Genomic DNA, 72,089 nt, shown 5'->3' on the forward strand with positions numbered 1-72,089 from the left:
CTCCAGAGGAAGGAACGATAACGGATCCATCATCATCATCATCGGATAAACACATGTGGACTGCTTTGTGGAAGCTCAAGGTAATCCCCAGAGTACGGGTTTTTTGGTGGCGTGTGCTGCGGGGTATTCTACCAGACTATGCTACCCTTCATCATCGTCATATCCGTACGACGACGATTTGTGATCTGTGCAAAGTAGCGCTGGAGGACTTGCACCATGCGCTTATAGGCTGCACGCATGCACGACTCTTCTGGAATGCTGCTCATGATTTCATGGGTGTCACTTTGCCGCTGCTGAATGCGAACACTTGGGCAAGGGACGTGCTAATGGATGATCAGATCTTGGATCAAGACAGAGGAAAAATTATAACAGTTATGCATGCGATTTGGTCGGCTAGGAATCGGTGGACCCATGATCAAGTTTCTTATGATCCAGTTCATGCGATCAAGACAGTACGCAATGATTTACTTTTTCTCGAGTTCCCCAAGCCTATGCGAGGTGTCATGGGTTCCCAATGGCGTCCTCCTGATGTGGGCTGGATTAAGATCAATACGGACGGAGCAACAAACATTGAAGCTTCATGTGCGGGAGGTGGAGGTGTGGTTAGATCTCATCTGTCGTTCATGGGAGCTTGGAGTAAGCCATTCCCAGGAGTAACAGATCCTTTCGTTGCTGAAGCTTTGGCGCTACGGGAAGGAGTTATCTTCGCACAGCTACGTGGGTTCTCACATGTAGTGATGGAGGTGGATTGTTTAGAGGTTGTCAACCTCTGGTCTTCGCGCGACAGTTCAAGAGCAGTTGTCGCGCATATCTTAGATGAAATTCGGGAGAAGTCGTCATCTTTTATTTCCTTTACTATTAGGCATGTACCCAGAGAGGCAAATACTCTGGCGGATCTGTGTGCCAAGAAGGCTTGCGCCTTATTGGCTTCGGAGTGCTGGCTTGAGGATTGCCCTCCCTTTCTTGTTAGCGGCCTAAGGGCTGATTGTAACTACATGCTACCCATTCAATAAAGCTCCCAAATATTCTGGCAAAAAAAAAACTGAACCCGAGTGAGGCATTGGGCTCTAACTGAACCCGAGCGATTGCACTGCAGGCTACGCGTTACCGAACTCGAGCGATCGGTCGATGGCTGTTAACTGAACCCAATCGAGCGATTCCTTCGCTACTGCTGCTAGCTGAAGCCGATCGATTGAATGAATAGTGAGTGTTGCGTGCGCGGGGGGGGGGGGGGGGGGGGGGGGGGTTGGATGAACAGTGAACGGTAGCGTTGCCTCTGGATGAACAGGACCCCGTGGATAAATTTGACTAGAATATATTCAAACTCTACCATGACAGAGAAAACCTAATATCACAAATTTCAACCACACAACCTCATTTGTTTTGTTAATTTCTTTGCACAAACCCGTCCAACATTTTGTGTGACGCTGAAAACGTCCTAGAAAATGGTAATGAATTGTGATGGTTAACCGGGTCACCTAAGATCAGACGGAACCCTCACCTAAGATATCGCGTGGGGGCTGTCCCGAGCAGGCATCAACTTGTGACGGTCACTGTCACCGAAAAGGGTCTTAGGTGACGAGTCTTTTCCCGTCATGAAGATTTTTGTCACAAGCGTTTGTTTCCAATGGCACGCTTGTTGACCTCCCTTAGATTTGAATGGCTTATCCATGCGACTAAACTTTGCACACCGACTAACCTGCAACATGTGGTGTTGTAGTTTTGGGTCCTAGTGTTTGTGTGCTTGGGCCTTTGGCTGGGCTGACTATAGTCGTTGACCTACCCGGTGCAGATTTCGTCATCAACTCCATGGTGTACTCAATGTTCAAACAATATAATAATAACAACGTGAAGAATACTCATCTTTTGATACACTCCAAGTGAATTGCATCTGATGTCGGGTCCATATTTCTCTCTGTCCCGTGTGCCGCATCACAAACACATATACACATGCATAAGAAATGAAAAGATCTGCATGAAAGGCTTGTGCACTGTCGTTGGTTTCCAAGTCTTCAATGATGGACTTTGTGTGATTGCGTTGTTGGGTTTTTGCATGCTAAATCTGTCACAGATTGGAGAGGGGCGGGGAGGCTCGCACCTCCATGGATCCATCCCTGCTACCAATCACTAGCAGTCACACACTCTACCACAACACAGGCACAAAACAAAACGCACCAACACAAACAGAAAACGACAAAAAGAAAGAGGAAATAAAATAAGTAAAAGAAAATGAGTGGCTTATACAAAAAAATCCAGCAACTTACAAATATCAAAAGTGTTTTTGAAACTGTTGTTCTGCTACCGTGTGCATATACATCTGAGATGAACAACACATTTTGAAAAAAAAAAGGAAACAAAGTTACAAAAATCTGTTTTCTATGACAGACATTTTTCAATGCTTTACCAAACATGCAAGATTTCAAGATGAAAAAGGATTCATCTAGGTCTAGACAAAAAAAGTTCAAAAAAAGGCTATTTTTAAAAGCAATTTTGGAACAACGGTTTTGTTTTATTGCCAAGACCTCACGATGTTTGTTCGCCATGAAATCCGGCATCCTAATAAAACATTCAACAATTTTAGTCTAAAAAAAGTTCAGATATTTTTGAACATTTTCCCTATTTATTCCGATTTTAGTGCAGAAACTCCATGTCCTAGTGTTTTACTTATTAGTATTACATGCCAGCCATGACGTTACATTCCCATGAAGAACCCCGGTTATTATCGAGCATAAACAAGAACGGAACCGCGCAAGGTCCGTCGCTAACTTTGTCCTCGCTGTATGTGCATTTGATAATAAATCAGAGCAAGTTTACACCCTCGCCCACAGTGCTATCTTCTTGCTAGTTTCCCTTCGCCCACGAATAATTCTAACAGGAGTAGAGATTGATGTTACACAATGCAGCAAAAACAACGTGATACTTAGCTTGTTCGCACTTGCGCTAATGGTGCCGCCACCGCCGCCGCCGTCTGATCAAAGTAGGCTCATCGTCGTCCGCTTGGTCATCGGTTTCGCGGCCTTCCTGTTCGCAGTGTTCCTCTGCGGCTGCTGCAAGGGATATCGAAACAGCCAGGCTCGGGCCGTGGCCGCTCAACACAGCCCGCAGCCACGGCTGCTCCGAGATCTGCAGCTTCGCGGGGCCTGCGCCGCCAAACCGACGGCCCGTCTCCCGGCGTTCACGTACAGCCGGTCGGTGAAGCACAACGTGACGGGCGGAGGGGAGGAGGCGGCGACGTGCTCGGTGTGCCTCGGCGCGTTCCAGCTCGGGGAGACGGTGCGGCTGCTGCCGGCGTGCATGCACCTGTACCACGTGGAGTGCATCGACCCGTGGCTGGACGCGCACTCGACGTGCCCGATCTGCCGCTCGGACGCCGACCCGACGATGGACGGCGCTCGGCTACCGCCTGTTTAGGCTTGCACTGCAACGGACGTGCGTACATGCTGCTCTCTGCGTGCCGAGATGCCTGAAAACGTAGGCGTCAGCTCAGTATAGAAAGCACACAAGAGGCAGCGATGTAAAATTGATAGTTTTGATTTGTTTTTTTACTGATGGACACCGTGATGTTTTTTTTTTCTGTATCGTTGTTTCGTTGGCCCTCTAAAAGGATTTCGATCTGGATTTCCTTTGATGCAGAACAAATCGATCTAAATGTCCATTTTGTAGAGTTCATCAAATAGTCAGCCGATACATAGGTTCGTGTAAATCCACGATACGAAACAATCTTTGGCCTCGCTTTATAGATAAAGCAACCACCATATCCATACAATAAGTCCAAGTACAAAAAAAGTAAACAAAAGTTTGGGACACTAAAACAAACATGCTCAATTAAAAAGAAAAAGAAAAAAAGGCCACGAGCAGATGAGTGGCTAGGTGGCATGGCAAGGTTGTGCCCTGCCGCAGTCACCACGTCCATCATGTCGCCTAACCGGTCATGATCTCGCTGTCTAGATAGCGGGTGCAATCCTGCAAAAAGGCCAGGAATTTGGATATAGAGTCAGTGGCCACCGCATGAAGACTGGGTCGGTAGCCATCTTGTTACATGTCATCCAAATGATCCACGTCATTATCACGAACACTACCTAGAAGAGGCATCTCCTCCTACTAGTCTGGTTGGCCTGAGTTTCTGCCCGAGTTTCGAGAAACTCAGCCAGGGCCTCACATTCATGTCATAGAGCCTCACAGACGAAGCACCAAAGAAGACGGACAACGAGGCAGTCGAAGAAGATGTGAGTCCCAGTCTTCCGGACACCACAAAGAGCACACAACCATCACCATTTGTCGGTGTCAAAACCGGCGGATCTCGGGTAGGGGGGTCCCCAGCTGTGGATTTTGGATCAATGGGGAGCAGGGAATACCTGGACAATTTTTACCCAGGTTCGGGCCCTCTCGAAGAGGTAAAACCCTACGTCTTGTTTGATAGTATTGATGTGTATATGATGGTTACAGAGTCGATCTACCAAGAGACCAGATGAACTAAACCCTAGGTAAGATGATGGTTCTTCTTCTAGCCTCTACGGACTAAACCCTCTGGTTTATATAGACACAGGGGTACCTAGGGTTACACATAGTCGGTTACCATCAGGGGATAACCATGTTGATTCTCCTATCTTGACTTGGAGGACGCAACCAAGGCTTCAAAGGTTTTCCTCTCGAACACGGAGTCGTCCTATAGCTCGGCCTTCCAATAGTAGTCATAGAGCAGCCCATTTGTCCGGCCCACAGGAGATAGGCCGGCGGCCCGAGGAACCCTTAGTCCAGGACTTTCTCAGTAGCCCCCGAACTAGTCTTCGAAGACGAAGTATGTTCGAGCACCATTGGCTTTGTGGACCAGTTCCCTTCTTCATGGTGCTTGTGCCAGGCCTGCAGTTACCCTTAGATGAACTTTTAATAGGTTTCCCGACCAAGTTCGGTCGTGCTTTCTTCGAATTATGTCCTGATTTCCGAATTGCATATATTACTTAATCTCGAAGGCCAACTGATCGAGTGTAAATAGTGCCCTCGTCTGAAAACTTTTGGCGAAAGGTCACATCCATAGTCAATGACCGGTCAAGAAAAACTCGATTCGCGGTTCGAGGCAGTTTCTCCATTGGCACGTCCCATCAATATGGAGATCGTGCCAAGTTTTTAAGGGATATGATCAATGATTGGGTTATCCAATGCGCAAAATGACACGATATTGGGAAGTGGCGAGGTCCGCGGCGTGGTAAAGGAGATTCTTGGCATTACGACAGCTTATAAAAGGAAAACAACCACCACTTCCTCCGTATGCTTTCCCTTCCTTCCATCGCCATTGCTCTCCCAATCTCCTGAGCTATGGCGCCCCGATCCAACCTTCCTCAAGAATCCACTCCAACCACTTCCTCAACCCGGCCATGGCCATATCTGGCTCGAAAGGCAAGTGGGCGGCCTCCAGCGTCACCAACGACGACATTGAGGGGCTGAAGCGCGCTGGCTACCTCCCGGTCAATGTCACCCACCGAGCCCCGGAGGAGGGCCAGGTCATCCCTACGCCTCGGCCAGGCAAAAGGGTGTTGTTTGTACCCCACTTCATCTGGGGACTAGGCTTCCCCTCCACCCCTTCGTCAGGGTGTTGATGTTTTTCTACGGGTTGGATTTTCATGATCTCGCCCCAAACTCCTTGTTGCATATCTCGGCCTTCATCGTTATATGCAAGGCCTTTCTGCGGGTCCAGCCACACTTCAGCTTGTGGCTGAAGGTCTTCAATGTCAAGCCGAAGATAGTCGATGGCCAGCAAGCGGACTGTGGGGGGGAGGGGGGATGATCAGCAAGCTTTGATACCGTCAATATCTGGCAAAAAGAATGGTTCTATATCACCAAACCACACGGCACGGGTTGGGCAGCAGCCCCCGAATTCAGATCCGGACCTCCCACGAGGCTAACTTCATGGACAAGAAGGGCCTTGACTGGGGGTCGCCTGCGGAGGTGGAGTCGCTACAGAAGCGTGTCTCCAAGATGATAAAGGCGAAGGCCAAGCTGACCAACGTGGTCCAGGTGATGCTTCGTCGCTGCATCCTACCTTGCCAATTTCGGGGCACCCCTATGTGGTCCTACAAGCCCAAAGACCCTGCCACAATGCTGCACTTCTATGGCACCACCCACGAAAAGTTGTGGAAGGTGCTATTAAAGCCCCAAAAGGGGTGGTCGGTCAAGGAGGAAGACATCGGTCTCGACGCGCACACCCTCCTCGGGAGCTAATGAAGTTTTATGAAGGAAATATGCTCTAGAGGCAATAATAAAGTTATTATTTATTTCCTTATAATCATGACAAATGTTTATTATTCATGCTAGAATTGTATTTACCGGAAACATAATACATGTGTGAATACATAGACAAACATAGTGTCACTAGTATGCCTCTACTTGACTAGCTCGTTAATCAAAGATGGTTATGTTTCCTAACCATGAACCATGAGTTGTTATTTGATTAACGAGGTCACATCATTAGTAGAATGATCTGATTGACATGACCCATTCCATTAGCTTAGCACCCGATCGTTTAGTATGTTGCTATTGCTTTCTTCATGACTTATACATGTTCCTATGACTATGAGATTATGCAACTCCCGTTTACCGGAGGAACACTTTGGGTACTACCAAACGTCACAACGTAACTGGGTGATTATAAAGGAGTACTACAGGTGTCTCCAATGGTCAATGTTGGGTTGGCGTATTTCGAGATTAGGATTTGTCACTCCGATTGTCGGAGAGGTATCTCTGGGCCCTCTCGGTAATACACATCACATAAGCCTTGCAAGCATTACAACTAATATGTTAGTTGTGAGATGATGTATTACGGAACGAGTAAAGAGACTTGCCGGTAACGAGATTGAACTAGGTATTGGATACCGACGATCGAATCTCGGGCAAGTAATATACCGATGACAAAGGGAACAACGTATGTTGTTATGCGGTCTGACCGATAAAGATCTTCGTAGAATATGTAGGAGCCAATATGGGCATCCAGGTCCCGCTATTGGTTATTGACCGGAGACGTGTCTCGGTCATGTCTACATTGTTCTCGAACCCGTAGGGTCCGCACGCTTAAGGTTACGATGACAGTTATATTATGAGTTTATGCATTTTGATGTACCGAAGGTTGTTCGGAGTCCCGGATGTGATCACGGACATGACGAGGAGTCTCGAAATGGTCGAGACGTAAAGATTGATATATTGGATGACTATATTCGAACACCGGAAGGGTTCCGGAAGAGTATCGGATAAAACCGGAGCACCGGGGGGTTACCGGAAACCCCCGGGGGGTTAATGGGCCTTATGGGCCTAATGTGGAGAAGAGGAAGGGGCTGCCACAGCAGGCCGCGCGCCCCCTCTCGCCCTAGTCCGAATTGGACAAGGAGGGAGGGGCGGCGCTCCCCCTTTCCTTCTCTCCCTCCACCTCTCCTAGTTGGACAAGGATTGGGGGGGAGTCCTACTCCCGGTAGGAGTAGGACTCCTCCTGCGCGCCACCTCTAGGCCGGCCGCACCCTCCCCCTTGGATCCTTTATATACGGGGGCAGGGGGGCACCATAGGACACAAGTTGACACAAGTTGATCCACGTGATCTGTTCCTTAGCCGTGTGCGGTGCCCCCTGCCACCATATTCCTCGATAATACTGTAGCGGAGTTTAGGCGAAGCCCTGCTGCTGTAGTTCATCAAGATCGTCACCACGTCGTCGTGCTAACGGAACTCTTCCCCGACACTTTGCTGGATCGGAGTCCGGGGATCGTCATCGAGCTGAACGTGTGCTCGAACTCGGAGGTGCCGTAGTTTCGGTGCTTGATCGGTTGGATCGTGAAGACGTACGACTACTTCCTCTACGTCGTGTCATCGCTTCCACAGTCGGTCTGCGTAGGGTACGTAGACAATACTCTCCCCCTCGTTGCTATGCATCACATGATCTTGCGTGTGCGTAGGAATTTTTTTGAAATTACTACGAAACCCAACAGTGGCATCCGAGCCTAGGTTATTTATGTTGATGTTATCTGCACGAGTAGAACACAAGTGAGTTGTGGACGATACAAGTCATACTGCCTACCAGCATGTCATACTTTGGTTCGGCGGTATTGTTGGACGAGACAACCCGGACCAACCTTACGCATACGCTTACGCGAGACCGGTTCCCTCGACGTGCTTTGCACAGAGATGGCTTGCGGGCGACTGCCTCTCCAACTTTAGTTGAACCAAGTATGGCTACGCCCGGTCCTTGCGAAGGTTAAAACGGAGTCTATTTGACAAACTATTGTTGTGGTTTTGATGCGTAGGTGAGATTGGTTCTTACTTAAGCCCGTAGCAGCCACGTAAAACATGCAACAACAAAGTAGAGGACGTCTAACTTGTTTTTGCAGGGCATGTTGTGATGTGATATGGTCAAGGCATGATGCTGAATTTTATTGTATGAGATGATCATGTTTTGTAACCGAGTTATCGGCAACTGGCAGGAGCCATATGGTTGTCGCTTTATTGTATGCAATGCAATCGCGATGTAATGCTTTACTTTATTACTAAACGGTAGTGATAGTCGTGGAAGCATAAGATTGGCGAGACGACAACGATGCTACGATGGAGATCAAGGTGTCGCGCCGGTGACGATGGTGATCATGACGGTGCTTCGGAGATGGAGATCACAGGCACAAGATGATGATGGCCATATCATATCACTTATATTGATTGCATGTGATGTTTATCTTTTTATGCATCTTATCTTGCTTTGATTGACGGTAGCATTATAAGATGATCTCTCACTAAATTATCAAGAAGTGTTCTCCCTGAGTATGCACCGTTGCCAAAGTTCGTCGTGCCCAGACACCACGTGATGATCGGTGTGATAAGCTCTACGTCCATCTACAACGGGTGCAAGCCAGTTTTTGCACACGCAGAATACTCAGGTTAAACTTGACGAGCCTAGCATATGCAGATATGGCCTCGGAACACGGAGACCGAAAGGTCGAGCGTGAATCATATAGTAGATATGATCAACATAACGATGTTCACCATTGAAAACTACTCCATCTCACGTGATGATCGGTTATGGTTTAGTTGATTTGGATCACGTGATCACTTAGAGGATTAGAGGGATGTCTATCTAAGTGGGAGTTCTTTAGTAATATGATTAATTGAACTTAAAATTTATCATGAACTTAGTCCCTGATAGTATCTTGCTTGTTTATGTTGATTGTAGATAGATGGCTCGTGCTGTTGTTCCGTTAAATTTTAATGCGTTCCTTGAGAAAGCAAAGTTGAAAGATGATGGTAGCAATTACACGGACTGGGTCCGTAACTTGAGGATTATCCTCATTGCTGCACAGAAGAATTACGTCCTGGAAGCACCGCTGGGTGCCAGGCCTGCTGCTGGAGCAACACCAGATGTTGTGAACGTCTGGCAGAGCAAAGCTGATGACTACTCGATAGTTCAGTGTGCCATGCTTTACGGCTTAGAATCGGGACTTCAACGACGTTTTGAACGTCATGGAGCATATGAGATGTTCCAGGAGTTGAAGTTAATATTTCAAGCAAATGCCCGGATTGAGAGATATGAAGTCTCCAATAAGTTCTATAGCTGCAAGATGGAGGAGAACAGTTCTGTCAGTGAGCATATACTCAAAATGTCTGGGTATAATAATCACTTGATTCAATTGGGAGTTAATCTTCCGGATGATTGCGTCATTGACAGAATTCTCCAATCACTGCCACCAAGCTACAAGAGCTTCGTGATGAACTATAATATGCAAGGGATGAACAAGACTATTCCCGAGCTCTTCGCAATGCTGAAAGCTGCGGAGGTAGAAATCAAAAAGGAGCATCAAGTGTTGATGGTTAACAAAACCACTAGTTTCAAGAAATAGGGAAAAGGGAAGAAGAAGGGGAACTTCAAGAAGAACGGCAAGCAAGTTGCTGCTCAAGAGAAGAAACCCAAGTCTGGACCTAAGCCTGAAACTGAGTGCTTCTACTGCAAGCAGACTGGTCACTGGAAGCGGAACTGCCCCAAGTATTTGGCGGATAAGAAGGATGGCAAGGTGAACAAAGGTATATATGATATACATGTTATTGATGTATACCTTACTAGAGCTCGCAGTAGCACCTGGGTATTTGATACTGGTTCTGTTGCTAATATTTGCAACTCGAAACAGGGACTACAGAATAAGCGGGCACTGGCAAAGGACGAGGTGACGATGCGCGTGGGAAACGGTTCCAAAGTCGATGTGATCGCGGTCGGCACGCTACCTCTACATCTACCTTCGGGATTAATATTAGACCTAAATAATTGTTATTTGGTGCCAGCGTTAAGCATGAACATTATATCTGGATCTTGTTTAATGCGAGACGGTTATTCATTTAAATCAGAGAATAATGGTTGTTCTATTTATATGAGTAATATCTTTTATGGTCATGCACCCTTGAAGAGTGGTCTATTCTTATTAGATCTCGATAGTAGTAATACACATATTCATAATGTTGAAACCAAAAGATGCAGAGTTGATAATGAAAGTGCAACTTATTTGTGGCACTGTCGTTTAGGTCATATCGGTGTAAAGCGCATGAAGAAACTCCATACTGATGGACTTTTGGAACCACTTGATTATGAATCACTTGGTACTTGCGAACCGTGCCTCATGGGCAAGATGACTAAAACACCGTTCTCCGGTACTATGGAGAGAGCAACAGATTTGTTGGAAATCATACATACCGATGTATGTGGTCCGATGAATATTGAGGCTCGTGGCGGATATCGTTATTTTCTCACCTTCACAGATGATTTGAGCAGATATGGATATATCTACTTAATGAAGCATAAGTCTGAAACATTTGAAAAGTTCAAAGAATTTCAGAGTGAAGTTGAAAATCATCGTAACAAGAAAATAAAGTTTCTACGATCTGATCGTGGAGGAGAATATTTGAGTTACGAGTTTGGTGTACATTTGAAAAACTGTGGAATAGTTTCACAACTCACGCCACCCGAACAACACAGCGCAATGGTGTGTCCGAACGTCGTAATCGTACTTTACTAGATATGGTGCGATCTATGATGTCTCTTACAGATTTACCGCTATCATTTTGGGGTTATGCTTTAGAGACGGCCGCATTCACGTTAAATAGGGCACCATCAAAATCCGTTGAGACTACGCCTTATGAACTATGGTTTGGCAAGAAACCAAAGTTGTCGTTTCTTAAAGTTTGGGGCTGCGATGCTTATGTGAAAAAACTTCAACCTGATAAGCTCGAACCCAAATCGGAGAAATGTGTCTTCATAGGATACCCAAAGGAAACTGTTGGGTACACCTTCTATCACAGATCCGAAGGCAAGACATTCGTTGCTAAGAATGGATCATTTCTAGAGAAGGAGTTTCTCTCGAAAGAAGTGAGTGGGAGGAAAGTGGAACTTGACGAGGTAACTGTACCTGCTCCCTTACTGGAAAGTAGTTCATCACAGAAAACTGTTTCAGTGACACCTACACCAGTTAGTGAGGAAGCCAATGATAATGATCATGAAACTTCAGATCAAGATACTACTGAACCTCGTAGATCAACCAGAGTAAGATCCGCGCCAGAGTGGTACGGTAATCCTGTTCTGGAAGTCATGCTACTAGATCATGATGAACCTACGAACTATGAAGAAGCGATGGTGAGCCCAGATTCCGCAAAATGGCATGAAGCCATGAAATCCGAGATGGGATCCATGTATGAGAACAAAGTATGGACTTTGGTTGACTTGCCCGATGATCGGCAAGCAATTGAGAATAAATGGATCTTTAAGAAGAAGACTGACGCTGATGGTAATGTTACTGTCTACAAAGCTCGACTTGTCGCAAAAGGTTTTCGGCAAGTTCAAGGGATTGACTACGATGAGACCTTCTCACCCGTAGCGATGCTTAAGTCCGTCCGAATCATGTTAGCAATTGCCGCATTTTATGATTATGAAATTTGGCAGATGGATGTCAAAACTGCATTCCTGAATGGATTTCTGGAAGAAGAGTTGTATATGATGCAACCGGAAGGTTTTGTCGATCCAAAGGGAACTAACAAAGTGTGCAAGCTCCAGCGATCCATTTATGGACTGGTGCAAGCCTCTCGGAGTTGGAATAAACGTTTTGATAGTGTGATCAAAGCATTTGGTTTTATACAGACTTTCGGAGAAGCCTGTATTTACAAGAAAGTGAGTGGGAGCTCTGTAGCATTTCTGATATTATATGTGGATGACATATTACTGATTGGAAATGATATAGAATTTCTGGATAGCATAAAGGGATACTTGAATAAAAGTTTTTCAATGAAAGACCTCGGTGAAGCTGCTTACATATTAGGCATTAAGATCTATAGAGATAGATCAAAACGCTTAATTGGACTTTCACAAAGCACATACCTTGACAAAATTTTGAAGAAGTTCAAAATGGATCAAGCAAAGAAAGGGTTCTTGCCTGTGTTACAAGGTGTGAAATTGAGTAAGACTTAATGCCCGACCACTGCAGAAGATAGAGAGAATATGAAAGATGTTCCCTATGCATCAGCCATAGGATCTATCATGTATGCAATGCTGTGTACTAGACCTGATGTATGCCTTGCTATAAGTTTAGTAGGGAGGTACCAAAGTAATCCAGGAGTGGATCACTGGACAGCGGTCAAGAACATCCTGAAATACCTGAAAAGGACTAAGGATATGTTTCTCATATATGGAGGTGACAAAGAGCTCATCGTAAAAGGTTACGTTGATGCAAGCTTTGACACTGATCCGGACGATTCTAAATCGCAAACCGGATACGTGTTTACATTAAACGGTGGAGCTGTCAGTTGGTGCAGTTCTAAACAAAGTGTCGTAGCGGGATCTACATGTGAAGCGGAATACATAGCTGCTTCGGAAGCAGCAAACGAAAGAGTCTGGATGAAGGAGTTCATATCCGATCTAGGTGTCATACCTAGTGCATCGGGTCCAATGAAAATCTTTTGTGACAATACTGGTGCAATTGCCTTGGCAAAGGAATCCAGATTTCACAAAAGGACCAGACACATCAAGAGACGCTTCAACTCCATCCGGGATCTAGTCCAGGTGGGAGACATAGAGATTTGCAAGATACATACGGATCTGAATGTTGCAGACCCGTTGACTAAGCCTCTTCCACGAGCAAAACATGATCAGCACCAAGGCTCCATGGGTGTTAGAATCATTACAGTGTAATCTAGATTATTGACTCTAGTGCAAGTGGGAGACTGAAGGAAATATGCCCTAGAGGCAATAATAAAGTTATTATTTATTTCCTTATAATCATGATAAATGTTTATTATTCATGCTAGAATTGTATTTACCGGAAACATAATACATGTGTGAATACATAGACAAACATAGTGTCACTAGTATGCCTCTACTTGACTAGCTCGTTAATCAAAGATGGTTATGTTTCCTAACCATGAACAATGAGTTGTTATTTGATTAACGAGGTCACATCATTAGTAGAATGATCTGATTGACATGACCCATTCCATTAGCTTAGCACCCGATCGTTTAGTATGTTGCTATTGCTTTCTTCATGACTTATACATGTTCCTATGACTATGAGATTATGCAACTCCCGTTTACCGGAGGAACACTTTGGGTACTACCAAACGTCACAACGTAACTGGGTGATTATAAAGGAGTACTACAGGTGTCTCCAATGGTCAATGTTGGGTTGGCGTATTTCGAGATTAGGATTTGTCACTCCGATTGTCGGAGAGGTATCTCTGGGCCCTCTCGGTAATACACATCACATAAGCCTTGCAAGCATTACAACTAATATGTTAGTTGTGAGATGATGTATTACGGAACGAGTAAAGAGACTTGCCGGTAACGAGATTGAACTAGGTATTGGATACCGACGATCGAATCTCGGGCAAGTAACATACCGATGACAAAGGGAACAACGTATGTTGTTATGCGGTCTGACCGATAAAGATCTTCGTAGAATATGTAGGAGCCAATATGGGCATCCAGGTCCCGCTATTGGTTATTGACCGGAGACGTGTCTCGGTCATGTCTACATTGTTCTCGAACCCGTAGGGTCCGCACGCTTAAGGTTACAATGACAGTTATATTATGAGTTTATGCATTTTGATGTACCGAAGGTTGTTCGGAGTCCCGGATGTGATCACGGACATGACGAGGAGTCTCGAAATGGTCGAGACGTAAAGATTGATATATTGGATGACTATATTCGGACACCGGAAGGGTTCCGGAAGAGTATCGGATAAAACCGGAGCATCGGGGGGTTACCGGAAACCCCCGGGGGGTTAATGGGCCTTATGGGCCTAATGTGGAGAAGAGGAAGGGGCTGCCACAGCAGGCCGCGCGCCCCCTCTCCCCCTAGTCCGAATTGGACAAGGAGGGAGGGGCGGCGCCCCCCTTTCCTTCTCTCCCTCCACCTCTCCTAGTTGGACAAGGATTGGGGGGGAGTCCTACTCCCGGTAGGAGTAGGACTCCTCCTGCGCGCCACCTCTAGGCCGGCCGCACCCTCCCCCTTGGATCCTTTATATACGGGGGCAGGGGGGCACCATAGGACACAAGTTGACACAAGTTGATCCACGTGATCTGTTCCTTAGCCGTGTGCGGTGCCCCCTGCCACCATATTCCTCGATAATACTGTAGCGGAGTTTAGGCGAAGCCCTGCTGCTGTAGTTCATCAAGATCGTCACCACGCCGTCGTGCTGACGGAACTCTTCCCCGACACTTTGCTGGATCGGAGTCCGGGGATCGTCATCGAGCTGAACGTGTGCTCGAACTCGGAGGTGCCGTAGTTTCGGTGCTTGATCGGTTGGATCGTGAAGACGTACGACTACTTCCTCTACGTCGTGTCATCGCTTCCGCAGTCGGTATGCGTAGGGTACGTAGACAATACTCTCCCCCTCGTTGCTATGCATCACATGATCTTGCGTGTGCGTAGGAAATTTTTTGAAATTACTACGAAACCCAACATTTTATTCTTTTAATAAGGAACTTGACTCTTTCTTCCCCGCACTCGCAGAGCTGGCTACCGAAAGCCGTGCGGATTGACAGCATGGCCCCACTGCCCGAAGACCCCAGGAAGGCCCTGCTGGAGGGGATGCTAGCCGTGGCACTGTATAAGGCGCTGAAGAAGAAAGAAGAAGAAGATCGAGATGTGGGAGGCTCAAGAAGGCCTCCACCCAAGGGGGCCTCCAGACACCAAGTCTGGAGAAACCCAAGCCCCCTCTGGTCACGAGCGGGAGCAGGAAGAAGGCGGGGAGGAGAGCGACTCCTCCCGAACAAGAAAGAGGGCAGCGTCCAAGGACGCCGAGGAGGAGCAAATTCCTCCTGCCCCGAAGAGGCAGTGTAGAGCCAAGGTGACCCTGTTTGGTGACAGCTCGGACTCCTCCAAGAAGTCCGAGGCTTCCGAAGAGGTTCCCTAAAGGAACCCCAGGGTTAAGACCCCTACCAAAAGGTATGAATCCGAATATTCTCCCATGAATCCATGTTAAGGTTCGTTACTAACCATATGCATGATGTCAATATTGTAGCCCACCGAGTGACCACCCCACTAATCGGGTCTCGGAGGGGGACTCTCCACCGGCCGAGCTAGCGGAGAGCGGGACCGTGTCGCGCACTACACCTCCTCTGGTCGACTAGGAGACCGGGAGGTGCTATCTCGTTAGACCCCTCTCAGACCTAACACGGGGGGCAAGGAGATGACGTCATGGTCGAGGTTAATACATCGATAACCGAACACCAGGAGGGGGAGTACCCTCCTGGGGAACATAGAGGGGGAGCTCGGGCGGTCCGAGCACTCTCCGAAGACAGTTCCAGAACCTCGAAGGCCCCCGAAGTCGTCCATCCTAGCCTTCACCCAAGGGAGAACTGAAGTGCCGCCACCAGTGTCGCTCGTAGTCGAGCAGGTTGTGACTGGGTGGACGACCATGATGGAGGAGGCTTTGAATAGCTCCTCCATCATCGAAGAGCATCATGCCCTGATGGGCACGGTTTTATAGAGCATTCAGTCCATTGGTAGCGGACTAGAAGAGGCTTTCGGCGACCTCTTGACGTGCTTCAAGGTAACACATGTAATGGTTTTTATTGCTTAATTTCTTTCACTTATGTGATCATGTTATCATATATATGGTAGCCCCCGAGACTCTGGCAAGACTGAAAAAGCATGGCAGAGGATCTATAAATCGATATTTCGGGAGTCTGACGTGCATCAGCTGTTGTGCAGGCCTCGTCTTCAGTGGCGGCTGCCAACTTCGTGGAGTTGGCCGAGCTTAATCGGAAGCTCAAGAGCTCCGATGAGGCGCTCCACCTTCTCTACAAGCGGTCCAACAAAGCGCAATGTGAGTCCGGACGAGACTCGTATAGTAGTTCGGTGTGCCTTATTAAGCAAGGTATTCGGGTGTAGCCCTAAGCAAAGAGTGCTTTATTATGACTGTAGTTGTCGCCACGAAGGTCGAGAACCTCAAGGCCGGTCTAAAGAAGGCGAAGCGAGATGCCGCAGAGCAGATGGCGGTGGCTGAGCGAGCGGTCGTCGAAGTGAAGACGGGGAAGACCGTTAGCGAGAAGCACGAGGTCAGAGTGGTCGAGGTGCAGCATGAGCTCAAGGATGCCGTCATGAAATGTGAGGACCTTGAGCAAAAAAGGATCAGGCCTCTGAGCTGACCTCGTTGAGGTCGGTGATCAAGGAGGAAAGGGTAAAGGCACGAGGCCATGAAGAGGAGCTTCGCCAAGTCAAGCTTATCGTGGATGGTAAGCCGTACTTACTGCAGAGTGTCTTTGGTGGTAACAGGTTTGCTTTGCTCACGCGAGTCTTGCGTTCCCCTGGCGCCTTTGCGGAACTTCCGAGGAGTGTTGCAGATGCAACGAGGTACTTTGCCTCCCATGAGGGGCATGCCGAATAGAGGGTACTTCGCCACCCTACGATCTTGCTTGGATCCCATCGCAACCACCGCAGTGAAGGAACGCACCAGAGGAGGAGGAGGGGGAGTGGGAGTGAGAAAGCGGGCGGAGTGACCGAAGCGGCGCACCTCCGATTTGGAGGCAGGAAACCCTAATGAGGCATCTAGGGTTCCCCGGGGCAACCAGAGCCACTTATATGGCTTGGGTGCCGGGCCCGTGGTGGGCTGGGCCTCGTGCAGCGGAGCGGGCTGGGCCACAGAGACAGGCTGATCCAACTGTCCCTCCGCCGGCGCCCATGACTGGGCCGCACCACCCGCGCCCCCCCGAGATGGGCCGCAGCCCAGCCCAGCGGCTAGACTCGCTGGCGAGGTAGGCGACGCTCCCCCAACCCTAGGGCGAGGATCCCGCGGTTCCGCCTGCGCCGCCGCCGGCACGGTGCCGGCCTACGCCGGCCAGAGCGGATCCAGGCCAGGGAGCAGCAGCAGACCAGCGTTCTGGGACTCCGGCCGCCCTCGGCTCTCCCTCGTCGGCTCCGCACGGGCCTCCTTGCAGGCAGCCACTGCCATCCGCCTGGGACCACGGCCACCCGGCGCGAAAGCACGCCGGCGGACGGCCTTGAAGGAGCCCCTGAGCTCCTCCGTGCGCACGACGAAGTCGCCGACCAGCCGCACTCCGCAGCCCCCGCCACACCGCAAGACAGCTCCTCCTCATCGTCATCGGAATCCTCCTCTGCACGCCCAAAACCGGCTCCCCGACCAACCCCACGCGCCCGCGGTTGGGGAGCCCTGCTTCTTGCCCGCCGTCGCACAAAGCGCAGACCGCGCGCCCCCCTCGACTCAAGAACGCGCGGCAAGGTCGCCAGAGACGGGGGCAGGCTTGGGATCGCCGCCCGCAACGGCGCAGTCGCCCGCTGCGCCTGGCCATACAGGAGCCGTTGGCATGGCTCCAGAGGTGCTAGATTTGTGGCATCGGTACGCATGTTATACTGGAAGTGTAAGGATGGCCGTGGCCGCCTTTAAATAGTGGATGTCGGTGAGGCCAAGCGTCCGGGTGCATTAATGCACGGGCGCCGGAGTTGGTTTCTCGGCCGGCAAGCCTGTTTAACGGCGGCAGACGGAGGGACGGGCATTGAACTGGTGTGGTAGATATCCGTCCCGTCCCATCCAGTAAACGTCTCTCTGACATTGAACAGACACGGACATCGAGGAAGTGGAGCGGGCGGCGCCCTCGGCCGGCGAGCCGCTTCAATGTCGATGCCAGCAACAGGTCACGTCTACTCTGGGCCGGCGTCAATGTGGAGCAGTCGCTGTAGAGTGGCATGAACGCAGGCAGCTGGCTTCGGGCGGGAAAGGGCGTGGGTGAGGGACAAGAGTTTGGGTGGGCTAGCTTTTCGGAAGCGGGCATGGCGGCTGGTTTCGGGCGGGAAAGGGCGCGGACGAGGGAGAGGAGTTTGGGTGGGCCAGGTTTGTCGGAAACGGGGTGACAACGTTCCGGGCGCCCGCATAACCTCCGTATCTCCCCACCACCGTCCGATGTAGAAAGCACGGCATCCGATCTACGGGCTGACGCGTCGCAGATGCATGGTGGACTCCTCCAGCCACACCAATTTCTTGTCCGGCAGATTATAAAACTCATGAAGAACCTCGCCTCAAAGCAAACTGGAACACAATAAGGTCTCGGGACGAAGACGCGCAGACCGAGCACACACTTAAAAGAGAAACCTCCCCACCACCGTCCGATCTAAAAGCACCGCGTCCGATCTACGGGGAGACGCGTCGCCGTACCCGTCGCGGACTCCTCCAGCCAAACCAACTTCTCATCCGGCAGCTATATAATTCATGGAGAACCTCGCCTCAAATCAAAGCAAACAGGAACAAGCAAGGAAAGCCGTCTCCCGACGAAATCGCGCAGATCGAGCACGCACCCGAACGATCCCGGTTCGCTTCGCTAGCTGACTCGCCGCTCGCCGCCCGCCGCCGGGATGATTCTCGTGGATTGGTTCTTCGACGCTCTGGCGTATTTGGGGCTGTGGCAGAAGGATGCCAAGATCCTCTTCCTAGGCCTCGACAACGCAGGCAAGACCACCCTCCTCCAGATGCTCAAGGACGAGGTCGGTATACATACGATTCCGATCGATCTCAATCTTGTGGGTTCTGGTAATCTGCTGACTTTGTTCTTGTGTTACGCATGCCGATTGGTTATGCAGAGACTGGCGCAGCACCAGCCGACGCAGCACCCGACGTCCGAGGAGCTGAGCATCGGGAAGATCAGGTTCAAGGCGTTCGACCTCGGCGGCCACGCGTTCGCGCGCCGTGTCTGGAAGGACTACTTCGCCAAGGTTTGCTCAGATTCCTCTGTTTCAGTCACGGAGCATGCATGCATATCCTCTGTTTTCCTACGTACGAACACCGTGAAGAGGATCGAATTGTTTTGCTTAATTCATCTTAATTTGAACAGAGCTTGAATTCAAGATCATGTAACTAGTAACCTAGTTTGCTCTGTTTATCTTAGTTTGAACCTTTGGGATGGCATAAAATATATAGGCGTGCTCACGGCAAGTTTTATCTTCTTTCATCTTTCATCGAGACCTTATCTTGCTTGCAGGTTGACGCCGTCGTGTACCTGGTGGACGCTGCCGATCGCGAGCGTTTCAACGAGACGAAGCAGGAGCTGGACGCGCTCCTCTCGGCCGAGGCGCTCTTCAACGTGCCCTTCCTCGTGCTCGGCAACAAGATCGACATCGCAAGCGCATTATCTGAGCACGAATTGCGCTACTATCTCGGGCTGGAGTACCACACCACCGGCAAGGGCAACGTCGATCTCTCCCACAACGGCAGGCGGCCCCTAGAGGTCTTCATGTGCAGCGTGGTCCGGAAGATGGGCTACGGCGATGGCTTCAGATGGATGTCGCAGTACATCAAATAGATGGAGCAGAGGAAAGGCATCTCTGTTTCTTCTTGTGGCGCTACATATGTACAGTACATTGCAGTTTCCATGACCAATCAACTTGATTGCTTAGTGGCTAGTTTGGCTTAGTCTTTTTGTCAGTCTGTTATATTCCTGAAGCCTAGATCCGGCCTATACTTTTGACTCCTGCTTTTGTTAAATATATTTTTGAATATTCTGAAAATTTCCCAATGGTGTCAAAATATTTGTGTGGGTAGGCGCACATGTGGTGGTCAGAGTAGGCAATATCTTAACCCTACTCAGCCAAATTTGGGGATTTCTTATTCGTGAGATGTGACCGGGCACGCCTCATATTTGGCACTCTGCATCCGCATATCTTATATCCGGCGCTTTATATTCATACCACACATACAAACGTTAATCTATCCTACGTGATCAAACGACGGACAACAAAAATTGGCTGCAAAGGAACAACTCCAGCGTGGAGGAGCGGCCAGCGAGGGAAGGAGACTATGATGTCCTTGCGTCACTGCGCGCGACCCGAGAGGGTCCAACTCCAGCGTTCGCGCTGCGCTGACGCGGGAGCTGCGGTGACGCTGCAGATCCGGAGCTGCCGCCGGTCTTCACCTTTGACCGCTCCAACGCAATGCGGAGGGCCATCTTCTCCTCGTAGTCGAGCTCCGAGCCGGAATCGCTGCCAGAGCTGCTCATCGTCGTGGATGGGGTCGGAATCGGAGAGGGAGAGGAGTGGACGGAACGGGAGAGGGAGAGAGTGAGCTAGAGTTTGAGCTCACCGCCCGGATTGGGGTTTTTTATGGGGTCGGTGGTGGGTCGGGCCTGTCAGGTGGACGCTCCTGGGCGTGCCTGGGCCGCTCCATATCCGCCCTATATTTGGGCTGGATATGAGGGGTGTCGGTCAGTCCGGGCGTTTGTCTGCGATTTGAGAGGTCCGGTAGGGTAGATTTTTTTTACCGGACAGCTTGCCCGGACGTTTCAGACAGGTATGAGAGGCCCGGCTGTAGATGCTCTTAGACCGGTGAAAATTAAACCCATTGGAGAGGTGCTCCATCCAATTCACAAATTTTTACTTCTTTTTGTTTTTGAAACAGAGGATTACCCCGGGCCTCTGCATGAAAATGATGCATACAACCATCTTTATTAAGTTATTCAACAAGAGTCTGACAAAATAAATATAAAAAATTACCCCAAAGCCACCTTAAAATCGCTACACTTATAAGTATAAAGATGTGTCCTAACCGCATCAGGGAACACCATCTAATCTGGTGGCCCCAGGAAGCCACCCGCCTGGCAAGCTGAGGAGCACCAACCAGTCTAAGTGTCCTACAATGCATACCGCATGCGCACACTTTAGGATCTGCCATCTTCGGTCGTCACGTCTTCACGGAGGGATCATTTGCATAAGTATATGGTCTTCAAAATATTATTTTGGCCACTGATTTGATACATGTTGTATATTACAGATATATATGTGATTCTACAATCGACCATCTTTTGACATATAATCAAATTATAGATCTTGATACTTAAATGTATTTTGGTAGGGATGTTCCGATATAGTATTAGCTTGATGCTAGCAAACCAATGGTATTAATTGTTTTAGCGAATCTTTGTTTGAAATCATGGTCTTTCATAAAGGCCAACGCTAGGCGCCGGTCGACCGGTCCAAATTCGGCCGGTCGCCGCGCGGCCGTTGGATGCAAACAATAGGCACCGTCCGATGGTCTTCTATTTCTTCCCCGCACACACAGTCAACGCATGAACAGGAAAAAAAAAATCTCCTCTGCCTTTTAATAGCGAGTTGAGGCCCGCACCTCCGCCTCCAACCCACACGCGTGCAGTTCCGCGAGGCACAAAAGCAGCACCCCCTCGACACCAGCCCCGCTCCTCGCAGCATCCGCGCCGTGTCTGAGGCCCGTCCACATCCTCGGGATGCAGCAACCTCCGCCAAACACAGGGAGAAATGGCGGCAGAAACCTCCGCCGCGCCGCGTAGCATGTGTCGTCCCTCTGTTTACGGCCGCCACTGACGCTCGCCCCTCGCCGGTGCTACGTCCCCTCGCCCCCTGTAGATTCAATGGCGACGACGCCATAGCTCGCAACCAACAACGGTGGTAGCAAATTTTTGTGCTGGTTCCAGCAAAATTAAAAACGGTGGAAGCAAAAATTCAAAATTGGGCGATGTTGTAGCAAAAACCGAAACACCGTGGCAGCAAAAATTGAAGGTGGTTCCAGCAAATCAAAATGACATTGGTAGCAAAAATGCAAAATTGGGCGTTCTTCCAACAAAGCAAAAAATATCGGTTGTAGCAAAAATGCAGCTGGTTCCAGCAAACCAAAACGCCGGTTGTAGCAAATTGCAAAAAATTGGCGTCGATTCCAACAAAACCGAAACGCGGTTGGTAGCAAAAATTTGGTCTGGTTCCAGCAAAACAAAAGACGATAGTAGCAAAAAAAAGTAAAATTGGGCCAAATCAAAACATTGTGGTAGCAAAACTGAGCGCTGGTCCCATCATCTGGTTGCCGCAGTTGTAGCACTCGCCGGTCGTGGTCACCAACCGCCACTTGCCCGTCGCAGCTCACAACACGGTGTGGTCGCGCAATAGCACACGTGTGAGCTGAATCTCATGTGGTCCATGGAGGATTGTTGCAGGAAGGAAAGAAAACAACATAAAGGAGAGCTCAACTCGAGGGATCCATGGTGGTTTGTGAGGGGAGTGGAGAGCTAACTCGTAGGACTTGCGGGGGCGACTGCGGCAGAGCACGGCGAGGGAGCGGAAGCCGACGTCGCGAGCATCCAAACAACGGTGTGCTGCCTCCTCACTCTGGCATTCCCGATCTAGAAAAATGAGGAAGGTGTGGTCAGGAGTTGTCCACGGGGTGTGTTTGGATGAGGAAAAGATAAGGTGTGCCGAGAAAAAAAAGAAGGCGGTGCGTGGGACCCGCTGTACACGTCGCGCGTGATGGAGTGAGCATTGCATGCGCGAGGCGACCGGCGCTGCGTTCGGCCGGTCTGTCGATCTCAAACGTTTCCCCCTTCATAAATATCTTCAGCTTTCCCCCTTTTATCATTCGCCACACTATAGTGGTGTTTTTCTATTGATATCTCTAGATATTTCCACACCACCACATCTTAACCTATGTGCATGTGTGTGTCATTTGCAAATGGATGCAAGGCAATGCAACGTTGATACATATTACCTTGAATTGCCATAACATTCTCTCTTACTCACACTTGTCACATATTGATTCTTTCTATTTGCGTCTGTGTTGTTTTCTCAATGATTTATATTTCTTTAGCACAACCAGTTAACCATGATTTGTGCTTGCAACGCCAATGGATCATTTTTTGAAACAATCTTTCATACCATCTCCAATTTCTTGACCTTTACTCTGTGTCCCTGAGCAACTATATTTGGCTATATTATTGACGGTACCATGCCAACGGGATAGCAACAGAGGGAAGACTCAGCCCTGCAGCCACAGGGTAGCCCGGGCCTATTGCTCACGACCCACCGGTCATACTGATACGTCTCCAATGTATCTACTTTTCCAAACTCTTTTGCCCTCGTCTTGGACTCTAATTTGCATGATTTGAATGGAACTAACCCAGACTAACGTTGTTTTCAGCAGAATTGCCATGGTGTTATTTTTGTGTAGAAATAAATGTTCTCAAAATGACCTAAAACTTTACGGAGATCAGTTTTGGAATAAATAAAAAATATTGGCGAACGAATCAACCAAAGGGGGCCCACACCCTGGCCACAAGGGTGGGGGCACGCCCACCCCCTGGGGCGCGCCCTCTATCCTTGTGGGGCCCCTGGACCTCCGCCGACCTCAACTCCAACTCCATATATTCACGTTCGGGGAGAAAAAAATTAGAGAGAAGGATCATCGCGTTTTACGATACAGAGCCGCCACCAAGCCATGTTCTTCCTCGGGAGGGAAGACCTGGAGTCCGTTCGGGACTCCGGAGAGGGGATTCCGTCCCCATCGTCATCATCAACCATCCTCCATCATCAATTTCATGATGCTCATTGCCATGCGTGAATAATCCCATCTTAGGCTTGTTGGACGGTGATGGTTTGGATGAGATTTACCATGTAATCGAGTTAGTTTTGTTAGGGTTTGATCCCTAGTATCCATTATGTTCTAAGATTGATGTTACTATGACTTTGCTATGCTTAATGCTTGTCACTAGGGCCCAAGTGCCATGATTTCACATCTGAACCTATTATATTTTCATGAATATATGTGTGTTCTTGATCCTATCTTGCAAGTTATAGTCACCTACTATGTGTTATGATCCAGCAACCCCGGAGTGACAATAGTCGGGACACTTCCCGGTGATGACCGTAGTTTGAGGAGTTCATGTATTCACTAAGTGCTAATGCTTTGGTTCGGTACTCTATTAAAAGGAGGCCTTAATATCCCTTAGTTTCCAACAGGACCCCGCTTCCACGGGAGGGTAGGCCAAAAGATGTCATGCAAGTTCTTTTCCATAAGCACGTATGACTATATTCGCAATACATGCCTACATTATATTGATGAATTGGAGCTAGTCTGTGTCACCCTATGTTATAACTGTTGCATGATGAATGCCATCCGACATAAGTACCCATCATTAATCCATTGCCTACGAGCTCGTTTCATATTGATCTTTGCTAAGTTACTTTTCCGTTGCCACTGTTACGATTGTTACAAAACTACTACTATTACTGTTGCCACCGTTGTCGTTACTTCCATACTACTTTGCTACTAAATACTTTGTTGCAGATATTAAGTCTTTCAGGTGTGGTTGAATTGACAACTCAGCTGCTAATACTTGAGAATATTCTTTGGCTCCCCTTGTGTCGAATCAATAAATTGGGGTCGAATACTCAACCCTTGAAAACTGTTGCGATCCCCTATACTTGTGGGTTATCAAGACCTTTTTCTAGCGCCGTTGCTGGGGAGTATAGCTCTATTCTATGAGTCACTTGGGACTTATATCTATTGATCACTATGAGGAATCTGAAAGACAACAAAACCAAGATCTATCCCTCAACTATGAGGGGAGGTAAGGAACTGCCATCTAGCTCTGCACTTGATTCACCTTCTGTTTTGATTAAAATTGTGACACCTACACCTGCTATTGATTCTGATATGTCGCATGTTACTGATGATGCCACTTCTGCTATGCATGATGCTTATGATGATACTACTTCTCTGCTTGATAATATTGTGCCACTAGGTGAATTTCTTGATGAAACTTGCTAGGGTTAGAGAAAATGAAATTACTGAAACTGATGATATTATTGAAACTGATGATTGTGATTCTCCCCCTAGATATGAATTTCCTATTGTACCTGGGGGTTATATTATGGATGAAGAAACTGCTAGAGACTTCTTTGCTTGCAATGATAGAGATGATCTTAAGAAACTGTTAGCTAAGCTGAAAGAAAAGTCTTTGAATGCTAGAATGCAATATGATCTTGCGTTTGCTACTTCACATATCTATGTTACTGATACGTATTATGAATTCTGTGTCGATCCTGAGTTAATTACTTTGCTTCATTCTGATCCTTTCCATGGTTATGAATCTGAAACTATTGTGGCACATCTTACTAAACTGAATGATATAGCCATTCTATTTACTCATGAGGAGAAAATCCGCTACTACTATATTCTTAAGTTGTTTCCTTTCTCATTAAAGGGTGATGCTAAGATATGGTTTAATTCTCTTGCTCCTAGTTGTGTGCGTAGTCCCCAGGATATGATTTACTACTTTTCTGCAAAATATTTTCCTGCTCATAAGAAATAAGCTGCCTTAAGGGAAATATTTAACTTTGTGCAAATTAAAGAAGAGAGTCTCCCACAAGCTTGGGGGAGGCTTCTCCAATTACTTGATGCTTTGCCTGATCATCCTCTCAAGAAATATGAAATACTTGATATCGTTTATAATGGACTAATCGATGCTTCCAGAGACCACCTAGATAGTTCTGTTGGTTGTGTTTTTAGGGAAGAACTGTTGAGCAAGCTGAATTGCTATTGAATAATATATTGAGTAATGATAATGATTGTACACTTCCTGAACCAACTCCTAAGCCAACTCCGAAGAAAAGAGGTACTCTATTTCTCAGTCCTGAAGATATGCAAGAGGCAAAGAAATCTATGAAAGAAGAAGGTATTAAAGGTGAACATGTTAAGAATTTACGGCCTATTGAAGAAATACATGGTCTTCATAACCCGACACGGGTAGTAAATGTAAATTCTCTCTATATATTTGATGAGGGTGATATTCCTCATAATAAATCTGCTAGGGAATGATTGGATGAGTTTGATAACTTTATTGTTAAACAAGAAAACTTCAATGCTTATGTTGGTAGACAACTGAAGTGTAATGCTTATATGGTTGAACACTTGAGTGATTATATGTCTAGAGTTAAAAGTTGTCTTAAGCTTATTAGTAAACATGCTTCCATGGTTAAGACTCAATTAGAAAAAGTACTTAAGGCACGGGATGATTTGCTTAATGAGTTAAATAATAAGAACAATGGTAATGATGTTAGAGTTATGACTAGAAGTGGTAAAATGACTCAGGAACCTTTGTATCCTGAGGTCCATCCTAAGAGAGTTGAGCAAGATTCTCAGAGAATTAATACTGACGCACCTAGTCCTACTAAGAAAAAGAAAAAAATAATATTGATAGGACTTTGCATGCTTCTAGTGAACCTGTTATTGACACACTTGAGAATCCCAATGATATTTCTATTTCTGATGCTGAGACACAATCTGGTGATGAACATGAACCTAGTGATAATGTTAATGATGATGCTCAACCTAGTAACTATAATGATGTAGAGACTAAACCTGCTATTGATCTTGATAACCCACAGTCAAAGAATCAACGTTATGATAAGAGAGACTTCATTGCTAGGAAGCACGGTATAGAAAGAGAACCATGGGTTCAGAAACCCATGCCTTTGCCTCCTAAGCCATCCAAGAAAAAGGATGATGAGGATTTCGAGCGCTTTGCTGAAATGATTAGACCTATCTTTTTGCGTATGCGCTTGACTGATATGCTTAAAATGCCTCCTTATGCTAAGTATATGAAAGTTATTGTCACTAATAAAAGAAAGATACCGAAAGCTAAAATTTCCACCATGCTTTCTAATTATACTTTAAAGGAATACCAAAGAAACTAGGAGATCCAGGAGTACCAACTATACCATGCTCCATTAGAAGAAACTATGTTAAAACTGCTTTATGTGATCTTGGAGCCGGTGTTAGTGTTATGACTTCCTCTTTATATAGTAGACTTGATTTGAATAAGTTGACACCTACTGAAATCTCTTTGCAAATGGGTAATAAATCAACTGCTATACCCATCGGTATTTGTGAGGATGTGCCTGTTGTGGTTGCAAACATTACTATCTTAACGGAGTTTGTTATTCTTGATATTCCCGAGGACGACCGTATGTCGATTATCCTGGGTAGACCCTTTTTGAATATTGCAGGGGCTGTTATTGACTGCAACAAAGGCAATGTCAGTTTTCATGTTAATGGTAATGAGCACATGGCACATTTTCCGAAGAAACAACCTCAAGTTCATAGTATCAATTCTATTGGAAAAATCTCAACTATTACTATTGGAAGTTTTGAATTCCCTCTTCCAACTGTCAAAAAGAAATGTGATATTCTTATTGTTGGGGACATGCATATCCCCGTTGAGGTAACCTAGTGTTATTCGAAAATTCTCTGGTTCCATGTCATTCGGAAGAAGTTTGTTAATAAGACTTGATCAACCTTGTTAATGGATTCCTTTTGATGAGCATGAGATGGATGAATTTAGGAAGCACAACTTTCTGTACCCTCCTTTTACTTTCTGTTACTTAGATTAAATAAAGCAAAAATAGTAATTTCTGTTTGTTTTTTGAATTATCCATGCAATAAGAAATACCCCGGAAATAAAAGTTCTCCAAATGCCCTGAAAATTTAGTATGATTTTTTTATAGAATATTTGAGAATTTCTGGCACTGAGAACACACCGGGGGATGAACCAGTGAGCCACAGGGACGGAGGGCGCGCCCTACCCCCCTGGGTGCGCCCCCCTGTCTTGTGGGCCCCATGTGGGTCCCCTCCACTTATTCCAGCACCCATCCACTTTGTCTTCCTCCAGAAAAATCATCCCGTAGCTTAAACCTGTGTTCTTGCTCATTTTGCTGCCATTTTTGATCTCCTTGCTCAAAGCTCCATTCACAAAACTGCTTTGGGGAATTTTTCTTCGATATGTGACTCCTCCAATGGTCCAATTAGTTTTTGTTCTAGTGCTTTATTTATTGCAAATTTTTGCTGCTGTGGTGACCCTGTTCTTAAGCTTGCATGTCAAATTTATATGGTCCAAAGTAGTTTTGATGCATGATATAGCCTCTAGGAACTTGTGGGAGTAGTTGCTATCAATTTTGTTGAGTTTGGTTCACTTTTATTTTGAGTCACTAAAAACTTCAGAAATTTTTCAGAGGAAGAAAAATGTCTAGGAAAATGTATCAAGGTGGTTCTTCAAGGAAGCAAGCATCGAGGCTCGCGATACGAGAGCCGGACCTTGAACCACCAAGAGAAGGTCAAGTGCGGCCTTGTGAATAGTCATCGGATGAATTTATGGTTCATGTAGGCTTCAAGGATGAATTTGATGCATATGTACATAATGTTGATCTTGAGGACTTCGTATCAGATAAGTGCCAACAATACTATTACCTCACCGATTCCTTTGTGCGGAGGTTTGAGTTTTTATCTAAGTGCAATACACATACTGTTTTATTCGATCTTTATGATAAATCATATACCATGGACCTTGAAGATTTTAATACTGCTTGCAAGATCCCACAGTGGGGCGTTCTTACTGAGCCTCACAAATCTGAATATAATGATTTCCTTGCTAGCATCACTGTGGGAGAAACTAGAAATATCACACAAGCTACCATATATAGGGACCATTCACTTTCTTGCCATATATTACTTTGCTCTCTTTATAGGTAGATGCATTAACAGTAAGCATGATCATAGCCACCTTTGTGTTCCAGATCTTAGTGTCCTCAAATGTGCGGTGTTGGGTGATAAGCGATATAACTTGAGGGCCATTATTGCAAGGAGGTTACATCTTAATGCTAAATATGGAGAGTTATTTGGTGGGATTTATGCAACTCTTTTAGCTAATTATCTTGGTGTATCTATAGGAGAGAATGACATTGATTTCCACATACTTTTCTAGATTATAATGTTGTGGTACGTTACCAGTTTCTTGAGAGGAACGACCAGCCCCTCCAGTACCGACTAATCTTTGACAGACGGCATGATGTCCATATTACCCTTCCTGCTCCAGCCTTCTTTAACTTTCGGGCAAATGGGAGATATTTTAGAACTAGAGAGGAGGCAAACGAGTATGAGAGAACAGTGGAGGTCGTTCGCCTCCAGGAAGCAGCTCGCCAGGCAGTAGCTGCCACAGCACAATACGACCCCAAGTATAATGTCGGATATCATCCGGGCCAGTGGTGGCCCTAGACCAACTTAGGACAAAAGCCTAAGCTTGGGGTAGTACATATTTCTCACCGACATTACATTCATGTTCACACACTCATTCTAGTTGTCAGTGTTCATACTTTTTCATTGTATTACCCATGCTAGTTTATTTTGTTTTCTTGATTTCTTCTTGTCTTTTTGAAAAACTTTGAGAAAAACAAAAAATTAGTTGTAGCTTCTAGTTAGTTTACTTTCCATGTCTTTGTAATAGTACTGTTAAAAGAAAATCCAAAAGGATTTCTCGTTCTTGTTTTCCTTGTTGGGAGCTTTCCCATGTAAATAGTTTTTCTCATCCTTGTTTTATTCTTCAGAAAACAAAAACTCCAAAAACATTTCAGTGTGTTTCTTTGAATTTCTTTTCTTTTCTTTGGGGGTCGAGAGGAGAAGACCACAATGAAAATGATGAGTGGCTCTCATATGCATTATTGTTGATCTAACAAAGAGCCCATATTATATTGTCGTCTCTTTTGATTAAATGTTTGCAGATTCCAGCTTAGTCCAATGCACATGCACTATTATCATTATATACACCGTTCGGTCATGCAAGTGAAAGGCAATAATGACGATATATGATGAAACGATTGAGATGAGAAAAAGCTAGTATGACCTCGACCTATCTTGTTTTTGTAAATATGATTAGTTCATCATTCATGATTCAGCCCATTATGAATGAAACATGTTTGCAATGACAATTAGAGATTATAGTTACTCATGACATGCTTAAGTAGCTAGGAGTTTATAATGGTTTACCTGGCGTGCCAACATGCTATTAAAATGGTTGTGATCTAGTATGATAGGATGGCATCCTCCTTTGAATGATTCGAGTTGCCTGACTTGGCACATGTTCACACATGTAGTTGAAACAAAATCAACAGAGCCTCCACGATATTTATGTTCATGGTGATTTATATCCTACTCATGCTTGCACTCAATGTTGGTTCATCTCAATGCATGTTTATGATTGTTGTCGCTCTCTAGTTGGTCGCTTCCCAGTCTTTTTCTAGCCTTCAATTGTACTAAGCGGGAATACTGCTTGTGCATCCACTTCCATAAACCCCAAAGTTCTTCCATATGAGTCCACCATACCTACCTATATGCGGTATTTACATGTTGTTCCAGTAAATTTGCATGTGCCAAACTCTAAACCTCAAATTAAATTCTGTTTTCTATGCTCGAATCGCTCATGTAGCAACTAGGGTTGTTTATATCTTCCATGCTAGGTGGGTTATTCTCATGATGAGTGGACTCCGCTCATTATTCACGAGAAAATGGCTGGTAATCGGGATGCCCAGTCCCATGCTCAAATCAAATCAAAATAATTCCAAACAAAACTCCCCCATGATTGTTGTTAGTTGGACGGTACCAGTTGTTTCAGACCAGCCCAGGAGTGTACCTGTTGGTGGTGGGGGAGTATAAACTTTACCATTCTGTTTGGGAACCGCCTATAATGTATGTAGCATGGAAGATACCGAGATCTCTTGGTTGTTATGTTGACAATGAAAGCATATCACTCAAAATATTATTTATCTCTATTTCAAAACTTGAGCTCTGGCACCTCTGCAAATCCCTGCTTCCCTCTGCGAAGGGCCTATCTATTTACTTTTATGTTGAGTCATCATCCTCTTATAAAAAGCACCAGTTAGAGAGCACCACTGTCATTTGTATGCGTTGTTATTGATTGATATTGAGTATGATTGTGACTGGATCTTGCCATGAATTACAATGTCTAGTCAGTCCTTGATCTTCAGGGGTGCTCTGCATTTATGTTTTGCGGTATCAGAAAGGGCTAGCGAGATACCATCTTGTTATATTATATCATAATTGTTTTCAGAAAGTGTTGTCATCCGAGATTTATTATTACTTGCTAGTTGATTATGACATTGATATGAGTAAATGTGAGACCTAAATGTTATTGTGAATATGGTTAGTTCATAATATTTGATGAAACTTGAATGCTGGCTTTACATATTTGCAACAACAAGATCAGAAAGAGTTTGTAAAAGTTTTTCTTTATCACTTTCAGTTTATCAAGTGAATTGCTTGAGGACAAGCAATGGGTTAAGCTTGGGGGAGTTGATACGTCTCCAACATATCTACTTTTCAAAACTCTTTTGCCCTTGTTTTGGACTCTAATTTGCATGATTTGAATGGAACTAACCTGGACTGATGATGTTTTTAGCAGAATTAGCATGGTGTTATTTTTGTGCAGAAATAAAAGTTCTCGGAATAAACTGAAACTTCACAGAGATCAGTTTTGGAATAAATAAAAAATATTGGTGAAAGAATCAACCAAAGGGGGCCCACACTCTGCCTACAAGGGTGGGGGGCACGCCGACCCCCTGGGGCGCGCCCTCCATCCTTGTGGGCCCCCTAGACCTCCACCGACCTCAACTCCAATGCCATATATTCACGTTCGGGGAGACAAAAATCAGAGAAAAGGATTCATCGCGTTTTACGATACGGAGCCGCCGCCAAGCCCTGTTCTTCCTCGGGAGGGTAGATCTGAAGTCCGCTCGGGGCTCCGTAGAGGGGAATCCATCACCATCGTCATCATCAACCATCCTTCATCACCAATTTCATGATGCGCACCGCCGTGAGTGAGTAATCCCATTGTAGGCTTGCTGAACGGTGATGGATTGGATGAGATTTACCATGTAATGGAGTTAGTTGTTGTTAAGGTTTGATCCCTAGTATCCATTATGTTCTAAGATTGATGTTGCTATGACTTTGCTATGCTTAATGCTTGTCACTAGGGCCCGAGTGCCATTATTTCACATCTGAACCTATTATGTTTTCATGAATATATGTTTGTTCTTGATCCTATCTTGCAAGTTATAGTCACCTACTACGTGTTATGATCCGGCAACCCCGGAGTGACAATAGTTGGGACACTTCCCGGTGATGACCATAGTTTGAGGAGTTCATGTATTCACTAAGATGGTGCTTGGATACGTTTTATTCCAATGACTAAAAGTAGTGGGACTAAAACTTGCTAGCCTCACCCATGCTTGGATCCAAATACTAAAGAGACTAAAATCAAGTTAATGAGCATTTATTATCCTCCAAACCCTCCAATCCAAAACTCGCCTGTGTTAAAGGAAAGGAGTTAAATGAGGAGAGAGAGGACTAATCCACATTTTAGTAGGGGTATCCCTGACTAGAAATATTTAGTCTCAAGACTAGTTTTAGCCCCTCTTTAGTCAGGGGTGCTTGGAACTTTAGCCTCTTAATAACACTATTTTTAGTGAGACTAAAATAAGTCCCTTGGATCCAAGCACCCTCTAAGTGCTAATGCTTTGGTCCGGTACTTTATTAAAAGGAGGCATTAATATCCCTTAGTTTCCAATAGGACCCCACTGCCACGGGAGGGTAGGACAAAACTTGTTATGCAAGTTCTTTTTCATAAGCACGTATGACTATATTCGAAATACATGCCTACATTATATTGATGAATTGGAGCTAGTTCTGTGTCACCCTATGTTATAATTGCTGCATGATGAATGCCATCCGACATAATTACCCATCATTGATCCATTGCCTACGAGCTTGTTTCATATTGATCTTTGCTAAGTTACTTTTCCGTTGCCACTGTTACGATTGCTACAAAACTGCTACTATTACTTTTGCCACCGTTAATGTTACTTCCATACTACTTTGCTACTAAATACTTTGCTGCAGATATTAAGTATTTCAGGTATGGTTGAATTGACAACTCAGCTGCTAATACTTGAGAATATTCTTTGGCTCCCCTTGTGTCGAATCAATAAATTTGGGTTGAATACTCTACCCTCGAAAACTGTTGCGATCCCCTATACTTGTGGGTTATCACATACCATGGTGTATCATCAACTTGGAGAACAAGATAAGGAATCCACCAAAGATCTAGCACAGCTACCTTAGATAGTCTAGATCGTGATCGACTCGGACTCATGTAAGCCGAGCCTCCTCCCATTATACCAATGGAAGTTTGAGAAGAAGCATGATCCCCCCCAATTAGGACGACCTCATACTCACCGCACCTAATCATTGTTATTCAACGCATTGTACACACAAAACCCCTATTCTCATACGATGCTAGGTCAATACAATCAACACAAGAAGGAGTTTGGTATTATCTCATCTAAGAGGGCTTGAGACTTTGGTAAATTCGTCTCATGTGCATCCCTCTAAATTCCGAGTACATGATACATCCCATGAACGATATTGTGGGAAATTAGTGCAACAATTATTGTGGTGTTCATCCATTGGTATTGTCACCACATGCTTCCACGACGCCATAATGTGAGCCTAGCTGAGTGGGCATAGAATCACATAGTATGGGAGGATAAATTCTCATGCGCTCAAATTTAGGTTCAGACTTTCATAGTATCATGGCCTCTCCAACAATTTTCTTTAGAAGTAAAATGTATTTATGCATGTATGTTTGTTAGAAAATTCTAAAACATCCTCTTTCAACACACATGTCATAATTGACTCTTTTAATTTTGCCCATGTTATTTTGCTATGACTCATATCTAATAGCCTAAATGAAACAACAATGTTTTTGTTTCCAAGTTTAAATGTTGCAGACGATATTGCTTTTCCTTTGTATGTCGCATGGATCACACACGTAGCACACTAGGATATGTCTACCTACATTGATGTCTCTCTATCCTTCATATGTCAACATACACATGCATGTTGCTGAATCGAAATAATCCATGCAAGTTGATAAATCGAAGGCATTCTATGTTGACAGTTGACATACTTGACTACATATTGCATGATGAGAAATCAAACTCTCCATTTTACCTAAGCTTTTATTCCATCAATAATCATTTTAAATTTCAAATGTGATTTAAATGGCTTATTTTTCATGTAAAAAATAAAATTTGTACTCTTTGATCTAATAAAATAGATTTAAAAAAACATGATCCCATATGGTTAATGTTTCAAATCCTAACCTTTTGTAGTCTTCCTAAAGTACACATGAAAATAATTTATTTCAAATGTTTATGAAAATAATTGCATACTCGATGGATCTAATGACTTAGTCTTTATCTAATATCATAGACCAACTACTAGTAAAATTACAACTACCAATAATTTTTTGAAAATGATATTTTGTACGCCTATGGATCTCTCGTCTCTTACCCATGCGCGACATAGTTTCCACTCCCATTTAGGTTGTTGCTTTCATGTTATGTTTTTGACTAGACCATGTCCCAGCTAAGTTCTTGAGCACCTCCCACATATGTGACCCCTACTAGCCATGGGGGCTACATTGCATATATATGTGTGTGGTAGGGCCTAATCACATGGAATTTTGTGATCTATGTCATGCGTATGATGATCTATGGGACCGACAAAGGCCCCTTTGTGATTTGACTGGGGAGATCAATAAGCATAAAGAGCAGAACTAGCAGAACACACAGGGATTTACCCAGGTTCGGGCCACTATGAAGCGTAAAACCCTACTCCTGCTTTGATTGTATTTGATGTGAAGTCCAAGTACAAGGAGCTCAGCTTGCCAGCAAGGTGCGCAAGAAGTGCAGCCACGCATGTAATTGAACAAAGTGTCAACCTTTGTAAAGGTAGTCATGGGCCTCCTTTTATAGTGAAGGGGTCACCAGAGTAGCAAAATAGTCTTTACACAAGGTAAATAGTAGCTTGATACGTTCCAACGTATCTATAATTTTTTATTGTTCAATGCTATGATATTATCTGTTTTGGATGTTTATGGGCTTTAATATGCTCTTTTATATTATTTTGGGACTAACCTATTAACCGAAAGCCTAGTGCCAGTTTCTGTTTTTTTGCCTATTTTAGAGTTCTGCAGAAAAGGAATACCAAATGGAGTCCAAACAGAATGAAACCTCCGCGATGATCTTTCTTGGACCGAACGCAAACCATAAGACTTGGAGATCGTAACAAGGAGGCCACGAGGCTGGAGGGCGCGCCCAGGGGGGTAGGCGCTCCCCATACCCTTGTGGGACCCTCGTAGCTCCACCGACCTAGTTCTTTTGCCTATATATACTCTTATACCCTAAAACATTAGGGGGAGCCACGAAACCACTTTTCCACCGCCGCAACCTTCTGTGCCCGTGAGATCCCATCTTGGAGCCTTTTCCGGCGATCTGCCGAAGGGGGATTCAATCACAGAGGGCTTCTACATCAACACCATTACCTCTCCGATGAAGCGTGAGTAGTTTACCACAGACCTTCGGGTCCATGTTATTAGCTAGATGGCTTCTTATCTCTCTTTGATTTTCAATACAAAGTTCTCCTCGATGTTCTTGGAGATCTATTCGATGTAATACTCTTTTGCGGTGTGTTTGCCGAGATCCGATGAATTGTGGATTTATGATCAAGATTATCTATGAATATTATTTGGTTCTTCTCTGAATTCTTATATGCATGATTTGATATCTTTGCAAGTCTCTTCGAATTTTTTAGTTTGGCCTACTAGATTGATCTTTCTTGCCATGGGAGAAGTGCTTAGCTTTGGGTTCAATCTTCCGGTGTCCTTTCCCAGTGACAGTAGGGGCAGCAAGGCACGTATTGTATTGTTGCCATCAAGGATAAAAATATGGGGTTTATATCATATTGCTTGAGTTTATCCCTCTACATCATGTCATCTTGCTTAATGCGTTACTCCGTTCTATATGAACTTAATACTCTAGATGCATGCTGGATAGTGGTTAATGTGTGGAGTAATAGTAGGAGATGCAGGCAGGAGTTAGTCCACTTGACACGGACATGATGCCTATGTTCATGATCATTGCCTTAGATGTGCGCTTTTCTATCAATTGCTCGGCAGTAATTTGTTCACCCACCATAATACATGCTATCTCGAGAGAAGCCACTAGTGAAACCTATGCCCCCCCGGTCTCTTTTCCATTATATTGCATCTCTTTTCCATATTATTGAATCTCGTTTACATCTTGCTAGTTTTCGATCTACTATTTTGCAATCTTTACTTTCAATCTATAAACCAAAAATACCAAAAATATTTACTTTATTATCTCTATTAGATCTCACTTTTGCGAGTGGTCATGAAGGGATTGACAACCCCTTTATCGTGTTAGTTGCAAGTTCCTGATTGTTTGTGCAGGTATTCGGTGACTTATGCATCGTCTCCTACTAGATTGATACCTTGGTTCTCACGTGTTGCATCACCCTTTCCTCTTCAAGGGAAAACCAACGCAAGATCAAGAGGTAGCATGGCTACAGTGCCAAATACCTAACTCTAACGGGTTAGGACAAATGCATTAAATGCACCATGGGGTGTCGTGCTGGTGAGGGTTCTAGTAAGGTTGTCTCTCCTTTTGTGTCGTTCACCCAACTACCACGGGTATCATTAGAGTTGTGTCTTCGGCGGTGAGCTGACGGGTGACTAGACAAGCTTCACCTAACCGTCTGCCCGCTCGACACCTATTTGACAAGCGAAGGGCTGGTCGCTGAGGTGGAGCGGTGGCAAAGCAGTGGGAGCTTCTCGGCACGAAGCTTGTTGGGCCCTTGCTTGCCACCAAATAGCTTGCCGGCAACCAAAGTCTTCATCTTCAATACTAAAGTAGTACTTAGTACTGCTCAATGACCTGTCTTGAGGCCTCCTTCATGGTTTTGTATACCGAGTCTAGAGTCTTGTTTGTAGTAGTCCTCCGGCAAGACATGTTGTTGGGAAGGCTCCCACTGCCTGTGCACAAGTCAGGGTACTAAGGCACCCATGTCTTGGTACACCGACAATCTACATGCTAGTGGTGGTAGAGTGAATTATTATTGTTCTTTCATGTTATTATTTTTTAGTGTTTTCTACTTTCAGCCTTTTTGAAATTTTGCTTATTCTAGGAGTTAATTGTATGTTGGTACCACACTTCAGCACCTACTCATGGATTGGTACCACCACTCAAAAGTTTTGCAGCCCAGTACCAACTCAGGGCCTAAGTGATGCAAAACAGGCTAAGTTGCGTATAAACGTGTATTGACCGTGTATCCGACAGGTCGGGCCCACTTGTCAGGCGACACGCTAGCCAAATCGGCGCGTGGACGGCACGCTGACACGGATGAGTCCGACCGAACGGGCTAGGTCGAACCAAGCCAGCGGTTCGAACCCTAACTCTCGTTCCCCTCTCTATCTCCTCCTCGCCCTACTCTCTGGAAATGGCGACGGGGAATCCGGGCGGCAGTGGTGTGTGCGGCGGCTCGAGCAGCAGTGGCAGTGTGGGCGGGTACGGATCTTCCTGGCCTCGGGGCTGATGCGCACACAGGACTGGCCGACGGCGATGGTGATAGTTCGTCATACTACTCGAGCGGGAGGAAGAAATGGAGGAGGCCCCACTGACCATCGAGCAGCGCCAGCGGATGGCAGAGATCTGGGTCGCCAACCCTATCACGAGCCATCACTAGACCCATGGATGTGGTGGAGTGCTGTAAGTCGAGTCCCTCTCCTCTCGTCTTTCTGCCAATTTGAGGGCTAGGGATAGTGTTACTGAAAATGTCCAAATTTGCTGCCACTTGTAGTTTGGATGATTCTATCTAGGATGTTAGGATTCACTTTGATGCCCAACATAATTTGGATAGGAAGATATGCAGTTCTGATGTCACTTTTCTGAATTTGTATGCACTATTGCATACACAAGGATTTACATTCTCTGATGAATTATATCACATGGAGAACACATGCATAGGAGAGCAGAGAGAGCATGGCCTAGTGTTAATTGACACAAACATTAAATTGCAGGAACTTAAGAAGCAGCATGAGCATACTTTAGTTCTGAACGTGTTAGTTACACCAACAACCATTAACATTACTGCAAGTCACAGAAATGATGAACTAGCAACCATTATTTATGCACCACCAGTTGTGTATGATCTCAGTGAGCCAGATGTGCTTGTTGTTGATGACCAAGGGGTTGTTTTCCAGAGTTAGTGCAATAGCAATGTTGAACCTACTGGTTTTTGCACACAAGAGAGCAAAAACCTAGGTAAACAAAAGTTGAAAGTTTTGATGGAGGATGAAGTTTTGTTGGAGGGGGGACATTACAGTAGTGGTAAGTCAGAAGGGGCATATGACAGTGATAACTACATGGAGAAGTACATGATTTCTCAAGACACAGAGATAATTGAGGGAAAGAGGCAAGCAGAGGAGGAACAACTAGCAGATGATGAAGATGAATATTCATATGATGAGTCAGAAGAGGAGGAACAACTGCATTATGAGGGTGACACTGAGGTTGAGGGTCTATTTGAGATGGAGGGTAGGGAGGAGGAAGAGAGGGGGGATGAAGAGGGGGAGGAGATTGTGAATGTGGAGGTAGCTCAAAAAATGCAGCTAGAACCTCCAAAGAAGAGGCAGAAGCTGCCAGTTAGGAGGTGCCCAACCACTAGAACACATTCTAGTGTTGTAAAGGAGTTGAAGCCAGATTTCACTCCTTCATCAGATGAAGAAGAAACTGGTTGGTTGTTGGATATGAAGATGATGGGCATGAGCCACGGGCATTTTCCCTAAAGAAATGCAAGAAGAGTAGGGCACAGAAAAGAAAACCTAGGATATGGTTCAATGACAAAATGGAGCAACCACACTAGCAATTATGTAAGTACATGTGCATCACAAATTATCAACAATTCGGAGATGCTCTGTTCAGCTTGCACATTTCACAGTCAATAGATTTCAGATACCATAGAAACTCTGACCAAAGGATCATTCCATGTTGCAAAAATGAGCACTGTCAGTTCTACATTGTTGCTGTTGTGATCAAAGGTGAAAAGACTTTCGTTATAAAAAATGAGGCTGGAGCACACTTGCCCTACCACTACAGAGTCATGAAGGGTTAGTGAAATATGGCTTGCAAATACCTATGAGTCATTGTTCAGGTCTGATCCAACCACTAGCATACAAATTCTGATTGATGCCTGCCAGGAGAAGTATGGTGTTGAGGTTCCTAAGCACATGGCCTATAGGGCCAAAAACCTTGTTGTGGAAGCTGTCTTAGGAGAGCACAAGAAGCTGTATCCCAGGCTGAGGGACTACGCTCAAACCATCATGCAGACAAACCCTGGAAGTAGGGTTGTAGCTACAACTGTAGTTCCTAAATCAACAAAAAAATACCACATCTAGGGCCAAGGTTTCATGCAATGTTTTTCTCCTTGAACGGAGCAAGGGAGGGATTTCTCAATGGATGAAGACCTTTCATTGGTTAGTGAGTTATTTCTTTGCTTTATTTACAATAACACACATTAACTTGTACATGATTACACATTTGCTTTAGTTTCTTTGCTATGTACTAACTTAATTGGTTCTTTCTTTGCAAAAACAAGTGTTGATCGATGCTTTATTAAGCTCACCACTAGTGCACAGATCCTTGCTGTCACTGGCAGAGATGGCAATAACAACATTTTTTCAATTGCATTTGCTATTGTTGTTCAGGAGGATGCAGCAAATTGGTGTTGGTTTCTGCACCAACTGAAGATGTGTCTAGGAGGAGAAGTTGGCCAATTTTGGGACTTATACTATCATGTCTGATAGACAGAAGGTAAGACTGCATCCTTTGGTTTTATCTTCAAATATATCTGTAGTCGGTAGCTTAGTTTGCTACTAAATGCAGTGAATAGAGTATTTCCAAACTGCCACCAGAGATATTGTCTTAGACACTTGTATGCAAATTTCCAGAATGCTGGTTTTAGGGGGGAAGATCTAAAGAAATGCATGGATAATGCCAATTATTCTTACAATGAAGATAAGTTTAATATTGCTATAAAATGATTTGAGAAATGAGTGTGAGGATGATTGGATTTGGCTTAATGAAATTCCTAAGAAAACATGGGCTAGGCATGCTTTTGACACTAATTGCAAGACAGATTTAGTTGTTAACAACCTATCTGAGGTGTTCAAAAAGTATATCCTTGATTTTAGGAAAAAGCCTATCAGGACTATGGTTGATGGTATTAAGGACAAGAAAATGGTGAGGTGGCATAGGAATAGAGAGAGAGGAAAGGCAGCTTTATGGGAGATCGCATCACATTATGCTGAGAAGCTAGAGGTGGAAAAGGAGAGGGCCAGATGCTGCAAACCCATTCAAGCTGGTGTTAATTATACATGTGGTTGCAGAAAATGGGACCCGAGTGGCATACCATGCAACCATGCAATTTCAACAATTAACAAGGCTAAAAGGTTTCCAGAGGACTTTGTGTGTAAATTCTTCAAGAAAACATTTTTACCTGGCAGCATATGAACCTATGATCTTTCGTGTTCCTGTAACATCCCAAATTTTCAATTTGGAATGTTATACATTAGATCATTATTGCATATCATATTTTGTTGCATTTTGGCTTGATCCTAGAAATTCTACGAACTCAAGGACCCATGGAGAGAGTTGGGGATTTCGTTATTTTCATATTTGAGTTTTCTCAAATTTTGAAAAAAAAGAGGATCAATTGGTTTGGATTATTTTTCCTTCCTAATATTTTTAAAATAAAAATATATGAGTGGAGATAAAATTACTTCTCCAATATAAAGGAAATATTAGAGGAAAAATATTAAAATCAATTTAATACTTTATTTGGATTTTTATTGCAATTTTATTTGAATTAGAAAAATTGCACGTTATAAAAATTACATTTTAGGGCCAAGAAAATGTTCATCTTGTTCTAAATATTTTATTTAGACGATGTACATTTGTTTTGGCATTTTTAGATTTTTTTATTTTTCTAGAATTTATTTAAGTTTCGGTGGAATTTTTTTTTAAAATGTCCGTCCCGTGGACCGAACTGGGCCGAAGGCCAAGCCGGCCCACCTGCGCCACCGCCTCGCCCAAGCGTGGCCGAGCCGGACTCCCGCCGGTGTCCGGGCTGCTGCTGCCACCGCCGCTCGGGGGTGCCCCCTCCCCCAGGTCGGACACCCCCGACCCCTTTAAGTACCCCACCCCTCCGCCACTTCCGCCCCACCCCAAGCCGTCTCGCGCCGCCGCCGACGCAGCCGCCAGCGCCGCTGCCGCGCCACACAACCCCGCCGCCGCCCGCGCCGCGCCACCGCCGCCCCACTCCACCGACGCCCCGCCGCCCGCCGGACCTCGCCGGAGGTACCCGAAGCCGCCGCCGCAGTTCGTCGTTTTTTTTTTGAGAAAAACCGATTCAGTTTTTTTGAAAAAAACCTAGTTTTGTTTGTTTAGATCGGTTCGGTTTTTCCGGTTTAATTATTTAGCAAGCGTTCGCTCCTTCGTTCGTTTTAACAAATGTTGTTCACCGTTTAGCCACAGACAACGAACGTTCGTTCGTTAGCCTGTTCGTCAGTTTTTCTTTTTCTAGGATTTTTCCGCGATTATTTTCGATCGCGATTTCTGCCCTGATTTTCATTTTAGTTTATCTTTTCGCTCGTTTATAGGAATCAGGCGATTCAAGCGCCTAGAGTTTCGTCTTGAGACACTCTTTCTGTTTAACCAACTTAAACAAGTTTTTGCTACTGTAAAATTTGACTTAAGTCTAGATTAGTAAACTAAGCTTGTTTTTTTCGCAGTTTGAGTTTCGTTGCTTTGTTTGATTTGATTCTTTTTGCACACTGGAGTTCTTAAGTTGAACTTTCTGGTTAGATATCTTATTTGTGTTTTACCCGTGCTTGTAGTTGAGTGCATATTGTATGCTTGTTTGTTTGCAATAGAGTACCCAGAGTGCGAAGCGTGCTACTACGAGTCTCTAGGTTTCACGGATCATCGACAAGGCAAGTAACACTTTGATCATACCTCTTTACTACCCAGTTTTATTGCATTAGATCAACCCTCGAACCAATGCATGTTTAGGATCTGTTTAATATGTGGGTTTTGGGAAGTAGATGAGGTAGTACCTATTGTCCTGTTTATTATCAAACCTTTGGGAGTTACTTCTACGTTTGCTTATTGTGCTATGCTATGCTTCTAGACATGGATTGGGTGAGTGTATCCATGACAGATGTGAGTATTGTTAATTAATGGTTAACTTAAGGTGGCTACTTAAATACACATCTAGGTGGATTGAGGCACCTGGGGAACCTAGTGTTGCCTGTATTTTTGGAAATCCCGGGGTACCGTGTGATTCTCCTATGGACCGCCACCAAGGCTCAAATGGATCATAAGATCATTCATGCTAGAAACTTCCGTGTGCAGCCGCAAGCTATTATGGGCTCTAGCATAGTTGAGAAGGTTGCATGACCTCTTTTAGTGGTAGACTAGCAGATGTAGGGGGTGTAGGTTGGTACTATCTACTCAGAGTAAAGAGTTAATGTTTCTAAAAGACTATGTCTCGGTCATCCGTTTCTCAAACATCATGTAGTTCGAGAAATCCAATGGAGGAGATCGAGTCTTGTGGGGAAAAGTGCGCAAACCTCTGCAGAGTGTACAAACTAATCATGGTTAGCCGTGTCCCCGGTTATGGATGTTTTGAGTATCTAGTTTCTTGGATTATCATGTGGATCTCATCACTCTTAATATAATTGATTGGGTTTAATGATGATGCTTAATTGGGATTGAGAGGGGGATTACCTTCTCAATGTTTAACAACCACCATGATAGTTAAATAAAATTTATTCCTTTGTTGTAGGAAAAAAATTGGCTTTATGAAAAACTATAACCATAGAGCTTTCCACGAGCCATTTATGCATGTAGTGATAGCATTATTCTTTTCATTACTCTCTATGTGTTACATTGCCAGCATATTCCATGTGCTGACCCGTTTCGGGCTGCAACGTTCATGTTGTAGACTTTTTAGACGACGAGTAAGGTGCCTTAGGTCGTGATCTTTTACTCAGTGATGCGGTTGGAGTTGATGGACTCACTTTATCTTCCAAGCCTTCCGTTGTTATCGTATTTAGATGGCCTTAAGCCATATTTATTGTAATAAGTTCTCTTTTGAGACATTCGATGTAATAAGTGTGTGATTGCTACTCTGTTATAAATCCTTCAAGTATTGTGCGTGTCAGCATTACTGATCCAGGGATGACACTAATGCACAGAGATCAGACTGTTTGAGGTCTGGTCGCTACAGCTCCTGGTGAACATGACTAGATAAGGACACCTGGACCAGACATAGAGCCACCTAAATTTCATGTCAAGAGAGGAAGAAAGAAAGAGAAGAGGATCAAGGGCGGGTTTGAAGTGCCAAAGCCAAAGGACATCAGTAGAATGGTCACGATAACATGCTTTAACTGTGGGCTCCAAGGCCATAGGTACACCAACTGCAAGAAACCATTGAAATCAGAGTTGGCTATGAGGAAAAACAAGCATGTGGTAATACCAATCTCACTTCTTTTGTATTAGTTGACTAGTGCATTTGTTAATATTTTGTATGTTGACTACTAATACCAATCTCACTTCTTTTTGCAAGACACTTGCAAGATCACAACAACAACCTCCACCTGCAAGATCACATCCATCACCAGCAAGATCACAGTAGCAGCCTCCACCTGCAAGATCACAACCCCCACTTGCAAGGTCTGGTGCAAGATCAATGCCATCAACTAGTGGTTCAAGGCCTTTCACTGCCCCAAGATATTCCGCTCCATCTTCTGGGGCACCTTCTACATCTTCTGAACCAACAAGTCACTCTAGTTTGATGGCCTGGTTTACTGCCAGTGGTAACAAATGAGTGTCATGAGTTGTTGTTTCTCTAAACAATGTCCTAATCAATGTTATGTGTCATAAGTGTCCTGAGTGTACTGAACAATGTTATGTGTCGTGAGTGTCATGAATGTCCTCGACAGAGCATATTTGACCTAGGGTTTAGGTTCTAGGGGTTCTTGGCATTGACAGAGCATATTTGACTATGGTTTAGGTTCTAGGGGTTCTCGACATTGACGGACCAATATGACCTAGGGTTTAGGTTCTAGGGGTTCTTGGCGTCGATAGAGCCAATTTGACCTAGGTTAGGTTCTAGGGTTTCTCAACATTGACAGAGCCAATATAACCTAGGGTTTAGGTTCTAGGGTTTCTCGGCATCGATAGAGCCAATATAACCTAGGGTTTAGGTTCTAGGGTTTCTCGGCATCGATAAAGCCAATATAACCTAGGGTTTAGGTTCTAGGAGTTCTCGGCATTGGCGGAGCCAATATAACCTAGGGTTTAGGTTCTAGGGTTCTCGGCATCGACATGGCATATTTGACCTAGGGCTTGAAGCCAATATATCACTTATCATATAACTTATAACATATATCAGTTATCATATAACTTATACCATATATCACTAATCATATAACTTATAACATATATCACTTATCATTTAACTTGATGCACCAAAGATCATCATATAACTTATAAAAACCAACTATGAAAGCACCATAGATCATCATAAACAGCTTGATGCACCAAATATCATCATAGACAGCTTGAAGCACCATAGATCATCACAGAGAGCTTGAAGCACCATAATTAAAAGATTCTTACATAACATAGTGCAGTTCAACCTAGTTCACAACTAAACATAATTAATATGTTCTTACACAACATACTAGAGTTCAACTTAGTTAACTAAACAACACCATACATCACAAAAGGTCAACTACTTATGCCCCCTCTTCATCTTCATCTAGATCTTGATCTTCATATTGTTCAGTCAGCCAAGATGTCCTGGATCCCCTTTAGCTTCTGCTTATTCTTCTCCTCTACCTTGAGAAAATCAGCAATCTGAAGTTTGAGCTGATCTCTGCCAGTAGTGAGCTTCTGATGACCCTTCTTGAGATCACCCATGTGAAGCTCAATCTGGTGATTCTCTTGTATTAGATTCTCATTAGACTTAGTGAGTTCATCAACCCTAAGCTGCAACATCTTCATGGCATCACTGTGATGCTCCTGGATTAGCTTTTCCTTCTCTTTCAAATGGTTGAGCTTCAGGTTCTGCATGACAGTGCCTTGAGCCTTTGTGATGTTCATAAGAACTTCATACTTCTCTTGCAGCTTGAAGATCTCTGCATCTTTCTTCTCAATCTCTGTCCTCATATCAGGGACAATTGAGCTGCTAACCTCCGCATTCTTCATCTTGGACTGCAAGTAGCTGAAATCCATCATCCTATCCTCTTGAGCATTGAAAAGTTGATGCAAATCTTCAACCTATTTGTCATAGTTGGCCTCCAGGTTGTTTTTCTCTTTTGTGAGATGGTGAATATTCAGTGAATTATCCAGATTATCCTTCCTCTTATCACTCCTGCTGTCTGAATATAACTCTCATAGCTTCAACAGAGCATTCTGCATTGTAGGAGGCCACTCTGGTCAACCCATTGCACAAAACCACAGTTCTCATTTCCCTACAAGATCAACAACATCATTTCTCACTTTTTTTCTCACAATATAATTGAATTCCAACATGACAAATTATACCACTTATGCAGCAACCAACTTATACCACTTATACAACAGAATGCGACAAATAACACTAGCAAGCAAAATAAAACATTGACCAATTTGACCTATTGACAGCCTCCACTCCCCCTATATATACTAAAGAACAACAAACCAGATGCACTTCAAATCCCTAGGCATTCAAAAATAGTATAAACAATGCACAATTAAAGCTATGACCTGACACTTTGATCAACTAACATTGCCCAGTTAAACAAAGACCAGACTAAACAATGCACTCCTAACAAAGCTCTCTGAAAATTAAGTACTGATGATACATAGAAAGGAGTGACCGGACTAAACAATGCACTACTAAACAATTAAGTAATGACAGCATACTGCAATGATTCCAACTAGCACTAATTACTAGCTTACTAATGAACATCAGAAACAATAAACAATGACTGCAGTGAGTGTAACTAGCACTGATGGATATCTGCACTAATAACTATTTCAACAATTAGACTACTACAACGACTACTGCAATGATTGTTACCTTCTTTGGACAGGCTAAGAACCTCCTGCCAGTGTGAAATGCCTCGAATGCAACCCTCCTCTCAACTGGTAGACGGTGGTGCTCGCACAGGACTGGGGGTGCTGTCTCGATGCCCATGTAGTCTAGGTCTTCAATGCTGGAGCAAGATGAACAAAGATAACCTAGTCAAATCCCCAATCCCCCAACAATCACAGAACAAACCCTAACCCTAACCCTAGCTCCAACCACTCACCTGGTACTGCATTCCGTCAGAGGAGGAGTAGACATACACAAGGCTGGACTAAGAGTCGCTGCTTTCGTCCTCGAAGACCAGGGCGCTGCGCGGTGGAGGAGAAACGTGCGGCAACCGGCGGCGGAGACAAAGGGAGACGAGGCAGAATGAGCGGGGGAGAGTGAGCGGGCGAGAGAGAGCGGCTCGGTCGGGTTCAGCCTAGTCAGCGAGCGGCAGGCCGATTCGGCCAGCGTTTCGCCTTACAGGCGGGCCCATCATGTCAGAATTACTGTCAATACGCGTTTATACGCACCTCTGACCGTATTGCACCACTTAGGCCCTGAGTTGGTACTGAATTGCAAAACTTTTGAGTAGTGGTACCAATCTGTAAGTAGGTGCTGAAGTGTGGTACTAACATGCAATTAACTCTTATTCTAGAGATTGTTAGAAAGTTAGGAGCTTCCTTTTGGTAGTAGAAACTTGCAATTCATCAAGTTAGAAGCTTCTTTATGGTAGTAGAAAGTTGTAACTCATGAAGTTGGAGGTTGCGTTAAAAGTCGTTTTGTTCGGTTGGAAGCGGTGATGAACCAAGTTGAAAGTTGACGCTTTTGTTATTGGAAGTTGTGATTAAACAAGTTGCAAGTTGGTTTAGTGCCACCTGCTTGTCGCGATTGGAGATGTGATTAACCACGCTGTAGTGTATTTTATTTGTGTGCTTGAAAGTTCAAAATAACCTATCAAAAAATAAGGCACTCGGGCGACCTGACTCGTCACACAAGACCGCACTCGTCAGCAAGAAATCGAAATGTTGTGACGATTCTTACCCGATTTTTCTGTTAATTAACCGGTAAAAGTTTTACGTGGTAAAATTTCGACAAAGACAGATGTTTCCAGTTTTCACCCATCTGCCCAGTATGCTGATATTTTACTTTTCTTTGTGGGGTTTCCAGCACGCTGATCTGCGCAGCACATTCACACGAACAGCCTTGGCAGCGTCAGCGTACCGCCGCCGTCCGGTCCGGTCCGGTTGCTTGCTGTCGCGTACAAACAAAATATAACCATGCCAATCCCCGTGACTTCCCCTTCGATACAACGTTAGAAGCGCGTTTGGCAATATTTATTTTTTTGCTTCTAAACAATTCGACAGGATTGGCTTCCAAGTAGTCGCGTTGATCCGCCATTAGTTTACTCAAAACTCGTGCTATAAACCATGCTGCAAACATCAATGGTTACCGTGCAGCTGCCACTCCACCAAGCCAATGGCTCAGCCTGAGGACAGGATCATCGCCGGCATCTTCATCGGCATCGTGGCCTCCTTGCTCGTGTCCATCATCGTGTGCAGCCTCTGCCGGGGTCACCGCAACGGCGCGGCGGACCGGAGCGTGGTACAGTCACCGCTACTGTCCGCGTCGACCAGCGGCAGCTTCGCCAGGCCTGCGCCGCCGGTGCGACGGCCGGGCTCCCGGCGTTCACGTACAGCCTATCGGTGAAGCACAACATGACGGGCGGAGGGGAGGAGGCGGCGACGTGCTCGGTTTGCCTCGGCGCGCTGCAGCTAGGAGACACGGTGCGGCTGCTGCCGACGTGCCCGCACGTGTACCACGCGGAGTGCATCGACCCGTGGCTAGGCGCGCGCTCGACGTGCCCGATCTGCCGCTCGGACACGAACCCGGCCACGGGCGTTGGCCAGCTACCACCTGCTTAGGCTTTTGTACCCCAGAAAAACAAAAACCTGCTTAGGCTTTTGCGTGGCCACGTTCATACGCTTGTACTCCATTTATATTTCTTTACCAAGAGAGTACTGCTTTAGAGGTTCGCACTGAATAGGAATAGTTGTAAAGAGACAAGTGTTGCATTCATTTATCTTGCTTCCTGCCCATTTGAAAATTAAGTAAACTTTAGTATAAATGGTTTATTTGTTTTTTAAAGCCAGGCAAAGATTGCCATTCTTATTGACTAAGAAGAAGAGTTGTCTGGTTAATTCCAGAAAAACAGGATGAAACCCTACACAACCCGCTGATTCAGGCACACCAGATAAACCACCCACCTTTATGAATGAAACATCAATGAGGTTGCATCTTGGTGTCATCGTCATCGTCACGCCTCTCCCTGAGCAAGCGCATCCGACTTCCATGCACGCAACCACCACCAAAGTGCGGGCAGCAGAGGCGAAGCGGCCACATGAAGATCACTGACTCTTGAACAGCACACACGCCAGTCACTTTGTTCATTCGGTTTACGTGGCCCGGTTTATATGAGTTTTCGGTTTGTACGATATTAATAGTTTGGTGAATACGATATGAATTAAAATATGGTTCAGTTTTGTTATATCAAATAATTTTGGTATGGTTGCAGTATATACCATAATACCCAAAGTTGACGCGAACTTGAAAATGACATAATAATAATTTATGGATTTATGCCTAACAACACATACCTTTTTATACAAATAGTATATAACTATATATAAGTATATGTTATATATAATATACGTGCATGCATGGATTCAGGACTGAATCGTTATGAGCGTGCTTAGCATTTTTTAAGAGAAAAATGACTACATTACAGAAAAGATGGAGGTACTTAGTAGGGAATCTGGTTCCTGTACAAGACAATGGCCACTTGTATGGTAGTTTGTCTCAAGAAATATAAATAAACAAATATTAGCGTGAACCGTTCAGTGTGTACCATAAAACCGAAATTAAAAATGGCATCAAAGTTTATACCATACATAAAACAGAAAACCACAAATACAGTAAAATTGGTTCAACTCAGTTTAATTTTTATATGGTTTTCGGTTCGATTTTAAAATGCACAGAGTTACACGCCAAGGACAAGACTACATTGGATCCAAGAGCAAGCGAGGAACGAATAGTCAGTTGGTGTTGATGTGAAGTTCACAAGAGGTATAAACTACATAGCAGAACATCTTGCATCCCCAACAACGACGCCAGGAATTTTCTTGTTGACTGCCGGGTATATAGGCTAACAGCTAGTTGAGCTCTCAGGAGCAGGAGTTTGTAGTAAGTAGCAAGATTTCCTTGGGTGAGAAACCCATGAACAATCTGTATAAAACTACACTTGTGTCCCCAACAATACTAACAAGGGTGTCAACCTTGCTAGGCTTGCTAGTTGCACAAGACAGTTAAATGATAATGTGGTGGATAACTTCTTTTGCATTTTTGAAATAAAACAAAAAGGAATAAAGGTGCATGTAAAAGTTGTTGGAAGGTAATTCTTATGCTAAAACTGGGACTAAATTTATAGTTTCGCCAAATATAATTCTCCAATACATAAAAGTGCCGCAAGTAACACAGTCATGTGAAAAGGTGCACAATGAAATATTTCTGACAAACATATGGATGTGTTAATTCTACGTAAGCAGTACGTCCAAATACTACATATGTAGATATTCTCTGCATCATATAGCTAAATAATCCATATGTAAAGTGAGATTCTCTCGGCACCATCTAGACATCAAGTGTAAGAATAAATAATTGCTTTAAGCAAGATGACATATTGTTATTTATGGGACTCAATTGAATCCTCTAATCAACCTTTACCCTTAGTGGCAACAATTAAATACAAGACTTTTCCAATTTCTTTCATTGCGGGTGCGGCCAAGATTCACAGGAATAGGAGGGACCAAGTGGCACTTGGTGCGTAGGGTTGCATATGTGCCAAGAGTAGATTTAGGTTGTTGAACTCCATAAATGAACTAGGGGATACAATGATTGGGTGTAGGTGGAGTCCATGAATGTGGTAAGCTATGAAAAATGTTGTAGGAGCTTTAGGATCAAAGGGAATAAGTGTTGCTTCACAACATAATGATGACATCCCTTTGAATGAAAAATGAACATTTATTTGGATAAAGATCACAGGAAGATAGGATGGATGTTGCAATGCTTTGGCAAAAGCTTAGAGAAATTGGATCACTTGGGAGAGGAAAAGAGTAAAAAAAATTGAGTTCTACTCCAAAAGAATCCTCAAATTTGAATATCAAAATGAAATCTCAGGAAAAAGATAAGTAAAAAAATTGGGGTGTTGCACGCGGGAGCGGCGGGGTTGGCGGTCCCGGACCCATTGAATCACCATCTCCACCTCCTGCCCGAACTCTTCGTCCGTCATGGCAACCTCGACAAGGAGGCGCGACTTCTGCTCCCCGTCGTCCTAGGAGGTGGGCTCCGGTTTCACCTTGGAGGGAGCGGTAAGACAGGACCGGAAAATGCAGTTGGCAGCGTCAAGAGCCGGATCCCCCCCCCCTCCCCCCCCAATCTGGAGGGTGCACGAAGAACCACTTCGAGCCATCAGACTTTCCCATCACCACAGCCAGAGTTGGAGGTGTGCAAATTTGGGAAGATGAGGAAAGATAATAGGATGTGGTGTGCTATTGTAGGATTTGCGTCCGCGGCCAGGCGGACTTAAATAGTCGGGGCGGACGGCGTAGTAGGCCTCTCAGTGTTGCACCAATGTGAATGTCGGGCAAGCGGCCGACTAGTAAGCCATCATGAATCCATGTTGAAATCTATCATGTCGTCTCGTTCAGTCACATCTGCTCTGACCGACATGAATGCATAGCAGAGAGAGGGGTTTCGTGTTTTCATAGGCCAAAGTGGCAGACGTCTGGAGGCTTGTAAACTTCTACTTTGTTTGATTCAGGTTGGTGGGATTTTGGATGTTCAAATCGGTCCGGACAATTTTAGTGACTGACCATTGGATGACTAAAAGATGTGTGAACTGTTTGATCTAGATATTTGTAGGCGATTCAGTGCACCTTGGAGTATCGTAAAAAGAGCAAAACCACACAAAAAAAATGCTTTTGTATAGTTTTTGGCGAAAAAACTATCCCGATTAGATATCATAAATCGGGCTCAACCTTTTTTGGCAAACTACAAACTAGGGGCTCGTACTCCATATTCCCAGTACAAGGGGCAAATTTTTTGAAAGGAACATATGCTATTCCATTATGATGACTTGCTGGTTAAATTACCAGCTACAACGTTCGTTAAAATCTCAAGAAAATGGCCAAACCAAATTTCATATCTGCCATTCCCTAAGTTACCTCCATGTGATGCACTATTATAGGAACTTGAACATAACATAAAGATTAACATTAGGAAACACAACTTTCATTTGAAATTTAATCTCCTGGAACAAGGCTCTGAGTGGCGCTAGATCGTACTCCTTGCTTGAGATCGGTTGCTTCTGTTGGGGAATGTTGCATGGAAAACAAAAAATTTCTACGCACACGCAAGATCTATCCATGGAGATGCATAGCTATGAGAGGAGGGAGCATCTACATACCCTTGTAGATCTTTAAGCGGAAGCGTTTATCATGCGGTTGATGTAGTCGTACTCTTTGCGATTCGATCATGATCCAACCGATCTAGTGCCGAACGGACTTCACCTCCGAGTTTAGCGCACGTGTCGACGACGTATCGTCCTTCTTGATCCAGCAAGCGAGAGAGGATAAGTAGATGGGATCACAACCAACACGACGGCGTGGTGGTGATGGTGATGGTGGAGCACCGACAGCACTTCGCGAAGCGTCGCCGGGACGAGGCAGTGGAACTACGGAGTAACAAGAGAGAGAGGGGCGCCAAGGGCTTGGTGTATACTCCTGGGACGCCCCCTCCCCTCTATATATAGGTGGACAGGCGTGGGAAACAGCCCCTCCAAGCGAGCAGCTAAGGGGGAGAGGACTTGGACTCCAAGTCCAATCCTATTCCTACTAAGACTCCTTCCTTTTTTGCCTTCCCTAGCCACATGGGCTTTTGAGGACTTTGTGAGCCTAGCCCAATAAGGCCAGGGCGCCTCCCCGCAGCCCATGCTCGCCCTTGGGTCGTGGTGAAACCACTTGTGGACTTCCGAACCCCTTTGGAACCTTCTGGAAGCTTCCAGGTACAATACCGAAAAACTGCATCTTTTTCCGAAACCCAAAATATGACTTCCCATATGTAAACATTTACCTATCGACCATTCCAAGACTCCTCGTGATGTAGGGGATCTCATCCGGGACTCCGAACAACATTCGGTTAGCACTCACAAATATCCCAATACTACTATAGCGTCAACGAACTTTAAGCGTGCGACCCTATGGGTTCGGGAATTATGTAGTCATGACCGAGACACCTCTTTGGTCAATAATTAATAGCGGAACCTAGATGCCCATATTAATTCCTACATATTCCATGAAGATCTTTTATCGGTTGAACCTTTATGACAACATACGTAATTCCCTTGTCTGTTGGTATATTACTTGTCCGAGATTCGATCGTCGGTATCTCTATACCTAGTTCAATCTCGTTAACCGCAAGTCTCTTTACTCGTTTCGTAATACATCATCTTGCAACTAACTCCTTAGTCACTTTGCTTGCAATCTTCTTGTTATGTGTATTACCGAGAGGGCCCAGAGATACCTCTCCGATACATGGAGTGACAAATCCCAATCTCGATTCACACCAACTTAACAGACACATTCGGAGATACCTGTAGAGCATCTTTATGATCACCCAGTTACGTTGTGACATTTGATAGCACACAAGGTATTCCTCTGGTATCAGGGAGTTGCATGATCTCATGGTTGAAGGAACATGTATTTGACATTAAGAAAGCAGTAGCAATAAGTTGAACGATCATATGCTATACTAACGGTTGGGTCTTGTCCACATCATTCTCCTAATGATGTGATCCCATTATCAAATGACAACTCATGTCTATGCTTAGGAAACCTTAACCATCTTTGATCAATGAGCTAGTCTAGTAGAGGCTCACTATGGACATGGTATTTGTTTATGTATCCACACATGTATTTAAGTTTCCGGTTAATACAATTCTAGCATGAATAATAAACCTATATGATGATTAAGGAAATATAATAATAAACCATTTTATTATTGCATCTAGGGCATATTTTCATCAGTCTCCCACTTGCACTAGAGTCAACAATCTAGTTCACATCGCCATGTGATTGACACCCAAATAGTTCACTACAGTCAATAATCTAGTTCACATTGCCATGTGATTAACACCCAAAGAGATCACTAGAGTCAATAATCTAGTTCACATCGCCATGTGTTTAACACCCAAAGAGTTCTAAGGTGTGACCATGTTTTTCTTATGAGAGAGGTTTTTAGTCAACGGGTTTGCAACATTCAGATCCGTGTGTACTTTGCAAATATTTATGTCTAAAATGCTCTGCATAGAGCTACTCTAGCTAATTACTCCCACTTTCAATACGTATCCAGATTGAGACTCGGAGTCATCCAGATCGGTGTCAAAGCTTGCATCGACGTAACCCTTTACGATGAACTCTTTATCACCTTCATAATCGAGAAATATTTCCTTAGTCCTCTTAGGTTCCTAAGGATAATTTTGACCGCTGTCTAGTGATCCACTCCTGGATTACTATTGTATCCCCTTGCCAGACTCATGGCAAGGCACACAACATGTTTGGTACACAACATGGCATACTTTATAGAACCTATGGCTGAGGCACGGGGAATGACTTTCATTCTCTCTCTATCTTCTGCCGAGGTCGGGCTTTGAGTCCTACTCAACTTCACACCTTGAATACAGGCAAGAACCCTTTCTTTGACTGATCCATTTTTAACTCCTTCAAAGCTTTGTCAAGGTATATGCTTTGTGAAAGTCCTATGAAGCGTCTTGATCTATCCCTATAGATCTTGATGCCCTAATATATAAGCATCTTCACTGAGGACTTTCATTAAAAAATTCTTATTCAAGTATCCTTTTATGCTATCCAGAAATTCTATATCATTTCCAATCAGCAATATGTCATCCACATATAATATTGGAAATGCTACAGAGCTCCCACTCACTTTCTTGTAAATACAAGCTTCACCATAAGTCTGTATAAAACCAAAATGCTTTGATCACCTCATCAAAGCGTTTATTCCTACTCCGAGAAGCTTGCACCAGTTCATAGATGGATCGCTAGAGCTTGCACACTTTGTTAGTACATTAAGGTTTGATAGAAACTTCCAGTTGCATCATATACAACTCTTCCTTAAGAAACTCGTTAATGAATGCAGTTTTTGACATCCATTTGCCAGATTTCATAATCATAAAATGCAGCAATTGTTGGAGATATGCCCTAGAGGCAATCATGTGTGATGATATTCCCTATGTGTTTATGAATAAAGATAGTCCTTGGATGTAATCAATGGTACTTGTTGGCAAGTACGTGACTTGTCTGTGAGATCTTGTGTTGTATGATACATCCTGAATTATCCCTAGTCGCTAGTGACGTGTGGGCACACGTTAGACTAGACTAGCATATGACACGGTGGATGGCTCGGTCTCACTAGCCATGGAGCATTGGATGCTAACCGGATAATATGGACTCGGAAGGATCTGGTCGGATTCGACATAGTCTAATCCGAGTCGAGATAAGGTTCGAGTTGGACAGACCCAACTATGAGACGCGGCGATATGTCATCTGTGAGTCTCCAGTACAACATACATTCTATGTCCCAAGACCTGAGCTAACACATGTACTCGGGATGGTGACAAACTTCCTTTGTTCCGACCAAACGCTACTCCGTGACTGGGTAGTTACAAAGGTAGGTTTTGGGTTTGTCCAGTACCATGCTGCGAGACATGGTCGAGCAAGATGGGATTCCCCCCCCCCCCGATCAGGAGAGATATACTCTGGGCCCCTCGTGTGATCCGACCAGGATAAGCATGGCCATGCGACAGGGATTATGAGATAATCCAGTTTGTGGTCGGTATCACTGGAACGAGAAAGAGGTCGGGCTAGCACAAGGATGACAGTCTCGCCTTGAGCCCGACAACATATATCGTGAGGCAAAGGGAACAGAAGTGTGACACGTTGTACAGGTTCGCCTAACTAGCTTCATAGTCTGCTTGGTGGTCGGCACGCCTTGATAGAGGCTGCTACCAACCATGCAGGTCGGAGGTGATCCGAACTGTGACCAAGCCGACTTGAAACAAAGGGGTCGCATGCTTAATGGAAGGAACCTATGAGGTCGGTTCGGAGGACATTGGTCGGATGTGATCCGAGCTGGACTTGGAACGCGACCGAGTAGACTTTGGGCTTTAGGATCCGTGCAAGGCCCAAGTGTTAAGCCCGCGACGGATACCTATAAATAGTGGAGGTGCGGCACACTCATTTGATTGATCGCTTCAATGCCGTCGTTAGGGCTTTGCATGTGTTGCAACTAGCCACCAGTAGTCTGCCGCACAACGTTCCTCCTGCACGCGCGAATACCGTTAGAGGCGGTGCACTTGCGGCACTCCGGTGAACCTGTTCGCGGGATCCGATCGACTACGTGGGAGACTAGCAAGGAGGAGAGGACTACCGGAATGCTAGGCGACTACGGGAACACGCTGCCTCAACTCTACTTCCGCTGCACGGCACTGTGCGTCTAGTGGTAACGATCTATGATCCATCTCCCGTAGCATGTTCTTGGTTGTTCTGCTTGTAGGAATTTTTATTTTGCAGTCGACGAACCCTACCGTATAACCCAACAGCAATTGCTAACATGATTCAGATAGACTTAAGCATCGCTATGGGTGAGAAAGTCTCATTGTAGTCAACCCCTTGTACTTGTCGAAAACCTTTTGCAACAAGTCGAGCTTTGTAGACAGTGATATTACCGTCAGCGTCCGTCTTCCTCTTAAAGATTGATTTATTCTTAATGGCTTGCCGATCATCGGGAAAATCCACCAAAGTCCACACTTTGTTCTCATACATGGATCCTATCTCAGATTTCATGGCCTCAAGTCATTGTTTTGAAATCTGGGCTCATCATAGTTTCTTCATAGTTCGTAGGTTCAATGTTGTCCAACAACATGATTTCTAGGATAGGATTGCCGCACCACTCTATTGCGAAACGTGTTCTGGTCGACCTACCAAGTTCAGTAGTAAATTGATTTCAAGTTTCATGATCATCATCATTAGCTTCCTCTCTAGTTGGCGTAGGCATCATGGAAACATATTTCTCTGATGTGCTACTTTCCAATTCGAGAGAAGGTACAATTACCTCATCAAGTTCTACTTTCCTCCCACTCACCTCGATAGGAGGGCGCGCCAAGGGGGGAGTCCTACTCCCACCGGGAGTAGGGCTCCTCCTTTCCTAGTAGGAGTAGGAGAAGGGGGAAGGAGGAGAGAGGGGGGAAGCAAAGGGGGGCGCCGCCCCCCTCCTTGTCCAATTCGGACTAGAGGGGGGGGCGGGGGCACGCGGCCCTGCCTTGGCCGCCCCTCCTCTTCTCCACTAAGGCCCATATGTCCCATTATACTCCCCGGGGGGTTCCGGTAACCCCCCGGTACTCCGGTATATGCCCGAACTTGCCCGGAACACTTCCGAAGTCCAAACATAGTCATCCAATATATCGATCTTTATGTCTCGACCATTTCGAGACTCCTCGTCATGTCCGTGATCATATCCGGGACTCCGAACTACCTTCGGTAGATCAAAAACACCTAAACTCATAATACCGATCGTCACGAAACGTTAAGCGTGCGGACCCTATGGGTTCCAGAACTATGTAGACACGACCGAGACACGTCTCCGGTCAATAACCAATAGAGGAACCTGGAAGCTCATATTGGCTCCTATATATTCTATGAAGATCTTTATCGGTCAAACTGCATAAGAACATACGTTGTTCCCTTTGTCATCGGTATGTTACTTACCCGAGATTCGATCGTCGGTATCTCAATACCTAGCTCAATCTCGTTCCCAACAAGTCTCTTTACTCGTTCCGTAATACATCATCCCGCAACTAACTCATTAGTCACACTGCTTGAAAGGCTTATAGTGATGTGCATTACCGAGAGGGCCCAGAGATACCTCTCCGACAATCGGAGTGACAAATCCTAATCTCGATCTATGCCAACTCAACAAGTACCATCGGAGACACCTTAGAGCACCTTTATAATCACCCAGTTACGTTGTGACATTTGGTAGCACACAAAGTGTTCCTCCGGTAATCGGGAGTTGCATAATCTCATAGTCATAGGAACATGTATAAGTCATGAGGAAAGCAATAGCAGTATACTAAAACGATCAAGTGCTAAGCTAACGGAATGGGTCAAGTCAATCACATCATTCTCCTAATGATGTGATACCGTTTATCAAATGACAACTCATGTCTATGGTTAGGAAACCTTAACCATCTTTGATCAACGAGCTAGTCAAGTAGAGGCATACTAGTGATACTTTATTGTCTATGTATTCACACATGTATTATGTTTCCGGTTAATACAATTCTAGCATGAATAATAAACATTTATCATGAAATAAGGAAATAAATAATAACTTTATTATTGCCTCTAGGGCATATTTCCTTCACGCACCCTGGTTTGAAACGTTTGCCGTATTACAATCAATCACACACGCATATGAGACGAAACCGTGCGTGCGTCCGTCGGGCATCGCAAATGTTTCACGTCAAAGAACCGTCTATTCTCTTTTTTCATCACACACGTTGTTTTCTTTCTAACCGTGTGCACATTATTTTATTCGCTCATGTATATTTTTATTTTTCCCTGTAATTTATTCTTCGAATTGGAAATTTTGAAATATGAAATGTGCAATTGAAATTCTGAGCACAATGGTTCAACAATGAATCGATAAATAAAATTGTCAGTACAATATGTTCAGTAATTACAGGATTAGACAACAATTAACTATGATGAACCACAATATTTAGAGGCGGTAATGGTGAAGAGACAAGTGTAAATCATTTTGACCGCCGATGGTGTTGAAGAAGCGGTATACCCATAATGTGCCTTCCTGCATGCCATAGGCACGAACAACTTTTGTCCAACCCCTTGTGATGATCGCCCGCCCATCCTTCACTGCCTTCAGGAAGACTTCTAGAGCATTATCATGGTAGCATGCATTATATACTTTAACCTTAGCCTCCACTCTGGTCATATAGTTTGCAAGGTAATCATCAGTAAATAGCTTCGAAAACCACTGAAAAGGGAAAAATATCAGATACCGAGGTCTAATAGAGTAACTTATTGTGGGCAGGGGGAAAAGGCAACACATTACTTACCATCCTAAAGTTCACTGTTGTCTTGGACAAAGTGTAAATGAAGAGCTTAATTCCCATCCCCCGTTTCTTTTGCCTAACAATCTTTCTTAGTTTCCTCACTTGACGCTTGTTCATGAATATCTCATTGCCCCATAGCAAAAGGGATCGAAGAGTGGATCAGTACCACTCATATACGTACCTACAAGCAACCAGTAAATGTCAGAAGCTAAACTGAGATTGCACAAATGATGTAAAATACAACTACCTACGTTCCTAAGTACAAGTATTTTTTAGAGATTTCAATATGAACTACATACAGATGTATATATAATTACAGATATAGTTTAGATTAGAATCTAGATTCACTCATTTTGCTCCTTATGTAGTCTATATTGGAATCTCTAAAAATACTTATATTTAGGAACAGATGGTGTATAAGACAAGGGATGCAGCTAACCTCGACAGCAAACAACAGCATCGTCCATTGTAGCCGTGTGTAAGTACATGGAAAGCCAATATTAACTACAACAGGGTTAACATCCACCAAAAATAGCAAATGGTAATAAAGCGGCATCATCTGTAGTGATATCTTCATTGCGAAAGAGTAGCACGGTAGCAAAGGAACGGATTAAAAAATGGATACAACTGTTAATTGCGACAGGCTTAACAACATCCTAAGTCATGTTTTGTAAGTTTGTAGCCATTGAAATACAACTGTTTAAAAATGGATACAACTATTAATTGCAACAGGCTTAATGGCCATTGACACTGGTACTGATAAAAATCCAATTGGCAGAGTTAAACATCACAAGGCAAGGGCTGCCAGAGCAGATAATGGCCTAGTAGTCTATAAAAAGCACTACAAAAAAGACACATCCGTGACATTTTGGGTCGAATGAAATTTTTTCTGTCATGCTTATGACACTTCTATGACGATAATTCTGACAAAACCCGGTATCATCAAAGATGTTGTGGGCTCCTTCTATGACAAAAAATGGATTTTTCATCCTGGACGGGCCGAAGACGCAGCTGCATGACATTATTTGGGCCATCCATGACAGAAAAAACCATGGTAGAAGCGAGGGCGCGGAAAATATCGGGGAGTTCCCTGTTATGGTGGGTGGCCGAGGGCTGAGCAATGCGTATTTCTCTCATACACGTACGCGCGTCGGTGCGAGGCGTTGGGCTCTAACTGAACCCGAGAGAGGCGTTCGCTACTGAACCCGAGCGATTGCATTACAGGCTACGCGTTACTGAACCCGAGCGATCGATCGATCTTCCTGTTAACTAAACCTGATCGAGCTATTCCTTCGCTACTGCTGCTAACTGAAGCCGATCGAACCTGCTGCCTCTTGATGAATAGTGAGCATTGTTGGGGGGTTGGATGAACAGGACCCCGTGGTAGTAGAGGCCGTTGCCACTAGATGAATAGGACCCCGATCAAGCCGGTTGGGGTGGATAAACAGGACCCCGTGGAGGGCTGGATGAACAGGACCCCATGGAGGGCTAGTTGAACAGTAGCCAGTGGAGGGCTGGATGAACAGTAGCCCGTGGAGGGGTGGTTGAACAGGACCGTGGAGAGGGCTGGTTGAACAGTAGCCGATGGAGGAGCGGTGGAGGCTGGATAAACAGGAGCCCGTGGATGAACAGACGCAGATGGAGGCTGGAGGAGGTCGACGATGGATGAACAGTAGCCCATGGAGGCTGGAGGACACTAGTACGCGTCGGTGCTATACAAACGGTTTTTAACCCCTTTCCGCGACGGCATTCGGAACCATCACCTAGTGAGTGTGGGTGATAGGGGGGTCCTTCCCACATGACCCAGAAACCATCGGGGATATTGTAACACCCACGATGCGGCTATATCTCCCACGTGTCGAAGCACGACTTAGAGGCATAACCGCATGAGTTGTTGAGATACTTCGGGAGAATGAAAAACAAAGAGGTTGAGCCAACAATAAAAAATAATTTTAAATTGGTCTTGGAAAACATCTGATTGATGAAATTCATTCTTACGTCAAACTTAGAAAAGAATTTGGGAATGGCACCGGAAAATTTAGGAGAGCCAGGTAACATCCTGGGAAAAGACCTGTGGGTTAGGGCCCACTCAAAAGGAAACATCGTTGAACGATTTTTAAAAGGGAGATTGCACCAGTTGAATTAAATGACTTGAGTGAGATAATAATCTCCAAATAGCTTGAACGGATCTTGAATGAAAAGACGAGCCTTCGGAGATATCTTCAGCACTCCAGAACAAATCGATAGCGAGAAGTGAGTGACTGATAGGTGCACCGGTATGAGAAAGCATTTGAAACGAGGAAAAGAATATGATCAACACTGAAAGCTTGAATTGGATCCGCCGGAGAAGAAACAACAACGAAGGATGATGAACTTGAAACTGTTGAGCATCTTCATGGGAAATCACCGGATAAGAACATTGAAAGAAACGAATGAAGAGACTTCTCACAAATAAAAGGATACATGATTAAGAAATCTGAGTCCTTGAAGTTAAGGGTTTGAGGGCGGGAAAACAAAGGCAACTTGGGGCAGATGGAATGGATACCATTGAGAAAACTTAGAATTGAACTCGTAAATGTTGAAATGATCGGATCCACTTGAAGAGAAGCACGCCGGTTGGAAAAGAATTAACATGACGACCTCGATGATCAAGAAGGATTAGTATTCACATAGCAATATGAGAACACCGTTTAAGAAAGGTATGGATTCAACATTTGACTCCGAAGCAACTCGAATACCACAAATAAAACAAAACAAAGGATTTGGCTTGCAGAATAAGCCGGAACAAACATATGATAGATCCCATATCGTATCATGTGTCTGTTGGAAAGATATCCTACGAGATACTTGAATTCCCACTTATAAACTCCCGAAACTTTCTGGTTATGCAATCTGGTGTTGGGGATACGGAGGAAGCAATATATCTCACCCAAACTAAAAATCCCTACATCCAGCCGTATCCATTCGTCAACACATAACCAAGAAAACTCCAGAAATTGTGTACCTCAACCTTCGAAAAGCATCTGTTATACGAGCTATGGCAATACTCCCGAAATCCCCAGTACTGGGTGGCGTCGAGGTTATCTTACCACTAGCTGCATAAAATATATTTTCGATGTCGGTGAAACTCAGGTATTCCAAAACTGCAATGATAAAATTGTGACGACAACACCTTGGAGCTCAACTCCCCGGGACACTACCACAACCCCTAAATGTCAGGAGGCACCAAGAACAATGTTCTCGTCACAAGACTATCAGAACGATTCCAAGATACCCGCATGATCCTAAATTTTTTTTAGTGAAATTTGAGGAGAGAAAAGTCAAAACATCTACGCCAGAAGACCTCACCAGAGCGATGAAGGGACTGAGGAGTAAAAAGAATTCTACTCTCTGATATATATAATCCTAAGACTCAAAACATTTTTGTTCTAGACTCAACACGCCAGCAATTCGATCAAGCAGGGGGCTCCTAAGTCGGGGATGGCTCTGATTACCAACTTGTAACACCCACGATGCGGCTATATCTCCCACGTGTTGAAGCACGACTTAGAGGCATAACCGAATTGTGGTTTTGTCGCAAGAAGGGTCATCTTCACACAATCCCATGTAATGAACAAGACTAGGATAAAGAGTTGGCTTACAATCGCCACTTCACACAAGTACTTAAATAAATCATACATCATTCAGAGTACACACATAGTCCGACTACTGACGAAGCCAAAAGAAAAGAAGATAACCCAACTGCTAGATCCCCGATTGTCCCAACTGGGCTCCACTACTGATCAACATGAAATGAAACATAGAAACAACCAAGATCTTCGTTGAGCTCCCATCTAAGATTGGTTGCATCACCTGCACTGGTATCATCGGCACCTGCAACTGTTGTGGTAGTATCTGGTGAGTCACGAGGACTCAGCAATCTCAAAACCCGCGAGATCAAGACTATTTAAGCTTATGGGTAGGAAGTGGTAATGAGGTGGAGTTCCAGCAAGCACTAAGCAAATATGGTGGCTAACATACGCAAATAAGAGCGAGAAGAGAAGCAACGGAACGGTGGAGAAGCTAAAAGTGATCAAGAAGTGATCCTGAAACTACTTACGCACAATCATAACAAAAAGACCGTGTTCACTTCCCGGACTCCGCCGAAAAGAGACCATCACGGCTACACACGCGGTTGATGCATTTTAATTAAGTCAAGTGTCAAGTTCTCTACAACCGGATATTAACAAATTCCCATCTGCCACATAACCGCAGGCACGACTCTCGAAAGTTTAAACCCTGCAGGGGTGTCCCAACTTAGCCCATCACAAGCTCTCACGGTCAACGAAGGATATTCCTTCTCCCGGGAAGACCCGATCAGTCTCGAAATCCCGGTTATAAGACATTTCGACAATGGTAAAACAAGACCAGCAAAGCCGCCCGATCTGCCGACAAACCCCGCTAGGAGTTGCACATATCTCGTTCTCAGGGCACACTGGATAAGCTAAGCATACAGGTACCAACATAACCCAAGTTGCCAAGGGACGGTCCCGCACGATGCTCTAGTTTGGACAAGCACTCAAAGGAGCACTGGCCCGAGGGGTAAAATAAAGATGACCCTTGAGTCTGCAGAACCCAAGGGAAAAAAGGCTTAGGTGGCAAATGTTAAAACCAAGGTTGGGCCTTGCTGGAGGAGTTTTATTCAAAGCAAACTGTCAAGGGGGTTGCATAAATCACCCAACCGCGTAAGGAATGCAAAATCAAGGAACATAACACCGGTATGATAGAAACTAGGGCGACGAGACTGGAACAAAACACCAGGCATAAGGCCGAGCCTTCCACCCTTTACCAAGTATATAGATGCATTAATTAAATAAGAGATATTGTGATATCCCAACATAATCCTATCCATCATGGAGCAATCTTCCACTTCACCTGCAACTAACAACGCTATAAGAGGGGCTGAGAAAAAGCGGTAACTTAGCCAAACAACGGTTTGCTAGGAAGGGTGAAAAGGTTAGAGGCTGACATGGCAATATGGGAGGCCTGGTAAACAAGTGATAGGTAGCGTAGCATAACGATAGAACGAAGCAACTAGCAAGCAAAGATAGAAGTGATATCGAGGGTAATGGTCATCTTGCCAGAGATCCCGCAAGGAATAAGAACGAGTCCATGAAGAAGACAAACAAACGTAGTCGAACGAATCCTCACAACTCCAAAACGAAACCGAAGCTAACGAGAGAAGCAAACCGGAAAGAAGCAAACAACATGGTAAACACACAAGCATAAACATGTCATGATGCACAAACAAGTATGATGCATGTCCGGTTTAATGAGGCATGGCATGGCAATATGCACAAATAACACTACAAGTTAAGTGGAGCTCAATATGCAACGAGTTGCATATTGACGAAACACCACATCAATTATTTAGTTCTCTCTCGTTTAGGAACACAACAATATTACATGTTGTTATAAACATGGCAAGAGGTGAAACATAATTAAACTACCTATCTAGGCAAGTTTAAGTGAGACCAGAAACAACAAACAACAATTCCGGACATCCCCATATGTTATTTAGCAATTTAACACAAACAACAATTTTAAACATTTTAATTGTTGTTATCATGATGCGGATGACATATGCAAGTTTTATGCAATTTTATGAAAATGTTGACATGAGCATGTTATGAAGCATTTGGTCACCATGGCGGAACGAAAAGGGTGCCACGGCAACGACAACGGAAATGGTGCCACGGCAACATTTCGATGATCCGACAACTCATCGAGATGTCGGTGCAAAAGTGTCGGCATTCTGGGAACGGGGGTACCCAGACTTGCCTGCCTGCGGAATGCGGCGTGGCTCAAGGAGTGGCCCAGTGCGGCCCATCTTCATCAACACATGCTCAAGACCCTCGCGAGGGGCCAAGCCTCACGGGGCGGATGACAGGAGGCTTCCTCGGGCATGACCTTGTCAGGCTGGCTCACGAGGAGGCGGAGAGATCGAGGCGGGGTACCTCACGAGGTGCCCGTGACGCAAGCCATGACGACCAAGGCCAGGCGGGCGCTAGGCGGGCGCCGACCTGCGCAGAGTCCTTGTTTCCCCTTTGGTGCAAAGGGGACAAGCGCAGGCAAGAGTATCAAGCAAAGGCAACCATTTTGGTGCAACAAGACCAAGACCAGCAGCACGGCAGAACGAAGGTCATCGTGGAGCCCAAGCCAGCGTCATCGTCAGGGTCTTTGGCAGGCGAGGACCAACTTTAGTCAGGATAAGTGTACTAGATGTTCCCCTTCAAAATGGCCAATTGTTGGTGCCCTTCCCGCTCAATATTTGGGAAGAGGATCGGGGCCTTCGCCTATAAATAGGACTAGCCACCCACTGGGTAGGGCATCTGGATCGGATCCACATCCGAGACATAGAGAGAGAGGTGACTGAACTCCCCCTAGCAGTTCACCGCACCAACCAAGAACAGACCCTCGCGAGGCTGTTCTCCCCTTGTACTGTTCCTCATCAGCCCCAGAGGCAATCCACCACACCACAAACTGGAGTAGGGTATTACACCACGATGGTGGCCTGAACCAGTATAAATCTCGCATCCCTTGTGTTGTTCTTTGTGTAGTTTAGATCCCGGCGAGGCGGTGAGACATGGTTAGGCTGGGGGTGTGATCTCCGTGTGCACCCCCGTGTTCGAACCTCAAGGGTCTGCCGGAACCCGTAGTCCGACATTTGGCGCGCCAGGTAGGGGTGCGCCGGAATCTGCCTTCCGTCGCCTCGTGTTCGCCGCCCGTCGCATCATCGTCATCATGTCCGGCGACCTAACGAGCAATCCCGATCCCTGGGCGGCCTGGCCCGCCCACGCAGAGCCTCTTGCCTAGGGCGACCTCAACCCCATGCCCCAGGCAGCCCGCGGTCCACAGGGCGCTGTGGGCCACGGGCGACACGGTCAGACGACACCAGCTCTCACGCCGCGGCAGGTGCGGTCGGCAGCGAGGGCCTCGAGTCACGTCGCGGCCACGGCGCCGTACTCACGACGAGAGCAGGCAACTCAAGGGCCGCGCTCATGGTAACTCGAGAACTACTGCAATGCAAGCTGCTAGAGGGCGGCCGCGACGTGCTACTGGAGTGGCTGGCAGAGCTCCTGGGCTCCGCCGCCACGGGGGCTCCCCCTTCTGCACCCAGCTGCCGCCTCAGGCCCAAGGCGGATCGCACAGAGGCCCCACACGCGCCCGCATAGCTCCCAGCGGATTCTAGGGCCACACCAATGCCAACCTGGCCATCAGCGTCCTGGCCACCAACGATGCCGCCTCTGCCTCCGACCATCGAAGGGGGATCCACTACAGCCCACGGTCCCGGTGAGCCGCAGCGCTACCACTCCCAGGTTGGCATCGTGAGCAGAACTGCGTGGCACATGGGGCACTACGACGAGGCATTCGGGGCGGTGGCCCCGGAGGCGTATGTGCCCCACATGATGGATCAAGGACACGCGCAGGAGGAAGAACATGGCCAGTTCCTCGGCCCAGGCTGGGGAGAAAAAACACCCGAGGCTGAGTCTTTCAGGAGCCCAGGGAAGGCCCCGTCGACCGCGCTGGTGGCAGCAACTATCGGGTACTGCTAATCCCTTAGGAACAGGCATACGCTAACCATGGATCGCAGGAGGTACAGGTCGTCGCAGCGGGTGGCTGCCCCAATCCAGCAGCTCCCCACCCCTCAGGAGGAGGGCACCGGGGGCTGCAGGAGCGGGGCCGAGATCCGGCCTCGCCCACGCGACGCTCGGACCAAGGCGTCCTCAAGAGGTAGGCCCTCTGCCGGGGAGGTGCCCTAGGGCCTACCCCCTGCAGAGGACCTGTGGTCGTCGAAGGAACCACTGGCAACCGCTCTATCCCATCGGCGGCGTCCTCGGTCTCCCGCCGTCGTCGGTGGCAATAGAGTGTGGCGCAAGGTGGGGCCCTCGTCTGGCGATATGAAGCAAGCCCGCTACCTGTGAAGAAGGCCCAGTGCCTGTGAAGCTCGCCGCCCTGTGACACTCTCACGTAATAATGAGTGGGGCTGTACACGCCCCGGAGTCTTCGGAGAGCCGCCCTCTGGCCTTGGGGGCTCCCGCCCACACCCAGTGGCAGCAATTAGCTCCGCGCTGGTGAGAAGACGTCGAAGACTAGACTAGGTGCCGAACGCGGCTTTTTCTGCTTTTCTCGCTGTTCCTCTTGGTTGTTGCTTTCCCTATTTGGATTTAAGTTGGATTTGAGCTTGAAACTTGCGTGTGTCCGGGGAAGGGGTGTTTAGTATCGTTCGAGCAATCTCTTGCGTTCTAGTTGCCGCTTTGTGTCCGTCCAAGCATCAGCTGCCTCCCCTCGCGAGCCCCTCACGAGCCGGGCCAGGCCAAACATGAACGCAGCCCAGACTGCCGTCGGCACTCCCTCTCAGGAGGATCTCCTTGCAGGTTCGACAGGCTCGTTCGGGAGACACTCAGGACACCACGGCCCTCCGCAGGCTAGCTCAGGGCCCACGCGGGTCGAAGGTAAACAAGCCAGTCGGCTCGCCATGGACCAGTCGCCTGGCGCAGGCACACGGGTGATATCATGTCTACAAATACGCTAACTGCAAGTTTTTACATGAGGGGCTCCCCCTCCCAAAATGCTCTTACAACCTCCTGGGCCAAGCCCGGACTCTCTCTGCGCAGGGTAAAAATAGGAGCAACACACGGTCAATCGGATAAATCCCCCAATGCGTCCCCGGGGACACCTCCGGAGTCGCCGCTGGCGTTGCTGGCCTCGCCGTCGCCACCTACGTCGCCGCCATCAGCACCTGGGCCATTCACCACTCCGCCCTCACCAACACCTGGGTCATTCACCACTCCGCCCTCGTCGGCGGCTACGACCACACCATCGTCATCAGCGGTGAAGGCCCTAACAAAGGCGTCCACGTTGTCTTCCACCCAGCTTGCCAGATTGTCCCGGACTGCCAAGGGTACCAGTGCGATGGCAGCATCGAAGTCGAAGTGGGGGTCCATGTTCTGAAGGTGACTGAAGACCCGAGAGAAAGCACGCCCAAGTAGGGAACGGCTCCTCTCCTGCACAAACCTGTTAGCTCTGCCCGAACGGGCCTCCAACTGCGTCACCACGTCGGTGAAGAACTGAAGGTTACCAGGATAGTTAACCATACGAGGCTCCACAATGGCTGCCTCACAGATGACACCCAAGGCCGTGTTGGCTCTTTCTCGGAGCTCGCGGAGCATGGGGCTGTGCACGTGCTCCAAGGTCTACCGCTGGTGTATCTTGTCCTTGTTCCGCCACGCAACGGCCTGAGTCGCGTCCACCCTTTGGTGGAGAAGAAGCACCTCGGCGTGGGAGGAAGCCAGTTTCGCCTGTGCCGCACCAAGGGCGGCCCTGGTAGCGTCCGCATGCCGCATCACTTCATCCAGCTTGGCCTTCAGGGCGGCGATCCTGCCCTCTGCTTCGACCTGGATCAGCTCAAGCCTTTCCTCGAACTCGCGCTCGAGGTTCGAGCAAGCCACCGCCACCCGGCGATCAACTTCTTCTGAGGCTCGGGCTTCCCTTGCGGCGACATCATACTCCTCCTGCGCCACCATGCGCTCCCTCGTCTCCAATCGCTCGAGTTCCAGGGTGCGCTCAGTGGCCTCCAGCCTCAGTGCCTCCTCACGTTTCTAAAGCTCTGCCCGATCGACCGAGCCCCCCTCCATCGATGCAAGGGTCGCCTCATGCAACCCCACCTATTGCTCCAGGGAGCTACTCCGGGCCCCGAGCTCCCACGCCCGCTCTTCTGCGACCCTGAGCTGCTGGTTGGCCTCCTGAGCCTCCTCGACGGCCCGGGAGCAGGCCTCCCGAGAAGCCGCCAGCGGCGCCTCGGCCTTCTCATTGTCGAGGTCACGCTGGTGGCGCGCAAGAGCAACGGCCACCTTCAGCTTACGCCTCTCTTCAGCCATGCGTAGGCCCTCGGCCTCAAGACGTGCGTCCTCATGGCGAGCTCTACACCAAGCTGGCTCACCGCGTCCGCCGCCCTCCGAAGGAACCCTTGGCGGAGGGCGCGACGCTCCCGGGCACGCTCGAGCACGTCTTCCGCATCACCTTCCGCCTCGAGCGCGCGAGGAGGACCAAGGATCAGCACTCCCCCGCTGGGCAGGGGGCTAGGGGCTGGCACCCTTGCGATGGCCAGACACGCCCCACCAGGAGCCTGGCCCGGAGCCAGTTCGCCCCCCAAGGAAGATCGCAAGGCCGACCTCAGCCAGTCGCCGTCCACAACCAGTCGAAGAGCCCATGGCAGGCTGGCTATGCCCCGGGAGGGCTCACGAAGGATGGTCGCAAGGTGTGCAGAACCAAGACTCACCACAGGATGGCCCTCCTCTCCAACCGGCCTCACCGCAAGGGCAGTGCTGGAGCTCGGGACGCTTGGGGAAGGTGGAGAGGGCGAGGCCTGGAGGGGTGGCTCCTCAGCCATCACCGTGAACTCGGCAGGAAGGGCCCTGCAGGTTACTGATCAGCTGAAGCAGTAGGAGAGTAAGGAACAGAGAAAGGGAAAGGCTTACTCATCAGTGGCGAAGTACTTCCTACGCTTCAATAGGCGGCAAGGGTAATCATCACCCAAGGCCTCCCTTCTCTTTCGAAGAGCCTCAAAGTCCACACGAAAGCAACCCAGGAGCTCGCGGCAGGGGTCAGCCTGCGACGAGGAAGAAGCGCCAAGGTGACCGACGTCGGGGGCCTCGCCCAGGGACACGCCGCCGGATGCGGCGCCAAGAAGGGTGGCCGGGGCCTTGGGGGCCTCTGCCACGGGAGCCGCAGGCCGCGGCTCGGTACCTTCAGCCGCCGCAGGGCGGGTCCCAGGAGCTGCCGCCTCAGGAGTACCGTGAGGCGTCTCGACGGTGGCCCCCTCAGCCCCCGACGCCCTTTGCCTCCCAGCTCCACCACTCGAGGAAGGACTGCCTTGGGCAACCGGAAGGGCAACCACCACAACTGGGTTCTCGCGAGGTCCCCTGAGGCCTGCAGGGTGCAGCCCCCATTCATCGAAGCTGGGCATCTGCTTCACGAAATCACCCCTGTTTGAGCAAAGGTACAGCAGGGCGCCCCCATGCCGGATGCTGCCAGGGGAAGGGTCCCCAGTCAGGATCATGAGAACCTTCCTCGGCACTTCGGGCGTCAGATCTTCCTCTTGGAGCCTCATGCGGTCTTCGCGTCCCTCGAAGGCCCACATCTGGCGGGAATGACGTTGGAGAGGGGCAATGCGGCACAGGAGGAACTCCTTCACCACCTTGGGTGCGGTCACACCGAGCGCCCTCAAGTACGCGAAGCGATGCCAAATGAAGACGAGCCGGTGGCTCGTGAGCGTCTTCTGGCCCCAGCCCGAGTTGGGGATAGCAGGCACGGTTGGCTTCGAAAGCAGGGGGATGGGCACCCCAGCATCAACATATAGCCACCGCTCACAGAACCCGATCGCGGGCAGAGGAAGGCTGAAATCGATTCCCGAAGCCGCTGTTTCTGGTGCAACAAGGAAGCTCACGCACCCCAAGCATTGGGTAGGATTGCTGAGACACAGAGAGAAGAAGTGGCGTAACAAGGCAACTAAAGGAGGAATGCCCATCATCGCCTCACATACAAAAGCGAAAATGGCAAGAAGAGTAATGGATTCAGGACCCAAATGCATCATGTGGATCTGATAATGAGAAAGAACAGCATTGAAGAAATCAGAAAAGGGGGGAACCAGACCCGCCCACAGAGCATCGGCAAAGTACCGGACCTCGGCGACTGTTCTGTCAATGGAGAAGTGAGACGCGGGCCAGACCGTCGTCCTCCCGCACTCGTTGAAGATGGTGGCGATAGCAGAATTGACCTTGTCCGAACCTTCCTGGTTGAGTATGATCGACCGGTCAACAGTGGGAGCCACCGACGGCGACGGGCAGGGCGAGGGCACAGGCTTTGGCCCTTTCCCCTTCTTCGTCGGAGCCATGGCGACAGGAAGGGGGAGGATGTGAGATTGGATTGGAAGCGGAGGCTGGAGCTCGAGAGAAGGAAGAGCAGGAGGCGCGCGAGCGGTGAGAAGAGGGGAGATTGTGTACAACAGCAGGTCCGCCTAGCTGGGGTGCAAAATAAGGAGGCGTGGGGGAACAGGGACGCCCACGTCCAATCAACCGCCACGCGGCGCCCAAGGCCGCAGGCTATTGGGGCCCGCGGCGCTTCGCACTTGCCTCTTCGCTTCTCTGCTAAGCTAAGTCCGAGCGAGCCTTGGGCCCGGGGGCTACTGTCGGCGTTCTGGGAATGGGGGTACCCAGACTTGCTTGCCTGCGTCCTGCGGGGTGGCTCAAGGAGTGGCCCAGTGCGGCCCATCTTCATCAACACATGCTCAAGACCCTCTCGAGGGGCTAACCCTCGCGGGGCGGATGATAGGAGGCTTCCTCAGGCACGGCCTCGTCAGGCTGGCTCGTGAGGAGGCGGAGAGATCAAGGTGGGGTACCTCACGAGGTGCCCGTGACGCAAGCCATGACGACCAAGGCCAGGTGGGCGCCGGCCTGCGCAGAGTCCTTGTTTCCCCTTTGGTGCAAAGGGGGCAAGCGCAGGCAAGAGTATGAAGCAAAGGCAACCATTTTGGTGCAACAAGACCAAGACCAGCAGGACGGCAGAACGGAGGTCATCGTGGAGACCAAGCCATCGTCATCGTCAGGGTCTTTGGCAGGCGAGGACCAACTTTAGTCAGGATAAGTGTACTAGATGTTCCCCTTCAAAATGGCCAATTGTTGGCGCCCTTCCGGCTCTATATTTGGGAAGAGGCCCGGGGCCTTCGCCTATAAATAGGACTAGCCACCCACAGGGTAGGGCATCTAGATCGGATCCACATCCAAGACATAGATAGAGAGGCGACTGAACTCCCCCTAGCAGTTCATCGCACCAACCAAGAACAGACCCTTGCGAGGATGTTCTCCCCTTGTACTGTTCCTCATCAGCCCTAGAGGCAATCCACCACACCACAAACTGGAGTAGGGTATTACACCATGATGGTGGCCTGAACCAGTATAAATCTCGCGTCCCTTGTGTTGTTATTTGTGTAGTTTAGATCCTGGCAAGGTGGTGAGACATGGGTAGGCTGGGGGTGTGATCTCCGCGTGCACCCCAGTGTTCGAACCTCAAGGGTCTGCCGGAACCCGCAATCCGACATTTGGCGCGCCAGGTAGGGGTGTGCCGGAATCTGCCTTCCGTCGCCTCGTGTTCGTCGCCTGTCGCATCATCATCATCATGTCCGGCAACCCAACGAGCAATCCCGATCCCTGGGCGGCCTGGCCCGCCCACGCAGAGCCGCTTACCCAGGGCGACCTCAACCCCGTGCCCCAGGTAGCCCGTGGTCCACAGGGCGCTGCGGGCCGCGGGCGTCACGGTCAGACGACACCAGCTCTCACGCCGCAGCAGGTGCGGTCGGCAGCGAGGGCCTCGAGTCACGCCGCAGCCACGGCGCGGTACTCACGGCGAGACTAGGCGAACTCAAGGGCCGCGCTCACGGTAGCACGAGAACTACTGCAATGCAGGCTGCTAGAGGGCGGCCGCGACGTGCTACTGGAGCGGGTGGCAGAGCTCCTGGGCTCTGCCGCCTCGGGGGCTCCCCCCTTCTGCACCCAGCTGCCGCCTCAGGCCCAAGGCGGATCGCACGGAGGCCCCACA

At 46.6% G+C, this 72,089-nt stretch overlaps 1 protein-coding gene and 1 pseudogene across 1 annotated transcript; both read left to right on the top strand.

Moving 5' to 3' along the window:
• The first annotated feature begins 18,638 nt into the window (after nt 1-18,638).
• LOC123160161 (GTP-binding protein SAR1A) lies at nt 18,639-20,013 on the top strand. The gene is made up of 3 exons (XM_044577972.1): nt 18,639-18,993; nt 19,090-19,221; nt 19,488-20,013. Exons 1-3 carry the CDS (start codon nt 18,865-18,867, stop codon nt 19,806-19,808), a joined length of 582 nt encoding a protein of 193 aa, XP_044433907.1. The 5' UTR covers nt 18,639-18,864; the 3' UTR covers nt 19,809-20,013.
• Nucleotides 20,014-47,665: 27,652 nt separating this feature from the next.
• LOC123158037 (RING-H2 finger protein ATL34-like) lies at nt 47,666-48,120 on the top strand (annotated as a pseudogene).
• The last annotated feature ends 23,969 nt before the right edge of the window (nt 48,121-72,089 follow it).

This window comes from Triticum aestivum, chromosome 7B (assembly GCF_018294505.1).
Source record: "Triticum aestivum cultivar Chinese Spring chromosome 7B, IWGSC CS RefSeq v2.1, whole genome shotgun sequence".
NCBI classification, from domain to species: domain Eukaryota; kingdom Viridiplantae; phylum Streptophyta; class Magnoliopsida; order Poales; family Poaceae; genus Triticum; species Triticum aestivum.

What these genes read in the sequence shown, in the direction of transcription:
- LOC123160161 (XM_044577972.1), top strand. Translation starts at nt 18,865, where the DNA reads ATGATTCTCGTGGATTGGTTCTTCGACGCTCTGGCGTATTTGGGGCTG. An exon ending in TCCAGATGCTCAAGGACGAG is followed by an intron (nt 18,994 to 19,089) that starts GTCGGTATACAT and finishes TTGGTTATGCAG; the next exon opens with AGACTGGCGCAGCACCAGCC. An exon ending in GGAAGGACTACTTCGCCAAG is followed by an intron (nt 19,222 to 19,487) that starts GTTTGCTCAGAT and finishes TCTTGCTTGCAG; the next exon opens with GTTGACGCCGTCGTGTACCT.